Source organism: Schistocerca serialis, chromosome 8 (assembly GCF_023864345.2).
Source record: "Schistocerca serialis cubense isolate TAMUIC-IGC-003099 chromosome 8, iqSchSeri2.2, whole genome shotgun sequence".
NCBI lineage: Eukaryota > Metazoa > Arthropoda > Insecta > Orthoptera > Acrididae > Schistocerca > Schistocerca serialis.
In genome coordinates this window covers 171,433,893-171,505,981 of record NC_064645.1, presented here as the reverse complement: position 1 = coordinate 171,505,981, position 72,089 = coordinate 171,433,893, and positions in this window count along the sequence as shown.

Here is a 72,089-nt window from a genome sequence, read left to right as displayed (position 1 = left end):
GTTGGTACAATTTCAAGTCTACAATATTCCGTAAGCATTTGTGTGAGGCATACCAATGACTTTATATGGTCCATTATAAACAAACTTAAATTTAGAGTTTTCATGGTCTATCTCGCTCGATTTCTCATGAGCTTTTACAAGTACTAAGTCTCCGATTGCAAACTTAGCAAAACGCGCTTTAGCGTCATGACGACGTATGCGAGCATCGGCTTTTAGCTTCATTACTTCTCGCAAACGATCTTTTTTCACACCAATACTAACGTTAATCCGTGGAGGGAATTTGATTATCTCTTCCAATTCACTTTCTACACTTTTGTCAATGCCGAAATTCCTCATGTTATGGCAGTTCAAACTCATTCCTACGTCAACGTCATCCGGCCAGTTAACAATGTGTATAGGCTGGTATTGCCTATGCACACCGTCTCCTGCCTCGTCAAAACCAACTACCATTGTTTTATCTAGTGACATACATGTCAAAGTTTTGCTTTCGCAGTTAATCACTGCACGGTACTTTAATAGCATATCTAACCCGATAATTACTTCCGTAGTTAAGTCTGGCACGACGACAAACTCTTGTTCAAATCGTGCCCCACATATCTCGAAGTTGACAAAAATCTGTTTTGTGACCGGTTTACTGGCCTTCCCAGTAGCACCGATAATTTTCACTCCTGTTACTGGCATAACTACGATGCCAGGTCTGTCTTTCAGTAACTCAAATATTTTCCCAGATACAGCACTCAATTCTGCACCGGTGTCAATCAACACGTTTAGTTGTAGGTCGTGCATATTAACAGACACCACTATCTGTCTACACTTGTCCTCGACTGTTTCTTTATTTTCCCACAGTAAATCCTCGTCTATATCCAGGTCATTCCAGAAAAAACCATCCGGCTTTGATCCTAAATCCGGTTTATCTGGCGGCTTTTTCAGCCTCTGTTCACTTACAGTTTTAATTTCAACACGTCTGTCCTGAGGCTTAGTCTGTAGCTTCGCCTCCAATACCGAAACCTTTTCCTGTAACTCGTCAACTAGTGAGTGCTGCTTTGCTATCACTTCACTAATTGTCACCTTCGTTGATTCCTCTTTGGTCAGATTGATCTCATCTGCCAATCTACCTGGAAGAATGTGCCCAGTCGCATCTGAAATTACTTCCTCTGGATCTGCGCAACCCACACTGCTACCGTCTGACCGCACAACGTCAGCTCTAACCTCATACACGCTGAAATCTATGTGCTTTTCTACCAATTGTGTCCGGCTATCACTAAAATTTTCGCAATCTTTCTCCTTAATACTTTCGCAATGTTTAAACTGAAGGTTTGCGTCGGATGGGTCGGCTACTTCTACCACTGAAACTTTCGGTAAGGTCTGCCGGTTAGGGCCAGAACTTTCCGTTACTACTTCAACATCCAACTCTTGTGGGACGAGACACGACGAATCTTGCTCGTGCTCCCCCTTAACATCAACTATTCCTAGTAAAGTCTGCCGATTAGGGCCAGAACTTTCTATCATTTCACAAACACTATCTTCTTGCGGGACGAGACGTGGCAAATCCTGCACGCGCTCCCCATAAACACTTCTCCCATACAGACCCCTATAATCTCTTAGTTCGTCGTATAAGCGACCGAACTGCCTTAACCAGACCTCATCCCTCTCTGCATCCCCTCGCTCGATGACGGACGTGTTATCCGACATCTGATCTTCTCTCAACAATTGCGAATCATTCTTAAACTCAATCTCCAGTTCCGCTGTGGGTATTACAGCTGCCACTTTATAATCGATTTCCGGAACACTACTTAAATTGTTCTCACTGACAGCGAATGTATTTTCTACTGCCGTGTATACAGCTGATCTACTACTTGTGGGCGCACTCTTTTCTCTTAACACTGGCACACTCTCCCGCCGTTGATTATTCCACACGGAATTTTCATAATGACGATACCTGGGTTTTCTCCTGTTATTGGGCCGCCAAAATTTCTCCACGCCCGCTCGGCCCCTCACCGGCGCGGCTAATGGTTTCCCTGTCTCGTCCCAGCAGATACGCTCCCCGGATGCTGCTGAGGCGGTTCATCACACCCTCTGGCGTTATTACTATTCTGTGAGGCCCGTATCACGTTAGTACGATACTGGTTTCCGTCATTCCTGTTATTATTTGCATTGTACCGATTGTTATTACGGTCCGAACCATTATTGTTATTGCTGCCATGGTTGCGGTATGCATTATTTCCATGGTTATCGTTGTTGTGGTTGCTGTGGTACCCGTTGTTGTTACCACGGCCTCTACCACTCTCGCGATTATTGCGCCAATTGTCCTCGTCCTCAACTCTTTCCAGGAAATCATTGACTGTCCTATAATTGCTTCCTACGTAGCGTTTTGTATCATCTGGAAGCTTCTTGTAGAGTTCCCAGACTATTTCGGATTCCGTGCGGCGATCACGCAAATATTCCAACTTGCGGATCCAGCCCTCACAAAACTCCCTCATCGAACCGCGCGAATTCGCATCGAAAGGCCTCGATACGACAAATTCGCGCCAGACACTTTGCTGTTTTTGCTCTGACCAGTATTCAGCCAGAAACAAATTTTTAAACTCGTCAAAAGTCAGGTTCGTAATGTCGAGGTTTAAGCCCCAACGCTTGGCATCACCAGCCAGCACATCAATAACCGCATTAATTTTTCTCTCATTAGTCCATGATCTGGGTAAAACTCTTTCACAATTTTTAATGAAATCCGTCGCGTGTATACCGCCTTTTTTCAAGGGGTCGAACCGCTCCTCTTTCGTCAACAATTCCGAACTATGTGCACAGATTGGCACATAGCTCTGTTTTTCGTCAAGTTTCTTTTCTAATTCCGACACTCTCGTAATTACTTGGCAAGTGGTTGTCGCAAGCGTTTCCACTTCCCTCTTTTTCTCTTCGCAGGTATTAGCCTGCTCCCTCACTTTAGTGTCTACTTCGGACACTAAAGCCTTTAAAGTTTCCACCTTCTGTTGATCCTCTTTTTTCACTAATTGAATTTGTTCCGTCACCTTATTCTCGATGATCGGAGCAACTGCTTCTCCTACACTTTTCTCGATTCTGCTAATTTCGGAATCAAAACGAGTATTTATGCTCGCAATTTCCGCCTGAACGCCTATCATTTCCTGTTTAAGATTACCGATTTCGGTATTAATTACAACAATATCTTCTTTGATTTTATCAACTTTTGTATTAACAACTCCAACATTGTTGTTAACAACATTAATAGCTTTGTTCTGATTGTCTAGCTTTCGTTCAATCTTTTCAGACTGAGCTTCTTGCTTGGCAGACAGAGCTATAATTTCTGCCGATTGACTCTTGATTTCATTAATCAAAACATTCAATAAATCAGTTAAATTCCCGGAGACTACCGGTTTTACTTCCGTAGCTGGTTCCTCTACACATGTTCCCCCGTATTCATCATCAAGGGGTACCGATTTGATTTTCGCTTCCGATTCCGAAACATTTTCTAAAGTTTGGAATTCCATTTCTGCTCTTTGTTGCGTTTCGGCGGTCGCGTCTTTCATGCTAGCCGCCTGTCCCTGAACAATGGGAACCGCCGTGCGCGTTTCCCACTGTTCGACGGATTGTTCCGTATCCTAGTCTACCAAATTTTGGTAATTGTTGCCTTCACTCATTTTAATAATTTTCAATATAAATGCAAAATCTCAACTCTAATTAGGATTCCTCACACGAATATTCTCGCTGACGTATCGACCATTTCGTAACCAGTACTTTGTTACGAGATTTGCACAATGCAAAATTCGTGTCCAGAACAACCTCAAATTTGAAGATGGTCCTGTCACCAGGTCGCCACGTGTAACCTCCCCCTCACTTACCGACCTTAATAACAGTGAAAAATGAAACCGCGTGTACCTAATGGGAGTTTTGGAAAAGCAATCGTCACCGAAGTTAACCTGTCGGTAAAGAGGGAGGAAAGGGTTACATCTTAATGAAAGGAAATGTGCTAATGAAACTGGTGGAAATTAATTTTGAAAAGGGGTAAAGTTAATAAAGAAAGTAAATGTGCGGCCGTTACGTTAACAATTAACTAGCGGTAATTAGATATTTGAGATTTGGGGGAAATCACGGTCGCCAGTCCTAAGGACAATTACTATAGTAACTGAAAAAGAAAGGTTATTACACATATAATTAGCACTAGAAGCGTGGCAACTGAAGGTTGACACGTGTAGTGTGAAAACTGAAAGTTTGTCAGAAGTAATAAATTTCGCTACACCCTGACTTAATTTAGCAAAAGAATTAATAACCGGAAAATCGAAAGTTAATTTAGTGACTGAAGTTAATAGTGAGCTTTCTTTCTGAAGCACATCGAAATTCAGTAAAATACGGTTAGTCTTGGACTACCTCAACAATCATTTCAAAAACTACTTGAATCTACGCAATTTAGAAATAAGAGATTTAACTTTGAACTTGAATTAAATGATTCTGAACAATTAACAATAGTAAAATTTAGTACGTACCAAGCTGAGCTGCAGTCACAGGTAAGCTAAAATACGATAACAAAACTCGCACTCTTAATTTGTGCTTGTGTAATCTGAATATTGAAGCCAGCTATGAATACCTTTGAGATTAAAGCAGTGAAATGATGTTACTTTAATGCTGGCGTCTGAATTTCAACGACACTCGGGTTCATTCCGGAAAAGGAAGGGACCCTGCTTGGTAATGCAATTGGGACAATGAGCAACAAAGGTTCATGCTAAGTTGCTGTAATTTTGCGAGGCAAATGGAACAAGATTAAAAGCTGAGGTCTGCCATACAGTTCTAAAACTTTACGTGCTTCCAGTCTTCCTTGTTGGTTGATTGAAGGTTCGAAGCCGTCGATCGAGGAGGTGGCGACAGTCACTCATTGTCGGCCGTCGCTGTTGCAGAAGCTGGATGTTGGCGCGCCTTCTTCTCGACACGGTCACCAGACGAAACGGGCTCTTGATGTGCGCTAGTTAATGTTTCCCGTCCGCGACACCATGTCAGAAACTATCATCGCAAGTCGAGCGCAATTACATGCTGCCAAACCCCGAAAGCGCGGCAACTCGCGGGAGCGTCACACAACACACCTGCTCCACTCGCTACTCCCGCCAGACCCTCCTGCCCCGCCCGCGCTCCACGCGGCAGAGTTAACCAAAGATCCTACACACTTTGATTCTTCACACGACCTATCGACGTAATCGTTCGATAGCAGTTTTCCCTAGGCAAGACCCAGCGTAAAAATACAAATAATATTTACGAAACAAACCAATTATACATCGACATAAGTGCATAAATATATATATATCCAAACAGTAAAGCAATTACAATATATAAAGAGACAGAAATGTCATATCTTGAGGTAACAAAACAAGGAAAAAAATAATAGTACAATAGATGGAAATAGGAGGATATGCATTTCCGGCGTTACATGCTGCACTGAGGAGAGGTATCGATGTCGGTCGGGTGAGGCCTGCCACGAAGCCGGCGTTTCAGAACATACTAAAGGTATTCTATAGGATTCAGGTCAGGACTCTCTGCAGGCCAGTCGATTTACAGGCATCTTATTGTCGTGTAACAACTCCGCCACAGGCTGTGCATTATGAACAGGTGCTCGACCGGGTGGAAAGATGCAATCCTCATCCCCGAATTGCTCATCAACAGTGGGAAGCAAGAAGGTACTTCAAACATCAATGTAGTCCTGTGCTGTGATAGTGCTACCCAAGCCCCATCCATGAAAAACACGACCACACCATAACACCACCACTCCGAATTTTACTGTTGGCACTACATGCGCTGGAAGATGACGTTCACTGGACATTCGCCATACCCACACCCTGCTACCGGATCACCACATTGTGTAGCGTGATTCGCCACTCCACACAATGTTTTCCCACTGTTCAATCGTCCAATGTTTACGATCCTTACACCAAGCGAGGCATCGTTTGGCATTTACCGTCGTGATATGTGGCTTATGAGCAGCCGCTCGACCATGAAATCCAAGTTTTCTCACCTCCCGTCTAACTGTCATAGTACTTGCAGTAGATCCCGATGCAGTTTGGAATTCCTGTGTTATGGGCTGGATAGATGTCTGCCTATTAAACATTACCACCCTCTTCAACAGTCAGCGGTCTCTGTCAGTCAACAGACGAGGTCGGCTGTACGCTTTTGTGTTGTGCGTGTCCCTTCACGTTGCCGCTTCACTATCACATCGGAAACAGTGGACCTAGGGATGTTTCGGAGTGTGGAAATTTCGTGGTATGACATAGGTGACATCCAACCACCTGACTGACCACTTTCGAAGTGCGTGAGGTCCGCGGAGAGCCCCATCCTGCTGTCTCGTTGTCTAATGGCTACTCAGGTTGCTTATATGGAGTACCTGGCAGCAGGCGCCAGCACAATGCACCTAATATGGAAAACATGTTTTTGGGTGTGTCCGGATACTTTGATCACATGGTGTATATCATTATTACAGAATTACTAACCATTTCTAAAGCTACATCTAAGAACACTGATATTTGAGTATTCGATTACAAATAAAAAACATATGTTCCAGTGTTTTTGGAAATTGAACCTCTAAAGGTGTGAAAGAGGGAATGAGATATTTTATGAAAATATTTTACTATGAAAGCATTTTTAAAACTAAATCTATGAAAATTTGAATCACGCCTCTCAGTTAGAATAAGAACGCATGTTTCACTGTTTTTGGAAATTCTGACCAAATGGGGACAAAACGGGGATGAAAATTTTTATGGAAGTATTTCATTTTCAAGCAGTTATAATCTAAATCTTTTAAAGTTGGTTTTTCGCTTCTCGGTTGGAGATGGAAAATACATGTTTCACTGTTTTTGGAAAATCAGCACCTAAGGGGGAGAAATAGGGTCTGATAGATTCACTGACTCATCATCGCTCAGCCGAAACCTCTAAGGATAGAAACTTGAAGGGTGTGGATCTAATTCTGCAGGCATCATTTAAAAAGGGACTGGCCAAAATTTCAATCCTAAGGAGGTGAAATAGGGGATAAACGGCTTTGAACGTATGTCGCTATTACGGGAATTTTTAAACTAGAACTACGAAAACTAGCATTCGGTTTCTTAGTCAGTCAATAAAAAAATACGTTTCACCATTTTTGGAAATTCAGTCGCTAAGAGGGTAAAATAGTGTGTGAAATTTTTTTTGAAAAGAAACTACAAAAGAAGTACTAAAGGATTTTTAAGGCTACGTCTATGACAGCTGGTATTTGACTTCTCAGTTACAAATAGAAATATCCGTGTTTCAGTGTTTCTGGAAATTCAGTTTCTAAGGGAGTGCAACAGGGGATGAAAATTTTTAAGAAAATAATTTGTTACATTAGAAAAATTTAAAGCTAACTTTATAAAGATTGGTATTTCACTTCTCGGTTAAATGTGAAGAAATATTTGTTAGGGGACGAAAATTGGTATGGAAATATCTTCACAAGATCGCAAAAGACATAAATAACGAAAACTATGGACACCAGCTGCCAGGATCGCTTTTTGGCCAGAAGTACATTCGGAGAAGTTGTATACTACTTTAATTAGCGTGAAAAGCTTGGAAGGTGTTGCAGTATGTGAACAACATAAAAGTTCGATTAAATAAAAACAAAAACAAAAATTCTGCAGACCATACAGTTTACGCGAGCGAAGCAGCGGGCGCTAAGCACGTTTACTATATCCGAACTGAGAATATGTTCTATAGTTCTGCAGTAAACCGATGTTAAGGATATTCCTTAGCAATTTTGCGGGTTCTTTCTTTTACCCTTCTGATAACATGAGTCATCCGCGCTTCTCTTCTGTCGCTTGGGACTTGGCGATAGGCGAGAGATTTGTGATAAATGTAAGTTAAGAAACGGTGAATGCTGCAATGTTCTTTCTGCAACACCGAACTACTGTTCCATGTGGCCGTGGTGACTTATTTGTTCTCAGCTTCTTCAGTTGCTTCTCTAAGCCAGGTATGTCTATTACTATATCCTCCATGAATGAAGTTGAACGACGGTCAGACGATGCTATGTTTGTACGGTTCTCCTGTGTGAATGATTCGTTAAACGCGAGATTTTGTCATTCCTTTTGCTGTCTTTTATTGCCGCACCAGTCTGGTCAACGAATAACTGGACACAAGCCTTCGACACGCTTAGTGACTTTACATAGGACCATAACTTTGTCAGGTTCTTAGATAGATCCTTTCCCAAGGGAAAACGGTGGTAGTTGTATGCTTCGCTCATCGATGTTTTTGCAGACGCACGAAAATCCACTACTTTCTTTGCGTGTCCTTTTCTGAACCGAGAGTGCAACAGTCACTGTTTCCTCACCAATTACCGAATTTGTTTATTAAGCCAGGGTGGTTTTTTCCTTGTTTATTCTGCACATACTTCCCTAGGGCTCGATTTACAATCTGTTTAAACCGTAATTCCTCTACGTCCGTCACACTGGAAATAAATACTGTCCATTCATTTTCTAAGTGGAATGCTAACAACTGCTTATCTGATCTTTTTAGTAAAAATACTCTACAAAGCCTTGCTGATGGATTTCTTAACTTCAGTATTCATAGTTGATGTGATGACAGCATGATCACTAATCCCTTTCCCTATAGTGACACCGTCGCTATGGCCAGGCCTGTTTGAAACTATAAGATCTAAAATACTTCCAATGCGTGTGGACCGTCTAACTGGTTGTCGTCGAACAGAAAACCTGTTCAAAAGTACTTAACAAGACTGCCTGTACGTGCCACCTGCAATGACTCCATAGACGTCCCAGTCTATACTTAATATGTTCAAGTTGCCTCCAACTAATATTGCATGAATTTGGTATTTCCACGCTACTGAATATAAACTGAATGATTCTAAAACTGTCACTACCGAATCGGGTAAAAATATCCGATAATAAACTTGATATACCTGTTACATGCGACCAGATAACTTCATAGTCAGACTTCGATAGACACAACTTGGTTGTCGAATGCAATGAACACTTCCGCTCCTATAGGGTCTGATCTGTCTTTTCGATATAGGTTGCATGACTCGCTAAATATTTCGGAAGATTGTACGTGAGAACATATGTTAATGTTTTATAACGAAGTTTCCTCAAAGAACAGGGATTTTTGCGAATCACAACCAGTAATTTAGTCACACTTAACAGTAGGTGACCTTACGACTTATCTTAGAAGAAAGATTAAGGAAAGGCAAACCTACGTTTCTAGCATTTGTAGACTTAGAGAAAGCTTTTGACAATGTTGACTGGAATACTCTCTTTCAAATTCTAAAGGTGGCAGGGGTAAAATACAGGGAGCGAAAGGCTATTTACAATTTGTACAGAAACCAGATGGCAATTATAAGAGTCGAGGGACATGAAAGGGAAGCAGTGGTTGGGAAGGGAGTAACACAGGGTTGTAGCCTCTCCCCGGTGTTATTCAATCTGTATATTGAGCAAGCAGTAAAGGAAACAAAAGAAAAATTTGGAGTAGGTATTAAAATCCATGGAGAAGAAATAAAAACTTTGAGGTTCGCCGATGACATTGTAATTCTGTCAGAGACAGCAAAGGACTTGGAAGAGCAGTTGAACGGAATGGACAGTGTCTTGAAGGGAGGATATAAGATGAACATCAACAAAAGCAAAACGAGGATAATGGAATGTAGTCGAATTAAGTCGGGTGATGTTGAGGGTATTAGATTAGGAAATGAGACACTTAAAATAGTAAAGGAGTTTTGCTATTTGGGGAGCAAAATAACTGATGATGGTCGAAGTAGAGAGGATATAAAATGTAGACTGGCAATGGCGAGGAAAGCGTTTCTGAAGAAGAGAAATTTGTTAACTTCGAGTATAGATTTAAGTGTCAGGAAGTCATTTCTGAAAGTATTTGTATGGAGTGTAGCCATGTATGGAAGTGAAACATGGACGGTAAATAGTTTGGACAAGAAGAGAATAGAAGCTTTCGAAATGTGGTGCTACAGAAGAATGCTGAAGATTAGATGGGTAGATCACATAACTAATGAGGAAGTATTGAATAGGATTGGGGAGAAGAGAAGCTAGTGGCACAACTTGACCAGTAGAAGGGATCGGTTGGTAGGACATGTTCTGAGGCATGAAGGGATCACCAATTTAGTATTGGAGGTCAGTGTGGAGGGTAAAAATCGTAGGGGGAGACCAAGAGATGAATACACTAAGCAGATTCAGAAGGATGTAGGTTGCAGTAGGTACTGGGAGATGAAGAAGCTTGCACAGGATAGAGTAGCATGGAGAGCTGCATCAAACCAGTCTCAGGACTGAAGACCACAACAACAACAACAACAGTAGGTGCACACCGTTTCCGTTCTTCGCCGGTCCTTGCCTGTATTGTAAATACTGGCAGCCAGGCTTCCACAAAGCAATGCAGTAGAAATGAGACACGTGCCGACTATGAAGTCGCTAACTCGTGATCATGAAGGCAACAGGAACCAGTAGTTTCTCGAATGTTGTAGGCACACTTCTCATTCTTACGTATCACCATTCAAACAGAACGAAGTGGGCCACCGTCCTCCGTGAAGAACCTTAGGAAAACCCTCGCAGCAGGGAGCGCACATGTGGTTTGTTCTGGAGCAGCTACTCTCCATTTGGCAGAATGCCGGAGAACCTGTTGTTATGGTATGAAGTAGACAGAGGATTAATGACTTGCATGTATCGATATTAATGCACGCACAGTTCATTTGCGCAGCTGTCTGACTATCCAAGTATTAGTTTAATGCTACTGTTATGAACAGAGTGTGTATTGTTAATGCCGTTTTTATTTCAGCCGGTACTAGGTGTTGTTTAGTTCCAGTCATGTAAGGGCTAATGTCTCACAGGGGTTGTCTTTTATTTATGTTAGCAGGCAAAGTACCGAAAGTCTTTAGTAGGCTCGATCCTTCAGGGTCCATGTTCCTGCTCGCACAGTCCAACAATATTTACAACAACTGCAGGTAGTCAGAGTGTAATGTAGTGTACCAGTTCTTATCAGACCCATATGATGAGCATGACAACGGTAGCAGAGCAAACTATCGCAGGAAACCGGAAAACTATGATTTTGCCACTAGACTAAACGACACATTAAGGAAGTAGTTTGCCTCTTAAAGAAGTTCTGACACATTTACCGACTTTTTACTCATGTCGGATCAGATCCCTGCTCGAGCGGCGACTTCCACAAACAAGTAGGGAAGTTATAAAACCTTTACTCTCAAGGAAACCCAATTGCTGCCGCTTGCCAGTAATTTATAAAACCTGACTAACTCTCACGTCACACGTCTTGATCCAGATCATCGCCAAGACAGCTCACAAGAGTGTGAGTTTGTACCAGTCATTATGCTGTGTCTAGACAAGACAGCCTAGACACAATGAGAGGAAGCCGAAAGGCACGCGCTAAGCTCGCGCAGATGGGCGAGAGGTCTGAAACAGGATACGTAATGAATGCTATAAAGAAAAGTACGTAGCTGCTGGAATACTTAACTTTAATCCATCCTTTTGGTACATCTGGAGATTGTGGCGATACAAGTGAGACTCTTTAGATACATGCAATGTTACTAATGGCGCCTTGCTAGGTCGTAGCCATTGACTTAGCTGACGGCTATTCTAACTATTGGCTCGGCTAATGAGCAATGCTTCGTCCATGTAGTCGCTAGCAAAGTCGTCCGTACAACTGGGGCGAGTGCTAGTCAGTCTCTCGAGACCTGCCTTGTGGTGGCGCTCGGTCTGCGATCACACAGTGGCGACACGCGTGTCCGACATGTACTAATGGACCGCGGCCGATTTAAAGCTACCACCTAGCAAGTGTGGTGTCTGGCGGTGACACCACACATTATCTGTATTCTGTGAAATTATGTCTCGTGTCCAGACCTAAACTGAGCTGCGTATGACCTTAAGTTTGCTTAATGAATTAAGTAGTCAGGAGAGAGGCAGTAGAAATCCAAGTGTTCCTGAAAGACTGGAACTAGATTCTACTTTTAAGTTCATTTTTTCAGATACATTTCGAGAACTGTCCAGACTACTGTATTTGTCAGTCACTGAATGTGTTCGAAAATCCAAGATATTAAGTCCCACTGAAACTAGAATGGAGTATTTATCAGAGTAATATGTGTATCTCCATGTGTAAAGCTTCAGTTGTATACATCTTATAATGAAACTGTAATACGGAGTATGTCCTGTCCCTGAAGTAAAGTTAACAAACCACTTAGCGAGCCACCATAATCAGTGACGGATTGAGGCACAGAACAAGTGGTTAGATAATGACATTGCACGTTTAAAAGTAATGGCAACTTTCGCCGGTACGAGATTCCAGCAAAACTGGTGTGGCTATTTGTTGGGCGTAACTTTGCCTATGTAGTGAGGAGGGGAGAGAACCCTTGGTGTCTGCAGTCCGAAATGCTACAATGCGATAACCAAGTAACCGTCCTTGACCGCCTACTTGAGGGCAATGAGGCTGCAAAACTGCCAAGAGGTAGGCGGGATCTCAGTTGGAGACAGCTCATTTCTGTTTCTATGCGTGTGAGTATAGTGACGAATAAAGTGCAACATTAGGACATACTGCACGAATAAAGTGCAACAGTACGTCATAGTACATCTTCCCCGCGAGCTCAGAATTTATTGAGATGTGTGTGTAGGGCCGGGGGGTAGAAATGTCAAACCAAAACTTACATTTAAACAACTCCAGGTCTTCAATTAGTATCTTAACTCTCGTCTCCTTACGCTCACTTCTAAAAAATTAAATGTACGTTTGAGAGCTTTGTTTAGTTCCTCTGTACGCTGTGAACTTGTAAATGTTGTTCAAGAAACCTTCATTGCTCTTTCACTGAGGCAACCTTGAGGAATATTTACTTCCATGTACCTACATTATAGTTAAACATGCCTTCGATGGTGCTGAGCCACATTCATACAGTATCTTTTGGAAATAATCCACTTGAGACGCCCTGCTTGACCCGCAGGACAGGACAGATAGTTGAAATTGTGGAAAGGGGCCAAAATAAGCGGCTGTCAGTTACACTCGAACATGCAACTTATTTATTTGACCAAACGTTAAAAGAGCAAAGAAAATTCAAAAAAACACAGTATAAATTTTGGGAACTTAATTACTGGCTGATTGCATCATACAATCTCATGCCTTAAGGGCAAGACCACTTTAATTTAAAATCGGCTAGAAGCCAATAACTTAAGACTCAAACCAAAATCAGAAATGTAAAAGGCAGAAGTCCTTATCTTAAATCAGTTCTTTCAATTAGGATGAATGCCCAAACAATTTGACACCGTAAGAGGAAAATAACTTTAATTTAAAAATCGGCTGAATGCCTATCACTTAAGACTAAAGCCAAAATAAAATTTTAAAAGGCGAAAGGCCTTACCTTAAAACAGTTCTTTAAATTAGGTTGAAGGCTCAAACAATCTTACACCTTAAGGGCAAAACAACCTTAAAAATCGGATAGAAGCCATACAAATACCAACAACCAGAACAAATAAGAAAAGGCAGTACACCCAACGGTGCTCAGACGTTTCTGAGGGTCGGCCTGAAATTCAAACACTAAGGCTCGCTTAGGTGAGACAGGCAGTAGGCCCAACTATTCTCGATCCGACGACAACCCAGACAGTCAGCGGAACCACCGACAAGATAACTTCCGCTCCACCCCACCAGCACACAACAGGAAAATCAGTGGAACAACGTTGAAGGTATTGGCGCCCACAACCAATTATACATTGAGCTGTGAAACTACACATCGTGCTGGACACCAACAACACGATGAGGGAAATACACTGCGTGAATTTACGTCAACGGCCAGGGCAGGTAACAGGAACGTTAACGGCCACAAGGCAGAAGATTCCGCTGGTGCACTTCAACTCAAAATAACCAAGTACAGTTAAACTTCACCGGAGGGTGGCTAAAATTTGCCAACTTGAAAACACACGTTGTTGCTCGTGGGAATGTCCCAACAGCCGACAACGAAATCCAAACGACACAATGTGAATAGTCGTGACTTGCTGGTAGATTAAGTCAAAACTCAACTTTCATGTCCAGGATCGAAAGCCATGGACCTCGTAGCAATAGGAACAGCACCATAAACTCCGACCGTGCGTGGACGCCGCCAGCGGCCTCGGCCAAACTACGAGCCGCGGAGATTTCCTCGCTGTTCCACGCCAACCGACCAACTGCCCAGGCCCGGAAACGATGAAAGGACTAAGTGTACGTCGGCCGATGAGATGACCAACCGGACGACCAACCAACGGTCGTCCCGCTCCAATCTCCCTCCGTCGGACAGTTCGTGTGTGTCGCCAGCGGTCGGCGATCACTGGCTGTCGGCGCCTCACCGGCGCTCCGTCCCCCGACTTCACTGCTGGTCCCGAACTGACTGCCAGACACACGATGACCCGGAAATACTATCGGTCGCTCCAGAGATGGTACGACAGTGCATTTACCGATACGCGCTGCTGCTGCCGCTCAAGGGTAAGTAAGGCAGGAAGCTAGTGACGCCAGTAAATGGAATAAGAAAACGAGGCGGCAGTACCGTAATAGAAGATGACAAACAATAAATGGGGTAAACGCGAGCCGTGCGCGGCTCACCACTGACGGTATATTATTGCATTTTTCTTCGGTACAATCTAGATTTCAGCTTTTAAGCCATTGACAAGTATAATGATGAAAGTTCTTAGACCATTAACGAGTCGTATCTGGTACAGTCAGCCCGCAGCATGTACGTAAGACTAGCACACGCCTTTAAGGTGTAACTATTAACGTGACGGTTATTCCTGCTTCAGCACCTACAGTTTCAAGAAATTTCAACAGGTGGTGGCGCAATATGTAGTCTTCAAAATGGCGTAACGGAGGTGCGTTCCAAGCATAGAGCTGTCATTGAGTATCTTTTGGTGGAAAATCACAGCACCGTAGGAACTTATAGCCGTTTGAAGTATGTCTGCGGAGACCCAGCAGTGAAGAATTGCACGGTGAGTCGTTGGGCGACACGGCTGTCATCATAGCATCAAGGACGCGTGTAGCAGTCACATCTCCAGCAGTGCCCCCTACAACGTTGGAACGTGCGGACACTCTCATTCGAGGTAACCTACAGACAACAGTCACTCACTTAGCTGCTCAACCGGACGTCTCTGTTGGTAGTGCTAGCACACTCGTCTGCACAGGGGACCTCAAAGGTGTGTGTGCTCGCTACATTCCTGCACGCCTAAAAGAAAACCATGAAGTGCAACGAAAGACCACTGTGAACGGAATTTCTTACACATTACGAGGCTGACCTTTCGTCGAACACCGTGACAGGCGATGAAACATGGGTTCGTAAGTGTGAATCAAGAACAAAACGGCAATTCATCGAGCAACGCCACACCACCACTCCTTCACACTCACCCAGCAAAGTCGTGGTGACGGTCTTCTGGGACTCTGATGGAGTTATTGTGATTGACGTTCTCCATCCACGTCTCAGTGATAGCACAGCGTGGTTACGATTGTAATATTGCCATTACAGTTACCGTTGATTCAAATTCTAACTATTTCAGTGTTACACGATATTTGTCTTAGCTTTTTGCCGGCCGCGGTGACCGTGCGGTTCTGGCGCTGCAGTCCGGACCCGCGGGACTGCTACGGTCGCAGGTTCGAATCCTGCCTCGGGCATGGGTGTGTGTGATGTCCTTAGGTTAGTTAGGTTTAAGTAGTTCTAAGTTCTAGGTGACTTATGACCTAAGCTGTTGAGTCCCATAGTGCTCAGAGCCATTTGAACCATTTTTTCTTAGCTGTTTGGTTGTTTCAGGTGACCAATTCTAATGGCGGTCAGGCAGTGCCCGGGATCGGCCTGCTGAGGAAGGACCACCTCATTTATGAGCTGGCGATAAGGCGCCAGCCTATTGACGGTAGTGTCCCGGACGTAGCCCCCCGTTTGCGTGCAACCGTTCTTTAGCCGGTTGACGCCACGCCGGATGTTGTGGGTGAGACAGAAGCAGCCATTGAGTTTTTGTTTAAGGTTGTTAGGGGTCTTGAGGATACCATGGGCTTTTTGGACGGCACTCAACCTAGTGGCAGTCAGCTAGACATAGTGCGGGCACAGTTGATACATTTAACCAACCGAATATTTGGCTTAAGGGCATTAAAGCTAGAAGGTTGTGATAAGGAATCAGTCGCTGAATTAGGGTCCTTGGATAAGGAATTGCAGTTTAAGGTCACATGTTTAGATCTTGATGGGAAGAGGACGGGGGAGCAGGATCTGCTATCTTCCAAGGGGTGCGCTAGCGAGCCCGGGAATGACACCCTTATGTCCTCTGTGAGGTTAGCCGGGGCGTTTGCTAAATTGCCTAATCCTCTGGTCCATCTGTTTCGAGACGTCACAGAATTATCTATAGACCGACTCGAGCAAATTGAATGGGTGTTACGGTTGCTGGTTCGCTTTGAGCAACACGCTGATGCGTTTGGTGTTTCGCATCAGGTAATTTTGTCTCTATTATATCCGTCAACTAGAGGCGAATTGAGGACTCTGGTATCCAGGGCCATGGCAGAAGGGTTGTCCTTGCAGCACTTGAGGGAACTTGTCATCAGCCAAAGATTGACCACGTGAGTTCGTAAACAGCTCGAGTGTCGCTATGTTTGACAGATCGCCGAGACGGTGCGCGCCTGTCACGAGGGGGGGTAGTCTTCGCTGACGCCGCCAGAAAGCATCTGAAGCTGGAGACTTTGGAAGATGCTGTTGTTTTGGATGATCCGGATGACGATTTGCTACAGGATTATCCGTGACGAGATTACGATCGATAGTTACGTTTTATCTCTGACAAAGATTATCTCTGCATATCACGTGTAACTCTGGTCACGCCCACTTTCTACGATATATAAGTCGCTCTCAGACGTCCGACCCGTCAGTCGGCAAGACTCACCGGAGGAGAAACATCCCTCTGAAGATGTCCAGCGCAGCTCTGGACGAAACGTTAGGAGCTGAAGAGTTTCATGGACCACGACCTTACATCCCGGAAGGTTTACCAGAAGATAAGCAAGGTTGTCCTGCGTGTGTCAGCCCAGAGATTCTACCCAGTCACTCACAGTATTCGGGTCGGGCAGCTGATATGTAGAGTCTCGGTGTTATCCTGTACACTACGCTGATTAGAAGGTATCCATTCAATGATACTGAACACGCCAGTCTGTTTGCTAAAATAAGCAGGGGCCATTTCGTCATTCCTGATCACCTATCGTCTCGGGCAAAGTGCTTAAGTAGGAGCCTGCTTCGTCGAGACCCCGGTGAATGGCTGTCTGCTGAGAATGTGCTGCTATAGCGGTGGCTCGCAAATGAAGAACAGTTGGAAAGCTCTTCGCGGCTCGATCAAGTAGTTCCATTATTCAAAGCAAAGTGAACATCTCTCCAGAGACACTACTATAGACTTCTTCAGGAAGCCAAAAAATTTAAAACCGTGAACGATGTTTGCGGGTCTATTTCCATTTTCAGGTTCCACAGCCATGCATATGAAATTTGACTGGGACCAGGAGCTGCATTTAGTATCCTGCATAGAGCATAAATATCCTAAATATCATTCTAAAGTGAATTGACCATAAAATTTTGTGTTATTCACAAAAAGTTATGTTGCTGCGCATTTATTGTTGTAGTTCTGAATTATATGATAATTGCTGTGGCACAGTGTCACCTGTGTCTTGCATCTGGAGCTACACATCATCAGTGAACAGGCACAAAGCAGCATCAGTTATGAAATTGTAAATATGACATGTACCCCATTGAATATTCCTTTATTAGTATGTGTGTGATTTAGCAGTGTTAGCCGTGATCTGTTGTTTCCCAGTAGTGTCGTTGTTCTGCCAGTCCTCCTGCTGCGACTACCCCCTCCCTGAGTTCTTGACCCTCACTCGCCCTGCCCCCCCCCCCCACCCTAGTGCACCTGTACTCACTGCAGTGTGCTTCCAGTCAGTCATGGGACTTATGGAGGGCAGGATTTGGTGTGGACGAGGCCTTACTCAGTTACCATTGGTTGCTCAGGTTTTTTTTTTTTTAAATCACGCACACTTTATTTGAAACCAATTGCATATAAGGTCGACAACAAGGGACAATTATCAAATTTGACTGTTAAGACAATATCTAATAAAAAATTCTTTAGACAAATTGCATTCTTTAGACAAATTGACTTATTGACCAGTTATTCAAATTATTTGTCGGCTGAAGGCTCCAGTAGTAATAACTCAAAAAAACAATATGACGTCTGAAGCCCTAGATAGCAAATTCTTACTAAATATTATAAATAAATACAATCATATTAAGAATAATATCTAATTAAAAATTCTTAAGACAAATTGCATTCACGGCTAAAGGCCTTATTGAGAGAAATTAAAATTATTAGTCGTCTGAAGGCCCCAATAGTAACTACTCGAAAACAATTTGACGGCTGAAGGCCTAGATAGCAAATTCTTACTAAAATATTATTTTAAAAAGGGATAACCATATTAAGAGACAATATCTAATTAAAATTCTTAATACAAAATTACAGTCACTGCTGAAGGAGTTATTGACAATCATCACAATCTGATCAAATCAAGAGAGAAGTGGGCCTCAGACAGTGCTCGACCTGGGAAAGTCGCTCAAAATCGTAAATGAAGAGACAGGCAGCAAAGATTTGTATTCACTTAACCGGATGGCAACTCAAAATCCCACTCTGAAGCTTACTGTGTTACCCTCAGGAGGTTGAAGAAACGACTTCAGCGAGTTCGTCGCCACGAAAATGTAAAGGAACCTTTCCTTCTGCATGACAATGCAAGGCCTCAGACAAGCCTGCGCACCCGAGAGCAGTTCACAAAGCACCAATGGACTGTTATTCCTCATCCACCCTATAGCATGGATCTCGCACCTTCCGACTTTCATCTGTTTGACCCAATGGAGGACACATTCCGCGAGAGGCAGTACGTGGATGTTGGGGAGGTTATTGAGAGCAAGACGTTGACTCCGACATCGACCAGTAGAGTGGTATCCTTGCGGCCATACAAGCCCTCCAAATAAGGTAGCGTAAGCCGGCCGCTGTGGCGGAGTCGTACTAGGCGCTTCTGGTATGGTCGCAGGTTCGAATCCTGCCTCGGGCATGGACGTGTGTGATGTCCATAGGTTAGTTAGGTTTAAGTAGTTCTAAGTTCTAGGGGACTGATCACCTCAGATGTTAAGTCCCATAATGCTCAGAACCATTTGAACCAATTTTTTAAGGTAGCTTAATGCCGTCGGAGATTATGTTGGAAAAAAAGTTTTGTAGCCAAAAGAGTGAGGACTAATATAGTGTATTGTAATGATGGGTAAAACCAACCTGCTTTCAAAAGAAATGTGTTGCATTACTAAACGCCCCTCTTAGCATTCTCCCTTACTTACACTGGCGGTTTCATTCACTTAGCGAACGCATTTACCTCACAGTATGACCACAAACCTATGGTGCCAGTTAGATTCACTACATCCTTCATCGTTATCAACTTCATCTGCTCTCTTAGTTGTGTACTACCTCTGTGGCTTGGACAGAGATCTGAATGCCCTACTATGGCTTCAATACGTGTGCTCCGTGTCGTTTATTATTGCATACTAACAGTGAAGAATGCCCTAGGCCAAATGCTGTAGTTTGCTTAATTCTGATTACAGAATTTAACAATATTTATCTTACTCTACCTTTCTTGTTAGAGTTGTGGTATCCTCACGTTTCCCCATAACCGACAAATCAAGGACCCCTGCAAGCAAGAACATTGGGGATGCCTTGGAAATTTGTGGTATGGTCTCAGGCGACTAAACTGCTGAGGTCATCGGTCCCTAAGCCTACACCCTACTTAATCTAACTTACGCTAAGGACGACACAGACACCCATGCCCGAGGAAGGACTCGAACCTCCGACGGGGGGAGCCGCGCGTATCGTCACAAGACGCTCAAGACCGCGCGGCGCCGACGCCTTACACAGTCGAAAAGTGGATGGGCAAACAATTCAAAATCCCGGCTGCATATTGATGTTTATTGCGCCTGTAAACTAGAGCTACCTCCTTCATGTTACGCCGCTTTGGATTGAAAGCGCCGTGGAAGAAAGCGGGGTTAGACAGCCACAACCTTTGGTCAGCTTAACAACTCATACATCTAAGCTACCAACAAGAATAATGCACAGAACAACAAAAAAGAAAACTGAGGATTTGTTAGATGACGATCAGTTTGGTTTTAGGAAAGGTAAAGCAACAGGGAGACGGCTCTGACGTTGCACTTGTCAGTGGGAACGAGAGTGAAGTAAACTCTAGGCAACTTCACAGGATTTTTCGACCTGAAAAAAGCATTCGGTAACGAAATGGTGGAATATGTTCGAAACTGAAAGAAATAGAAGTAAGCTACCGGGAAGACGGGTAATATATAAAATGTGCAAGAACCTTCGACGTCAACATCTGTAATGAGAGATGGCCGACCAATTCCTCGACGTCTGACCGTGGTTTGAACTTGGTTTCGCCAAGTTTTGAAGACGATCACCACAGTACTCTTCAAACACCCGACAAGTCGTACAGTTTCCGAGACGATGGTGCTGAACCTCTGGGCCATCACAATCTGCCCTTCGTCAAACTACGATAGATCGCGCGCCTTCACCATTCTACATACGCACAGCACGCTCACTGTTACTACATGGACCGTGTGTGGGTGTGGCTAACAGCCATTAACTAACAGTCATTCATCCCCAGGTCATGCTGGGGCAGGTTTACACTGAACAGCTAAAAAAACTGGTACCTCCCTAATATCGTGTAGCCGCCCCCCCCCCCCCCAAACATGCAGAAGTGCAGCAACACGACGTGGCATTGACTGGACTAATGTCTAAAGCAGTGCTGGAAGGAATTGACACTATGAATCCTGCAGGGCTGTCCATATATCAGCAAGATAACGAGGTGGTGGAGATCTCTTCTGAACAGCACGTTACAAGGCCTCCCACATAAGCTCAATAATGTTCATTTCAGGGTAGTTTGGCGGCCTGCGGAAGTGTTTAAACTCAGAAGAGTGTTCCTGGAGCCACTCTGTAGAAATTCTGAACATGTGCGATGTCGCATTGTCCTACTGGAATTGCCCAACTCCGTCGGAATGACTAGATGCAGGTGGTCAGAGAGGGTGCTTCCGTACGTATCACCCGTCACAGTCGTATCTATACGTATCAGGGGTCCCATATTACTCCAACTGCACATGTCCCACACCATTACAGAGCCTCCTCCAGTTTGAACAGTCCCCTGCAGATTTGCAGGTTCCATGGATTCATGTGGTTGACTCCATACACTTATACGTCCATTCACTTGATACAATTCGAAACGAGACTTGTCCGACCAGGCAACATGTTTCCAGTCGTCAAGAGCCCAACGCCGGTGTTGATGGGCCGAGTCGAGGCGTAAAGCTTTGTGCCGCGCAGTCATAAAGGGTACACGAGTGGGCCTTTGGCTCCGAAAGCCCATATCGGTGAAGTTTCGTTGAGTGATTCGCACGCTGACATTTGTTGATGGCCCAGCATTGAAATCAGCAGAAATTTGCGGAATGATTGCACTTCTGCCACACTGAACGATTCTCTCCTGTCGTTGTTGGTTCCGGCTGCAGCGATGTCGCAGATGTGATGTATTACCAGATTCCTGATATTCACGGTGCACTAGTGAAATGATCGTACGAGAAAATCCCACTTCATCGCTACCTCGGAGATGCTGTGTCCCATCGCTCGTGTGCCGACTATAACACCACGTTAAAACTCCCTTAAATCTTGATAATCTGCCATTATAGCAGCAGTATCAGATCTAACAATTGCGGCAGACTCTTGTTGTCTTATAAAGGCGTTGCCAACCGCAACGCCGTATTCTGCATGTTTACAATCTTTGTATTTGAATACGCATGCCTATACCAGTTTGTTTGGGGCTTCATTGTATATCGAGAGTAGGTCGGTGGTCATAATGTTCTGACTGATCGACGTAGAAGAGAGAGGGGATCCACTATTCAAATCAGAATTTGGAAGACTTAAGATTCTTAAGATCAGATAAGGCAGTAGCAATAGATAACATTCCACCTGAACTGCTGAAACTATTCGGGAAAGTGGCTACAAAACGATTATGAACGTAGGTGTGTAAAATGTATGAGTCTGGCGATAGGACATCTGACTTTTGAGAAAGTATCATCTAAATAATTTCGAAGACTGCAAGAGCTGACAAGTTCGAGAATTGTCGAACTATCAGCTTAACAACTCACAAGTTGCTGACAAGAGTCATATACAGAAGAATGGAAAAGAAAATTGAGGCTGTGTTAGATGACGATCAGTCTCGATTAAGGATAGACAAAGGCACCAGATAGGCAGTTCTGACATAGCCGTTGATAATGGAAGCAAGATTAAAGAAAAATCATGACACGTTCATAGTATTTGTCGGCCTTGAAAAAGCGTTCAGCAGTGTAAAATGGTGCAAAATATTCGAAATTCTGAGGGAAATATCGGTAAGCTACAGGGAGAGACAGGTAATAAACACCATGTACAAGAGTCAAGAGGGAATAATAAGTGTCGAAGACAGAGATCTAAGTGCTCGGATTAAAAAGGATGTAAGACAGAATGTAGTCTTTCGTCCTTACTGTTCAATCTATACATCGAAGAAGCAGTAGTGGAATTAGAAGAAAGGTACAAAAGCAGAGTCAAAATTCATGGTGAAAGGATATCAATGATAAGATTCGTTGATGACGTAGCGTTCCCATTCCCAGCGAAAGTGTTGAAGAGTTACAAGGTCTGTTGAATAGAATGAGAATGTAATGTGTGCAGAAAAGGGACTGAGAGTAAATCGAAGAAAGTATTGAGAAGTAGCAGAAATGAGAACAGCGAGAATCTGAACATGAGGACCGATGGTCACGAAGTAGATGAAGGTAAGGAATTCTGGTAATTAGTGAGAAAAATAACCCATCAAGGACGGAGCAAGAAGGCCGTAATAAGCAGAGTAGTAGTAGCAAAAAGCGCATTGGTTGGTTTGTGGTGTTGAAGGGACAAGACTACAAAGGCAATCTGGAGCACAGAATTGTATGGTAGTAAAACATGAACTTTGGGAAAACCGGAATAGAAGAGAATCGCAGCATTAGGGGGCGTGGTGTTGGAGGCGAATATTGAAAATTAGTTGGACTGATTGCGTAATGTATGAGGAAGTTCAGCGCAGAATTGGAGGATAAAGGAGTATATGGAAAATATAGACAAGGAGAAGGGGCAGGATGATAGGACATCTATTAAGACATCAGGGAATAACCCCAATGGTACTAGAGGAAGCTCTAGAAGGTTAAAAAAAAAAGAATGGTTCAAATGGCTCTGAGCACTATGGGACTTAATATCAGAGGTCATCAGTCCTCTGGAACTTAGAACTACTTAAACCTAACTAACCTAAGGACATCACACACATCCATGCCCGAGGCAGGATTCGAACCTGCGACGGTAGCCGTCGCGCGGCTCCAGACTGAAGCGTCTCTTCAAGCTTGACAAATTAATTTTCGAAGAAACATTACAAGAGTTGCAGTTCAATCTGTCTGCGGAAGGAATTTCCAAAGGGCAACAATACAATTGCACAAGTTTGGCTATGGCTCTGAGCACTAAGGGATTCAACTGCTGAGGTCATTAGTCCCCTAGAACTTAGAACTAGTTAAACCTAACTAACCTAAGGACATCAGAAACATCCATGCCCGAGGCAAGATTCGAACCTGCGACCGTAGCGGTCTCGCGGTTCCAGACTGCAGCGCCTTTAACCGCACGGCCACTTCGGCCGGCCTGCACAAGTTTCATCAAACTCAAAGCGATTAAATATTTCGTAAGTACTGGCTCAGAAGTGTGTCAGTAATTTTCATCAGACACGAAAATAATTGTACATTCTGCTTAAAACTTAAAAAAATGTAATGCACAATAATTTCGGGATAGCGCAGACTATGTTGGCCTCAGAACGCCGGGAATTTACAAGATCCCTTGTGGATGTGGGCAGTTCTATGTCGGCCAAACGGTTCGCACTATTGAACAGCGCCGCATAGAAGAACATGAAAGGTGTTATCGTCTGCGCTATCCCGAAAAGTCAGCTCTAGCAGAACATGCTCTGGAAAACGGACATCGAATTGCATTCGATGAGACGTCTATTATTAAACGGACTAATGGGTTCTGGGATAGCGTGATAAACGAGGCCACACGCATTAGAATTTCTGACAAACCTTCAGTAGAGACGGTGGATTGCAGCTGAGTTCGGCGTGGGATCCGGTGTTGAGGGAGTTGAAGCGGGCCCGGCGGTCGCGCGGCCAAAACATTGCCGTATATGGTGCGGGACCGAGTACCAGTGACGTCACGAACGACGTCACGAGCCACGACGCGGCTATATAAGCACGGAAATGACAACCACACGACAGTCATCCACTGGACAACGGCGGGAGAGATCTCTGCGGAAAGCTCGTGCGCAGTAAACCACTTGACGCGGCTTGAAACCCGAGAATGTTTTAATAAAGTATTCGGCTAGCTTCCTCCTCCTGTCCCGACACAGCTGTCACGGAATGCAGTCAAATCCAAAGGTCGCTTCTTATATTGGTGTCTGTCCACTACTTTTGCCTGCTCACTCTCCAACACCAGACTCCATGTCCGCTGCCTCTTTTCTCCACCGTCCTCGCGGTGGCGCTTATGTGGCAGCTAGGGGGTTTTTCATCCATTTGAAACAACCTTGGCTACGCGATGTCTTACAACGATACAAGAGTGATAAATACTGGTAGGGCGGGCAGTGAAAATTGAATTTTGTGACCACATCGACCCAAAAATAGTGCCTCTTCTTTCAGTCAACTGTGAAGGATAAATTCAGGATAGACAGCTGCAGACATTCAGATTGAAATGATGGAGCCCGCAGTTAATCTGAAATATATCTTGCTAAACTGGCCGGTTTTAGGCGTGTTACAGATTATCAGCGTTTTGTATTATGTGACAGGAAGAGCTTATTCATAGACGTGAGGTCGCGGCGGATCGCAAAGGAAATTCCTGTCACGGCTAACACTTTGCAGCTGGCAGACATAGCTAAGCCGATAATTTCCTAAGTGTCTCACACACCCTTATCAAATTGTCGACTGGGGGGCTTCCGTGGGACCTACATAGATGTCCCATTGTGTTACAGAACCGTAGTGGATGAAGCTTACAAGTGAAGAGTCCCACTGGCGAATTTCGCACTCCAGGAGGGTTGCGTGTTCTTCTGTCCCCTGTGACAACATAACTGGCAGCGCCCCCACACATGGCGTCCAGGAGAGGCATCTGCCCCTGCCCCCACCATTCTCTCATCTCCCCCACCCCGTCTCTACACACACGCACAGTAGCAGCAGCAGTTAATCCCTGGTGGCTGGCGGGCCCAGATAAGACCTCCCTGCCGAGTTTCCACGTTCAGTTGCCGCTAGACTACAGGGCTCATCGCTGTCCTCCAGAGGCACCAGCTCTGCTGTCACTCCAGGCAGTGGAAGAGGTCTGTTCCAAACCAACTCCCAGCTTTACATGTCAAGTAATAAATCTACCTGTGCTCTCTCTCGATATGTAATCGAAAGCGCGATATAACCTCCTGCCTGCTTGACGCCTCCACGGAGCATCTGCGAGCTCTCTTCCCGCTGACTTACCCGTGGCCCTCATCAGCTCGCCCTGCCATTGACCACCGACAACTTACAGGGCTAAATTCAAAGTTTATAGACTATCTCAACCAGTAACACGGACATAGCACTGTGCGCTCTTAGAATCAGTATTCAGCGTTGCTGCTAGCACTTGGGCACACAGACTCAACCTGATCACCAACAAAGTATCAGTCACACGAGGGCAGAGAAGTGTCAGGCAACCAGGAGCCTTCGGCATCAGCTCAGTGTATGCACTTTGTATGGTGCTCGGAATATGCCCGACAGATATCACGATCAGTTACGGAGCTGTGAGGTCCTAGTTAAAGATGGAGAAAGGTACATCCAACAACTGCTGTACCGATACAGACGACACCTCGTCTTAAATGATGGCGTTTGGATACGTGGCAAGGTGAATGTGATGTAAGTGATTCGAGGCATAGATCGCACGACTTCCACTCTGACATAAGGGAGCATTTGAGAAAGTAATATATCGATACCAGCCGTACTATGGTACATTTCTGAACTGGGTGCACTTACGCCCCGTGAACCTGAGACAGACACCCAGATGGACACATGGAGAAAAGGGTTTTCTAGAACACATAGACTTCTTCTGCGGGAAACACGCGATCAATAGAATTACACTTCACTTAGACTACACTGAAACGTAAATATATATACAGCAATAACAGACGAAGAGTAATGGTCAAACTTTAATCCATTAACAGACTGTGTTTCAAAAATATCACATAAAGTGTACCTGCGGAGACGACGTAACAGGCATGTCTATATACAACGTAACAACAATCTCCAGAAGATGGACAGCAACACCCACAGTGACAGAGACAATATTCACACTGAAGAGGATAAGCAGGAGGAGGAAGATGAGGTGGAACAGTAAATTAGAAACCTAGAGTTATGAATCGGACTCAATATGCCAGAATGCACTGACAAATTGTACATATCAGTAGAATAATAGTTAAGGAGCCAGTCGCAATTGTTGATGATACTAACAAGTCTCTCTTCTGTCCTACGATCTTTCGACATTCTTCACAAAATAACAAAATTTAATTTACATTTCAAACTCAAATTATTTATTTTTTTAAAAAAGCATTTAGTCCGTGTCAATCTGAAGGTGCCTTAAACAAGGCGAAACGCGTTATAGGTAATAATTATAATAATAATAATAAAGCCTGTTTTACAGACACGACTATTTATCTTTACAGTATTTTGAGATTTAAGTTGGACTTCATATTTTATGTAAGCGCATTAAGCCATAGTAGACAGGTAAATCACAAATGACGGCGAGAATGAGAAATATATTTATAGTTTCGGAAACTTATCAGCTTGTACGACGAGCAGAGATAATGGGCTACTGTTGTGGTCACAGTTATTATCTATGACAATGTTGTACACAAATTATCCAGTTAATAAGTACGTTAAAACGAATAAAACTGTACTTCTAATAACACGATATGAAAAATGGAGTGTCTTATTCGTGATGGATATTTTAAATTCGAAACATAGAGGTATGAAGATGGGCATAAATGATGCCATTTTGCCTATGACAGTTAAGGCTTTTTTAAGGTTAAAACTTCCTACAAATTGTAAGTGTTAGCACAAAATCAGTATGCAGTGTCAGGAGCCAATTAAAAAACCTTTCTAACGATACCTCATTCATCCCTGTACGATTAGGATGTGTGGAGAAAGGGATGTTGACCTCAGAAATAGTATATACGATGATTCTAGTTGTTATATAGCTAGAGAAGGCCGAAATGCACGCTACTATCTCACGCAGGATGGCGTGAGGTCTGAAACAGGATACGTAATGAATGCTATACAGAAAAGTACGTAGCTTCTGGAATACTTAACTTTAATCCATCATTTGTATACATCGTTCTTGATGAGACATGCTTCATACGATAACTATCGATTGCTATGGCGCCTTGCTAAGTCGTAGCCATTGACTTAGCTGAAGGCTATTCTATCTTCTCTGCACATAAGCGAGGCTTCGTCAGTGTTGCATCGCTAGCTAAGTCGTCCGTACAACTGGGCCGAGTGCCAGTACGTCTCTCTAGACCTGCCGTGTGGCGGCGCTCGGTCTGCTATCACTGATAGTGGCGACACGCGGGTCCGGCGTATACTAATGGACCGCGGACGATTTAAAAGCTACCACCTAGCAAGTGTGGTGTCTGGCGGTGACACCACATTCCTCCCCCGCAAATCGGCGAAATATCGTGTTATAAGGCTTCCGCCCGCCGTGGGGAGGACCCCATGTTGGCGTATGCGATGAGGTGGGGAGCCTAACAACAGGCGAGGCTGTGCCACCCGCACCCGGCCATTCGGTCCGAGGGGAGCTAGGAAACGCCTGAAAACCTAGTCCAGGGTGCACGTCATAATGCGGTGTATGCGCCCGTAAAGAGACAGGAGGGGCCGAAGTGTCGACCTCCATCGCGTCGGGGTACCCGACGCGCGAAGACGCCATGTGTTCCGGATCGGGCAAGAGTTCCATGGCGGAGGACATCTGGGCACGGGAAGCGATCGGCGGCGCGTGACCCAGGGAGGCGCCAGGCGGTTGCAGCGACGCGTCCACTGCGCCGGCGGCAGAACAGGCGGCGGCGGCGGCGCGTCGCCATGTGGCAAAATGGAAGGCAGCGTCGGTAACACCTGGGGATGAGGCGAGCCAGTAGATGGGTCCCCAGGACGCTGATCGGACGGCACCGTCGCTGAAAGCAGACGGGGAACGGCAGAACCCAGGCGACGACAGAGGCGCATCTGATTGAGATGCCGACGCACCTCACCAGAGGCCCCCAAAACCAAATACATAGCGCGGCCGAGGCAGCGAAGAAGGCGCTCTGCGAGCCAACGCTGTGAACCGCGATAGTTGCGATAATAGACAATGTCGCCTGGAGCAAAAGCAGGTGGCTGCCGCTGCACAGGAACCTGATGCGGCGGATGCAGCAAAGACATCAAGGTTCGATGAGGACGACCGTGCAAGAAATCGTGAAACTTTGTAACACCAAACACGAAAGTCAAAGCTTCCTTCTCGATCTGTGAATAAGTTCTTTGCGCTGACGAGAGCAATTTGGACGCAAAGGCAATAGGGCGACCATGCGAACCATCTTTGTGCGCAAGCACAGCTCCGATCCCGAAATCCGATGCATCTACCATCAACAAAAGGGGTTTCTGGGGATCGAATGGCGTAAGGCAAGTATTAGAAAGCAACGCCGATTTCAACTGGCGAAAGGCGCGTTCGCATTCCGTCGTCCAGACAAACGGAACACCTTTACGGCGTAAGCGATGAAGCGGAGCTGAAATGGAAGAGGCATTGCTCAAATTCAATCACACCTTGTGATTCTAAATCGTGTAATGTTCTTGCGACCTCATCACGCAATGCGTGGGGAACATTGCGCTCTCTGAAAAATTTCGGTTGCGCGTTTACTTTCAGTTCCAAACGTGCTTCATAGTTCATAGCGCAACCAAGGCCCGGTGCAAAAATGTCTGCAAATTCTTCACATAGACGAGAAACACTGGCTGAAGGCACAGTCTAGTTCACTGATAGGACCTGATTGACTATAGACAAGTTAAACAACTGAAATAAATCTAAACCAAACAAGTTCACTGCAGAAGAAGAACGAAGGACGTAAAATGACACAAGTTTGGTTTGTCCCTTGTATGTTGCAAGAATGCTGCACTGTCCTAACACAGGGAGATGCTGTCCTGAATAACTAGTGAGCTTAACATTTGCGGCACGCAACGGAGGGTTGCCCAGTTGTTTGTACGTGTCTTTATTGATCAATCAAACTGCAGCTCCGGTATCGAGCTGGAATGGGATCACGTTGCCAGTAATGTCCAAGTCTACAAAAAGTTTATTGTCCTGTTGACGACAAGAGCGACTGTCTCGTGCAACGTGAACAGACACTGGTACAGAATCACTCGTGACTTGACGTGATTTCCGTCGACGTCGACGCACACTTTTTGTGGGACGAACACAGTCACTGTTAGAGAAAGCGGCACTGGGCGGAGTGGAATTAACGACATTAATTTCCATGGGCGAAGGTTCACGAGCCTGAGTTTTTTTTGGTTCGATTCCGGCGTGAAGCAAAGGGCCTGGAATGGTTTTTAGTGTCCGATCTGAGCTTTTTCTGGCAAACACTCTGAACATGTCCTTTTTTATTACAGAAAAAGCAAATAGCTTGGCGTGACGGGCAATTCTCACGCGAATGTCTAGTAGTACAACGCGGACATGACTTTATTACTGCATTGGCATGCTGGCGCGGGACACGTGGCGGCGCGGACGTGCGCGAGGGCTGTTTACAGTTCCGTGCAGCTCGCCCGGCGGGCCGGTTAATGTGACACACAGCTGGCGAAGTTGCAAATGATTCCTGAGCAAAGTCAAGTGTGTCTTGCCTATCCAATATGTCTATCACTCGTTGAAGGGAGGGATTGACTAGTTTCAAAATTTGCTCCCATATACGAACATCAGAAACGTTCTGTGCAATTGCATCACGCACCATAGTATCTGAATAAGGGAGTCCACATTCACACTCAAAAGCACAATCCCTTGTAAAGCCTTGCAAAGTTGCAACCCACTCCCGATTAGTTTGACCAGCCGTGCGTTTTGTACGAAAGAACGTATACCGTTTTGCAACTACATTAACTGATTCCTTGAAATAGGCATCTAAAGCAGACAAAATTTCTTCGTAGGACGGAGTTGCTACGTCGCGTTGGGGAAATAATTTCACTATCACACGGTACGTTTGCACCCCTACACACGCCAATAAATGAGGCTGCCGCTCGTTAACTAGAATTCTGTAGGCGGCGAGATGAAATCCAAACTGGCGTGACCACTCCGTCCAGGTTTCCACCTCCGCATCGTAGTGCCGAAACTGGGGTGCAACAGCATGTTGTGGCTGCGGTAGCGGTGAAGCGGCGGCTGCCGCATCGGTTTGCGTTGCACGTTGACCCTGGACGAGCTGTCCAAGGGCATCCAATAAGGCCTGCGTCTGCTGATTCTGCAAGCGATAAAATTCGGACAGTACATCTGGAGATTGTGGCGAAGCCATGACACAAATAAATTAGAGCAATACGAACGCGAAATCCTCTTTTAAGCCTCGTCGCCACTTGTTATATAGCTAGAGAAGGCCGAAATGCACGCTACTAGCTCACGCAGGATGGCGTGAGGTCTGAAACTGGATACGTAATGAATGCTATAAAGAAAAGTACGTAGCTTCTGGAATACTTAACTTTAATCCATCATTTGTATACATCGTTCTTGATGAGACATGCTTCATATGATAACTATCAATTGCTATGGCGCCTTGCTAGGTCGTAGCCATTGACTTAGCTGAAGGCTATTCTAACTATCTTCTCTGCAAATAAGCGAGGCTTCGTCAGTGTTGCATCGCTAGCTAAGTCGTCTGTACAACTGGGCCGAGTGCCAGTACGTCTCTCTAGACCTGCCGTGTGGCGGCGTTCGGTCTGCTATCACTGATAGTGGCGACACGCGGGTCCGGCGTATACTAATGGACCGCGGCCGATTTAAAAGCTACCACCTAGCAAGTGTGGTGTCTGGCGGTGACACCACACTTGTATTTATAATTCTAAAACTGAATTCTTCATCTGACTACATTCTGTTTTCTTGTTAAAGAAATACATAACCACTTTCAGTATTTTGTTAAAAATTTGGCGGTCTTTTCCGTTTCAAATATTAAGTTTTCTGTTGCCTGGCATCATACCACACCCAGAACCTCGCTTGCTATAGAATTTCAAATTCAGTGCGGTATCGCAGGATTTTTAGGCGTTTCAGTGATGAAATCTCCTTGGGATATCAGTGACGTTTTGGCGTCCTATTTTAGCCACGTTTCGATTAATTTCACGAATTCTTTTCACGATTTCGTCTAATATGTTGAATAGGAAGCTCGTCGAAACGTTGCGACAATGTGACGCCATGTCTCCGATCATAAGCAGAAGATTTCACCAGAAATATAAACATATTTATCAATATTAACTGTAAAACTCAGAAGTAGCTTATGAATGTGATGACACAGCTAACAGCTGGGATATATTTTCCTGTAGGTAATCTTCAGCCGTGTTCTAAGGGTAGCGTCTTCGGTTCCGGGTTCTAATCCCGCCGCCTCTTAAATTATGAATAACAACCGTCAGAACTGGCGGCCGAAGACTTCCGGCACAAGAAATCACCCGGATTCTACCAACGGCCTTGTCGGAGAGGGCGGAAGCAGCTGACAGAGGTTAAGGGGTAGGAAACTGCCCATAGAAGGCGGAAGAATCACCAATGATCAATGGCGCGAGAACGTAGAAGGTAAGGGAAACCACTGCATTAAAGACGCGTAGTGAGTACCCACAGGACATGTGGCCTGTAACTGAAAAAGTGTCATCAAACTGTCTCCATCAGCAAAAGATTCGGGACTAGTTCCCATTCGGATCTCCGGGAGGGGACTGCCAGTGGAAGGTGACTATGAGATGAAGATCGAACAACTAAAGAAAGTATAATGTTCTACGGGTAGGGGTGTGGAATGTCAAAGGCTTGAATGTGGGAGAAAAACTAGAAAAATTGAAAGGGGAAATAGTAAGGCACATCTAGATATAATGAGAGCCAGTGAAGTGAAATGGAAAGAAGACTAGGATTTTTGGTGAGATGAGTAAAGGGTAATATCAACACCGGCACAAAATGAAGTAAAGGGATAGGATTCGTTATGAACAGGAAGACAGGGCAGAGAGTGAGTTACTGAAGACAGTTCAGTGATAGTGTTGTTCCCATCAGAATTGACAAGAAGCCAGCATCGCCAACGATACTTCAGGTATATATGCCGAAGTCGCAACTGAAAGATGTAGAAATAGGGAACTATGTGAGGATAGTGAACGGGTAGTCCAGTTCCAGAAGGAAGCTGAAATTCTAATAGTCAAGGGGACTGGAATGCGGCTGTACAGGAAGGAATACAACAAAGGCTTGCAGGAGAATATGGGCTTGGTACTAGGAATAAGAGAGATGAAAACTGAGTGTGCAATAAATTTCAACTAGAATTAGCGTCCGCCCCAGGTTTCTGAGTGGTCAGCACGACAGAATATCAATCCTAAGGGCTCGAGTTCGATTCCCGGGTGGGTCGGAGATATCCTCGGCCCAGGGACTGGGCGTTGTGTTGTTATAATCCTCATCGACGCGCAAGACGCCGACCGGTGTAGTGGCGTACGGTCTACCTGACGGGAGGCCCTAGTCACACGACATTTATTTATTTAGCTAGTATTAGCGAAGGCTGTGTTCAAGAATCACAAGTGTAGGGGGTATATGTCGGAAAGCCGAAAAAACGGGGATATTTCGGCTAGATTACATCATGGTCAGGATTTCGAAATCAGATATTGGATTGTAAGGTGTAACCAGGGGCAGATACAGACTGGGATCACGGTTTAAGGTTCAAATGGCTCTGAGCACTGTGGGACTTAACATCTGAGGTCATCAGTCCCCTAGAACTTAGAACTACTTAAACCTAAGTAACCTAAGGACATCACACACATCCATGCCCGAGGCAGGATTCGAACCTGCGAACGTAGCGGTCGCTCGGTTCCAGACTGCAGCGCCTAGAACAGCTCGGCCATCCCGGCCGGCATGACGGTGTAGTAGTGATAAAGAGTAGGGTGAAGTTTATAGGCCTCTTACACAGGGGCGATTTTCAGCAGCGCTGCTGAGCAGCGTGCGTCGGTCGCTAACTCTGCTTAGGCCGGTATTACACTATCAAATTTCTTTGTCAAAGATTTGATCAAAGATGTGATCAAATATTCCGTCAAATATATTTGACAAAGATCTTTGACGTAGCGCTAGAAGGGGTATTAGACTGTCATCATATTTTTCGTCAAAGTTCAAGATGGCTGGCAACAACAACTTGTTATTAACCACAGCAGTTGCATGTATCACAATTGCTCTGTGTGCACATGTGGGAGAGAACTGGGGGAAAAAAGGAAACATACCTGGGTGAAGCCTTGGGTCTTACGACGACAGGATAAAAGCCTTCAACAAAATTTGTTACGTGAGCTTATAGTGGAGGACGTCAAGTCGTACATCAATTACTTAAGAATGGATGAGCATACATTTCTGTATGTGCTCAATGAAGTGTATCCTCATATCACAAAGCACAACATTCACTTAAGAACTGCTATATCTGCAGAAGACAATCTTAGTGTAACACTCCGATTCCTTGCTACAGGAGAGGGTTAGGTTAGGTCAGGTCTCCAATCTTCGTAATCTATTTTTGTATTCAGCGTGCCTCACGTTGTATAGTGACTCATCAGCTTCATACATCTCTATTAATTTTGTAGTTGCCAGCAAACACCAGTTGCATTTACCAGCAATGTTTATAAAAACACTACAGACGACAGAATGCAGCGATGCTAGCGCTCCATGTGGTAACATGTCACATTGCACTGTTGCAGTGAACAGAAGACAAGTGGCTTCTTTGATGAAATCTACAGCGAGGCCCTAGATTTGATCAAATATTGGACGACATTTGACAAAGTTCCCTATTACACCATCAAATATCTTTGACAAAGATATTGGATAAAGACATTTGACAAAGAAATTTGATAGTGTAATACCGGCCTTAGCAGCGGTGCTGCAGCGCCCATTAGCTGCGCTGCTGCTGCGCGTAATCGACGCTGCTCACGCCGTGTACATCCCACTCCGTCGATAATGTGGACTCAGACGAAGAAGTATGGGCTCTGGCTTTGTTAATCAAAAGAACGTTCAGGCGCGAACGTTGTAAACGTAAATACTGGCATCACCCAATGTGCACCACTCGTATAATAAACGGACACTTCTATGCTGTGTGTCGTAAGTTACGTGAAGCCAGTCCAAGTTCTTCAACTACTTCAGGACGTCAGTGCCGACCTTTGAGGAACTACTAAATTTGCTGAGAACACATATTTCACGCCAGAACACTTGCATGAGAAACAGTATTTCTGCAGAGGAAAGGTTGGCGGCCATCACATTCAGGTAAGTACAAATAGTTGATGTAAAATGATTTCATTTTAGCAATTTGTGTTACATAAGAAAATTACAATATGTGTAGACATCCTAAAACAAATCTTCGTATACTGATGTATCAGAAAACTGAGACGGTGATTCCAACGACGCCCTTTGTGCTGACTGAGCCAGCTGTTCCTCGTAAGTGGCAATTGAACAAAATTCGATCTGGGGACTTGTAAGATTTGTACATAATAATATAACATATTGTACATATAATTATAAATACATACCTTTTTGGTTTTTCGAATCTGTTGTTTCGTTTTCAAATCCTGGAATAAACAGTTCACACAATTCTTCCCATGCTCTGCGCTTCACAATCCTGTTGCCGTATTCGCTACATCTTGAGTCCCAAATAGCAGGACGCATTTCTACCTCATAAATGAAACGCTCAGTATCAAACTCTGCTGTGAGAACGACTGATACGCTAATGAAACGCCATGTGTGAAAGGTAACAGGTGTGAAAACTCTACTACCCCGGGCAAAAGAGCATGTGACACGATCATGAATTCTTCTCGGGTTATCAGCCGAGTGGTGGCGTCGTCTTGTCGCAAAGTTTTAATGAGTTTCGTACCCATTATCTTCTGGCACCAGAAGATGATGGGTATGAAACTCACTGAAACGTTGCGACAAGACGACGCCACCACTCGGCTGATAACACGAAAAGAATTCATCAGTGGAATACGCCGAGAAAGACTGCAATCGCATATGTGACACGTTGTTAGGAGGTATCCCACGAATTTTGTCATCTCAGTATATCAGCCCTACAGAAAAAGTAAATAGGACTTTTTTTGAGGAAATATAAGTAAAATTTTGTACTGCGTTACGTTTCTGCTGGTATTTAACAAAAATGTACAAAAGTGGCCTTCAAACGCACTTCCATCCTATACATATCCCTCATCAATGTTGATTTAAGGTATGTTGTCCTTGACATTGCCTCCTACCACTGGACAAAAAATGCCGAGTGCAGGAACTGTTCTCGATATTCAACATTTTTTCAGTCTCTATTGACTGGGCTATTATGCAACCATCACAGTCGGCTACTTCGTTGAGATTATTAATTTAAACGTGCGCTTCAGACTTTTGTGAACGTTACACAGAAACTAATTACGTGACTATTCGATTCAAACTTAACCCTTGCCAGCTCAGTAGTTTCGTAGTCAGGAGCCTTGAAGGATAAAACTGTGTAATTGTTTACTTCATACAGTTATAATTCATGAAATTATTAGAAACAATTTACACAAACGTCAGTTTTACAATTTGCAAGTTCTCGTCTAAGCTGGTGGCGTAAAAAGGCCATGTAATGAAAAACATGTTGGAAAATTATTCGTGCAATTCTAAATATTTGCACATTGGTAAGAGGGAGAACCATGAACACCGACCGGTGAGTGCTGAGTGTGAGAGAAGGGGTGCGTCGGAAGGCCACTTTTGTAAGTTTTTCTTAAATAACTCGAAAACTTCGGCCTCTACCAAAAACGTATCCCATTACGAATTTTCTGTAAAAAGGTCCTCCTCATTTTTTCTGTAGAACTAACAGTTTTCGCGTAGCAAGTGAGAGTGTATGTGTGTTTGTAAAGGCCAGATATAACACTTCGGGTTGCAAAAAGCGACAGCGGTAGAGGCAACTTAATCAACTATTTAAAGAAAGATTAGGTCTACAGGAAACAATAAATAGAAAAATGTAAATTCAAGAAAATAGACACTCATTCGAATATCTCAGATAAACATTCCGCCACCAGAAAATCGTCTGAATAGAGCCAATTATATACAGAATATTGCATCTCCCCCTAAAACTTAGAACCATAGTCACAACTGATAGTAATTTGATTTAGTTCGATTTCTTGTTATCGTTAAGATCGTAGCGACATGTTTGAAGTGTTCTAAGGACAATTTATATTTCTTTGGAGATTTACTTCTTTCAGTGTAGTATTTTAATCAGTTTGTATTGGTGAAGTGAAAATTATTTGAGCATATTCCCTGAACTTAATTAACGAACTTGTCGTGTATCGAAACGACGCATGAACTTTATTTTCGGAGCAAACATTGCCAGATATAAATTTCTGAGGTAACATTTCTGGTAATCCCGTGCGATGGACATACTGCAGTCGTTTCGACGCATGTCAAGAGCACGGTGATGGATCGGCAAGAGCCACGCGGCAAGTTTGCGATGCAGAAGCGAACTGTCAGGAACCGATGGCTCCGGCTGTCGCGGCCCGTGATGGACGGCGGCGCATCAAACAAACAGGATTCCGCCTGCCGACTGGCCGCGCCGATACTGCTTACTGTGGCTGACAAGCAGTCGGGACGAATGCCCTGCACGTGAATCCTCCCCGTTTCCATCCGGTGGTGGTGGTCACTCAATACGACAAACAGTTTGGCGAATGGCCTGCACTGGTGATGTGCATACTTCCATTGTATCCATTGGGCTGAAAAACGAAACGAGACAGCTGCCACAGTGGTAAGACGTCGCAATCAGATTCGGGACGACGGTGAATGAATTGCCTATATCATCACTCAGATTCATTTTCTCAGAATCTCTTAAACGGAAGGAAGATTAATGTTTAGCGCTAGGTCATTAAAGATGGAGAAACAGTTCAAGTTGGGGGAGGAAATCGTCTTTGTCCTGTTCAAATTACCCAATCCGGCATTTGCCTCAACTGCTTAAGGAAGGCAATGATGATACTAAAGTCACCGCGACTTCTGAGGCTCTCCAGGACATTACAACAGTGCATTATCTGCAAACTACCTTGAGCAGTTAAACAGAGAACCGACTCGTGGCGATAATATATTAGACCTTCTGGTGACAAACACACCCGAACTATATGAAACAGTTAACGCAGAACAGGGAATCAGCGGTCGTAAAGCGGTTACTGCATTGATTATTTCAGCCGTAAATAGAAATATTAAAAAAGGTAGAAAGATTTTTCTGGTTAGCAGAAGTGACAAAAAACAAATTGACGGCTCAACAAAAAAGTTTTGTCTCAAGTACAGATAGTGTTGAGGATCAGTGGACAAAGTTCAAAATCATTGTATAATATGCATTAGACGAGTATGTGCCAAGAAAGATCGTAAGAGATGGAAAAGAACCACCGTGGTACAACAACCGAGTTAGAAAACTGCTGCGGAAGCGAAGGGAACTTCGCAGCAAACATAAACATATCCAAAGCCTTGCAGACAAACAAAAATTACGCGAAGCGAAATGTAGAGTGAGGAGGGTTATGCGAGAGGCGTTCAGTGAATTCCAAAGTATAGTTCTATGTGCTGACTTGGCAGAAAATCCTAAGAAATTTTGGTCTTATGCCAAAGCGGTAGGTGGATCAAAACAAAATGTCCAGACACTCTGTGACCAAAATGGTACTGAAACAGAGGATGACAGACTAAAGGCCGAAATACTAAACGTCTTTTTCCAAAGCTGTTTCACAGAGGAAGACTGCACTGTAGTTCCATCTCTAGATTGTCGCACAGATGACAAAATGGTAGATATCGAAATATATGACAGAAGGATAGAAAAACGATTAAAATCGCTCAAAAGAGGAAAGGCCGCTGGACCTGATGGGATACCAGTTCGATTTTACACAGAGTACGCGAAGGAACTTGCCCCCCTTCTTGCGGCGGTTTAGGGCACAGGTCATCCCCGTTTTCAAGAAGGGACGTCGAACAGATGTGCAGAACTATAGACCTATATCTCTAACGTCGATCAGTTGTAGAATTTTGGAACACGTATTATGTCCGAGTATAATCACTTCTCTGGAGATTAGAAATCTACTCTGTAGGAATCAGCAGGGGTTTCGAAAAAGACGATCGTGTGAAACCCAGCTCGCGCTATTCGTCCACGAGACTCAGAGGGCCATAGACACGGGTTCACAGCTAGATGCCGTGTTTCTTGACTTCCGCAAGGCGTTCTGTACAGTTCCTCATAGTCGTTTAATGGACAAAATAAGAGCATATGGACTATCAGACCAATTGAGTGAATGGATTGAAGAGTTCATGGATAACAGAACGCCAGCCGCGGTGGTCTAGCGGTTCTAGGCGCGCATTCCGGAACCGCGCGACTTCTACGGTCGCAGGTTCGAATCCTGCCTCGGGCATGGATGTGTGTGATGTCCTTAGGTTAGTTAGATTTAAGTAGTTCTAAGTTCTAGGGGACTGATGACCACAAATGTTAAGTCCCGTAGTGCTCAGAGACATTTTTTTTTATAAAAGAACGCAGCATGTCATTCTCAATGGAGAGAAGTCCTCCGAAGGAAGAGTGATTTCAGGTGTGCCGCCGGGGATTGTCGTAGGGCCGTTGCTATTCACGATATACATAAATGACCTTGTGGATGACATCGGAGGTTCACTGAGGCTTTTAGCGGAGGATGCTTTAGTATATCGACAGGTTCTAACAATGGAAAACTGTACTGAAATGCAGGAGGATCTGCAACGAATTGACGCATGGTGCAGGGAATGGCAATTGAATCTCAATGTAGACAAGTGTAATGTGCTGCGAATACATAGAAAGAAAGTTCCTTTATCATTCAGCTACAATATAGTAGGCCAGCAACTGGAAGCTGTTAATTCGATAAATTATCTGGGAGTAGGCATTAGGAATGATTTAAAATGGAATGATCATATAAAGTTGATCGTCGGTAAAGCAGATGCCAGACTGAGATTCGTTGGAAGAATCCTAAGGAGATGCAATCCGAAAACAAAGGAAGTAGGTTACAGTACGCTTGTTAGCTCACTGCTTGAATATTGCTCACCAGTGTGGGATCCGTACCAGATAGGGTTGATAGAAGAGGTTGAGAAGATCCAACGGAGAGCAGCACGCTTCGTTACAGGATCATTTAGTAATCGCGAAAGCGTTACGGAGATGATAGATAAACTCCAGTGGAAGACTCTGCAGGAGAGACGCTCAGTAGCTCGGTACGGGCTTTTGTTGAAGTTTTGTGAACATACCTTCACCGAGGAGTCAAGCAGTATATTGCTCCCTCCTACGTATATCTCACGAAGAGACCATGAGGATAAAATCAGAGAGATTAGAGCCACACAGAGGCATACCGACAATCTTTCTTTCCACGAACAATACAAGACCGGAATAGAAGGGAGAACCGATAGACGTACTCAAAGTACCCTCCGCCACACACCGTCAGGTGGCTTGCGGAGTGTGGATATAGATGTAGATGGTTCTTTGTATGGTGTGTGATTACAGACGACGGAAGAGCATGGTCTGCATCTTACTGCCATGCTGGTCGTAAGGGTGGTAAGCTCTTGTGCTAGGGTGTTCCATTCCTCTATGAGCGCGGTTGATAACTGCTGAATGGTCGTTGGTGCTTGTGGAGGTGCTGCCACATGTCTGCCCAACCCTTCCCACATGTGTTCGCTGGTCCATTCGCCGAATATCCTCCAAGAGCTCCCCCACCTGCGCTGTTCGATGCGGTCGCGCATTGCCACCCATATAGATAAAACGAGGGCCGAATGCACCCTTGAATGCTCACACAAGTGGAAGAGGCAGAGTGTCTCAAAAACGTTGACCTGTGAGTGTACACCGTTCAGAGATTTGGAGGTCGGTCCTCCCATGCAACATCACGCCTCTCCACACCGTAACACCTGGCCCACCAAAATCATCATGTTCGACAACATTCATGGTTGCATAACTCGTTCCCATCTTTCTCCATTTGAGGATACGTCCAGAATCACTATTCACACAGATTGTGCCACCGTCCGAGAAGTGCACCCGAACCTCCATGGTCCAGTCCCTTTGCTCTTGGAATCATCGCAAACGGCAACGCCAAAGCGCAATTACACAGGTCTGCAAAAAAAAAAATTATCCGCTGAATGAGATATTTTTACTGAATTATATGCTTTAGAATGCGATGATTTCAAGAGTGATGTCGATTTTTTTCTATCACATAAAGTTTTTTTGCAAATTCAAACACACGAAATTGGTAAAAGCATTCGTTTATTAAAAAATATCAAACATAATTTTTTTTACAACCAATAAACATTATTTTGAGACATATAGTAACAATATTATACTTATTCGTGTTTTTTATGAAACCTTTTTTTCTTTTCCTTGATACTTCGCCGTGTCTTAAGAATCCAACAGTGGTCAGCATGCATAGTGACGTCCCATTTTCCTCGGTACCGTCTTTCGATATCACGGACATCCTAATGAAACCGCTCCCCCTGTTCTTCACTTTAGGCTCCCAGGTTTTCAGGAAAACTGTCTATGTGGGAGTGAAAAATATGGACCTTCAAGCTCATCTTGCAGCGCTGAGTCTCGTATACTGCTAGCATCCATTGAACAATGGTTTTGTAGTCAGGATCCTTAGTATTTCCCAAAAACTTTCGCACTACATCCTTGAACGATATCCAAGCTTCTTTTTCCTTCTTATTCATACTTTCCACAACGAGGGTCTCGGTTAAAAGTTTTCTTATGTCGGGGCCAGTGAAAACTCTCTCTTTCAACTTTGCTTCTGACAGCTTCGAGAATTTTGTACATAGATATTTAAAACAGTCCCCATCCTTTTGCAGCGATTTTAGAAATTGTTTCATCAACTCCAATTTGATATGGAGAGGGGCCAACGAAACCTTTTATGGTGGTACCAAAGTAGTATTGATAACATTTTTCTCTCCAGGTTTTAAAGTTTCTCGGGATGGTCAATCACTTTTAGTCCAGTGCTGGTCTCTGGCTCTACTATCACACAAGCATAACAAGCATTGGGGTTTGGCATAACCTGCCTGCTGACCCAAAAGCATTGTATTTTGAAGTCCCCACAAACCATCCATTGATGGTCCTGATATTTGATTTTTTCCAGGATAATGGCCAAATCGTTATATTTTTCGTCCAGATGCACAGAATGTTCCATCGGAAACGATGCAAATTTATTTCCATTGTGCAATAATAGTACTTTAAGACTAGTTTTGGATGAATCAATAATAGGCGCCATTCGGATGAGTCATACTGCATATCAAAGCAATCCATGAGTCCTTCCACATCACTGCAAAAAAACTAAATTCCTATCTTTTGAGAAAAACTGGGTAAATTCTTTTTCTTGGTGTCTGTACCATGAAAATTAGGTGCCAGATGATAAAAAGATTTTATTTTTTAATCTGGAACCTAACACTACGACTGCATTTTTTGAAAGACCTAAATCTCTTACTAGATGATTGAGCTCACTGTGAGGAAGTAGTTGAGGCCTTTCAACTTCATCTGAAGAAAAATCTGAGCTTGATTCACCCTGAGGACGTAATGTTACTTCGTCCTCCAACTCACTCGGGTATCCATACAAACTGGAAGGTGGCTGTGGGATAGGTATTTCAGAGCTATGGGGCACTGGACGTATAGCTCAGTCAATGTTAGGATAACTTATGCTTCTTTTGTTTTTTGAATTGAATCCCTTTACGTCAACTGAACAGAAGCAGCAATCAACTTTATGGTTTTTCTGCTCAAGCCACATCATAGGAATTCCAAATCTAAAAGCATTTTTCTTACCCTTAAACCACGAACGAAGATCTTCTTCACATCTTCTACACACCTTATGCGGGGCCCATGGTTTATCTATCACCAAGTATCAATTTAAAGTAAGCAAAATAAACTTTTCTCACAAAATCAGTTATGTTTCTCTGTTGACTTTTAATTGTGTATTCACCACAGATACAACAAAAAATGTTTGGAGAAGTAACACAATCTCTTGTAGCCATGACTAGACAGAAACAACAGCACTGTTCACTTGAATAGCAATATGTCTACTGAGAGTTTCTCTTCATTTCATGCGAGGTACAAATCGTCATCTGATTTGTCGCAACACGATATAACTGAGCAATAAGATTGTTTGTACTTGCTTCTGCAACCCAATAGTTCACGGTAAAACCTGCAAGTGGTAACAAAGAATAATTAACATTATAAATATATTAAATTTCAGTTTATTTTATCAATTATAATTAAATTAAAAAACCGCATAGGTTTATTACCAATGAACATAAATACTGCAATATACATGAAAACCTATGTGACAAAATTTTTTGAATATTTTTCCTGTTTCTGGGAGGTCAAACTCTATAAGAAAATGTTAAAAAATCCTAGGCAGTTTTTTAATCGCAGACCTGTGTTATCGATGTCTATACGTTTGATGCTCTTTAGTGTCGTTGGATGACATTTCCGGACACAGGTTTCTACACTCATACTCATAAATTGAGGATAATGTTGATACATGGTGAAACAACGCTCTGGTGGGCGGTTTTCGGGCTTAAATCACCTCGGAGTATGACCATGCTGTCCATTTGACCTGCGATCGTCGCACGGTGGCGCTGGCAGCAGTCCACATACGCAAAGGTGTGTTGATGCACGTCAGAGTACGGTACAGTGAGTAAGTGTGCAGACGTTTTCAGACGTGCTAATGGTGACAGTCTATTGAAGATGGCTCAAATAACACATATTGGTGATTTTTGGACAACATGGTTGTGGAGGTGAAGTAGCGTATAGTATGATTAGTCAATTATTCAAAAACAGTCTTAATCGCATTTATTATTATTGGTTCAAATGGCTCTGAGCACTATGGGACTTAACTTCTGTGGTCATCAGTCCCCTAGAACTTAGAACTACTTAAACCTAACTAACCTAAGGACATCACACACATCCATGCCCGAGGCAGGATTCGAACCTGCGACCGTAGCAGTCCCGCGGTTCCGGACTGCGCGCCTAGAACCACTAGACCACCGCGGCCGGCTATTATTATTATTATTATTATTATTATACCGCCAACCGGTTTCAACCCGACGTAAGGGTGAAACCGGTTGGTAGTATAATGATAATAAATGCGATTAAGACTCTTTTTGAATAATTTACATATTGATGGCGTTATGAGGGGTAGAATACTGGGGCGACTGGAGGGTGGTCAAACACAGCAGGTCGTAGGACGGGCCCTGTGTATGCCACAAAGTGTGTCACAAGATTAGGGCAACGATTCCAGCACACAGAAAACGTGTCCAGGCGCTACAGTACGGGATATCCACAGTGTACAACACCACAAGAAGACCGATATCTCACCATCAGTGCCCGCAGACGGCCACGGAGTACTGCAGGTAGCCTTGCTCGGGACATTATAGCAGCCACTGGAACAGTTGTCTCCAGACACACAGTCTACAGACCACTGAACAGACATGGTTTATTCACCTGGAGACTTGCAAGGTGCACATTCCACTGACGCCTGGCCACAGGAGAGTCCCTAGAGCCTGATGTCAAGAACACAGTATATGATCATTGGAACAGTGGTCCCAGGTTATGTTCACGGACGAGTCTGAACAGTGATTCTCGCCGGGTTTTCATCTGGCGTGAAACAGGAACCAGATACCAACCCCCACAGTTTAAACGCAGGCCAAAGTTCTTGCAACATCTACCTAGCGTCTCATAACCAACACAACGATGGAATAACCCAGGCAAGGCGGAAACGGCGGACAGCACTGCATCTTGAGAAGCCAGTGTTTAGAACATCCAGAAGCAGAAGGACCCACTATGACCAAAATAGTCAAAAAGAAACAAATATCCGAACCACAATCAAGGAGGCTGTCGAACTACTCTCCTTACCGTAGACCAGCGGCCAGGTGAGGAGAGGTACACTGCCGCGAAAATACGCTAAACTGCAGGGCAGGTAACTGGGGCGTTAGCAGTAACTAGGCAGGAAAATACCAATGATTGAACTTCATCAATAAACACAAGGAACTCAGTGATTAATAATAAAAGGTGGAGGACGACTAATTAATTTCGCCAACTCCAAACACTCAACTCGTTGCTCTTCATCTCAGTGACCCTGTGAGCAGCAATGTGCGAACAATCAGTGTGATCTCAAAATAGTGGTTTCACTACTGGGTTAATGTTCACTCAACTCAAACGTCCTGTGTCCAGTGAAGAACGAGGCAACTACAGCCCCTCAGTCTGGCAGTGCCTGCGTGCCGCCAGTGGTCCCGGCATGTCCCCGCTCTGCCGGACCTTACCACTGCTCCGTCCAAACCGAACTCCCAACACTCTCTGACCTAGAAAACATTTGGCGCACTTCCAAAGATAGTACTAGGGTACTAGATATCGATAACCGCTGCTGCTGCTGTTGTGACTTGGCAAGACAGCCAAGCCACTATAAGATAGCCGAAAGGCACGCGTTGAAGCTAACGCAGGCTGGCGTGAGGTCTGGAACAGTTAAGGGAGTTGAGACTAGTAAAAAAAAGTACGTAGCTTCTGGAATACTTAACTCTAATCCATAATTGGTAAACATCGGTCTGACGGTACATGCATCACAAGATAAATAGCAAATGATAATGGCGCCTTGCTAGGTCGTAGCAAATGACGTAGCTGAAGGCTATGCTAACTATCGTCTCGGCAAATGAGAGCGTAATTTGTCAGTGAACCATCACTAGCAAAGTTGGCTGTACAACTGGGGCGAGTGCTAGGAAGTCTCTCTAGACCTGCCGTGTGGCGGCGCTCGGTCTGCAATCACTGATAGTGGCGACACGCGGGTCCGACGTATACTACCGGACCGCGGCCGATTTAAAGGCTACCACCTAGCAAGTGTGGTGTCTGGCGGTGACACCACAGCTGCCACTTGCCGACAGGCAACACTAGTAAATGAAGTGGGTCCAGTGAACACGAGAAGAAAACAAGATGCCACTATCCCTATTACACGATGCCAACCTACAAATGGTGGCAACGTGAGTCGCAACATGGCTCAGATAGTTGTGAATTATTGAAAATAAATGAACATAGGTCATGAAACTATGTTTTATTAATGTACGATCTACAGGTGTTCAACCGTGCTGTACTCCTTTACTGACGAATTTTGTTTCGTGATTTGTATGTGCTGATGTGATTCACTTTGGACGAAGCTCTGCCTCGGTAACAGATCAGTCGAAGAGCTTAGAATATTACTCTCCATGTCTGGGGTCAGAGAGCAGTGTCTTCGTTTTTTTCCCAGTGGACATATGACTTTTGTTATATCCTATACTGACTACCAAAGTAAACGGATTTCAAGACGAAATAATAACCGTAATTCGTAGATGATGCTGAAACACTTATCGTGTCTGGCAAGAAACCTCTTATAGCTTTGATGTCAGTGCCAGAATGAAATTAAAGTTGTAACTATCAGGTCAGTACAAAAATAAGACCGAGTGAGCTGACGCAGTGGTTTGCACAATGGATTCACATTCGGGAGGAGGACGGTTCAAACCCGTGTCCGGCCATCTGGATTTAAGTTTTCCGTGATTTCCCTAAATCGCTTCAGGCGAATTCCGGAATGGTTCCTTTGAAAGCGCACGGCCGACTTCCTTCTCCATACCTTCCCTAATTTCCCTAATCCGATGGGACCGATGACCTCACTGTTTGCCCCCCCCCCCCCCCCCCCGCGAAATGAACCAACCAACTAATCAATCAACCAAAATTGAAACGATATCCTTTAAAAATCTCTTTCGCGTAGAGCAATTCCACGAGGAATTGATGTGCAAACGATTGCGCTTTGTTTCGAGTGTAACATCTTGTTTCACAAAGAAGACGCGAAAGTCAATTGGAAAATGTTCAATAGCAAGCTTCCGTGGTAGCGTCATATGTGTGTGTGAATGTGTGTGTTTGTGTGTGTGAGACGAATGTTAAATCGTAATGTTACTGTACAGTGACATGGAAGTGTTGAGAATGAAATAGCTTCATGTAAAGATAAAACAACTGTTAACCGAGAAAGAATCAAAATTTGGTGGAACGACTAAGGTATAACGAAAAGCAGCCAAGGCTGGGGCCTCTGACGTGGTTTCGAATGATGTACAGCCTATGGAATAACAGAGAAGTTCTTAAGCGGACTTGTGGAAAGTGCGGAAACTGTATAATCGTTGTTCGTTCAATAATAAAAACACATTAGCTAAATATCCAATTTAAAACACACCAAATAAAAAGGAATAAACTTCAGTAGCAGATGGAAATTATGAAGCAAACTAGTAAGTGGTTTTTCTACATGAATACATTACTACTCTTCGTAGTTGCAGTGAAGACAAATTTATCAGTGGAAGGTGGAAGTGATCCGATGTGGCATAAACAAGGTATAAGACATCAAGACTGGTAAAAGCTAACGTTGTACACAGCACGTCTCTGAGCGAAAAGAATTTACTTTGAATAAATTGCAACAGCAGACAACGCTGTTCGGAGATCCCAATAAATTTTTATCTGCTTCTTTTTACCACAGGACAATTTACATTAAGCTGGACTGGGTGTGTAAGGTTCAGCAAGTTACTTACAGACATGTCAGAATTAGAAGCAAAATAGAAAACTAACTACATGTCAAGCTGTCTATAGATAAAAAGGCTAAAACCAATCCTGAGAAGGCATATACGTAAACGCGATAGACACACATTTCAAGGACTTGATTACAAACGACTCAAGCACAAACCCTACAGAAAGTCTAAAGGAAACGAAGTACGATTTCCAAAGATGAGAAATATTTCTGATCTTTGCCTGAACTAAAATTGATTTGGAAAAGGCTGACTAAAGATTTGAACGAACGAGGTAATCACAATACAGCCAGAATTTTCCAGGAGGATCAGAGGCCATGGCGCGTACTGCTTGTTTATTAAAAATTCTTCAGCTGGTTACGTAAGAAAGGAATTTAATTTTCCGAGTAACATAGTCACGTTTGAATGTAGCCCTAGAGGTAAAAGCTATTCTATTTATTTCAGTGTACAGGATTCCAAGAAGGGAAGTGGTTAAACTATTTCCGCTAAAACTCTGCGATCTATTAGCGACACTTTTACCGGGGAGAAAAATACTTGCGAAGTCAGCAAATTGTACATAAGTTAACCGAACGGTATCTGCAATATATCTGAAAATACCTGTAGTAGTTTTACTGGTGGAAAACAGTGAACAGCAACTATCATAGATTTTTCCTGTCGTATTACGTATTTGATGATATTAGACACTTTTGTTTTGATTTCGAAATTTCGCGTCATTCATCCCTACTTAACATTTTTTAGAAGCAGGGGGAGGGCTAACCGAGGGGGGAGGTGTCATTAGGGGGAAGGGACGGGCTTCCTCCGCTGTTTGGCTGGTTGTTTAAGGCGGCCCACCACGAATTTATCTTCTGTGGCAACCTCTTCATCCGAGTGATATATTCCTATCTCTGTCTTCTACTACAGTTTGTACCCTACACAGCTCCCTCTACTACCATGGAGGTTATTCCTTGGTGATACGCGACCTATCATCCTTTGGCTTCTTATGGTCAGTGTTTTACACATGACAGTCCCCTTACCGATTCTATGGGCAAACTCTTCTTGTCCTATCTTATCGATACATCTAATTTTCATTATCCTTCTATTGCAGCATATCTCAACCGCTTGAGTTCGCTTCTTTTCAAGTTTCTCCACAGCCCACGATTCACTTCCTTATAATACCGTGTTCCAAACCACGATTCTCAGAAATTTCTTCCTCAAATTAAGGCCAATATTAGATATCACTTAATAGTTTAGAGGATGAGAGTACAAGAGGTACAAGGGCTTGCTGAGCAATTTGAGTAAACGATTGCTAAAGTGTAATGGCTGTTTATAGATTATGTGAGCTGCTATCGAAACATCAGATATTTTCCCCTGAAGGTCATTTAGCCTGTGTACAGTTGCAGGCATGGTAAGAATTTGTAATGCCCTTGTATTGTGCTTTATAGCCGGCCGGTGTGGCCGTGTGGTTAAAGGCGCTTCAGTCTGGAACCGCGTGACCGCTACGGTCGCAGGTTCGAATCCTGCCTCGGGCATGGATGTGTGTGATGTCCTTAGGTTAGTTAGGTTTAATTAGTTCTAAGTTCTAGGCGACTGATGACCTCAGCAGTTAAGTCGCATAGTGCTCAGAGCCATTTGAACCATTTTTGTGCTTTATAACACACTAAAAATACTTATACTCCTTGCATCTTTCAACTTTTTAGAGTGAAACAGGTACGATTGCAAAAACATTTTATTTTGTGTGCTGTATTATGAAGATTCTTTTGGTACGCACATATGCCGTACATATTTATTATAAAGCAAGGATATGTGAGGAATTAAGACAAAATTACTACTACAAGCTTAAAAACAATAGGTTAATAGAAAAATTAAATTGAAATACCTAAACGAATATATATTCGTATGTCTCCAAAACGTAGTAGTGATTAATCACAGTCACTTTTTACAGTCCCCACACAGTTTATACCTATAGAATCTTAATCACTTCCTTGTGTGGTATCTTTTGAAGAATATTCTTCTTGGGTTGCGCGTTTTTCAGTCTACTTCACCCCTTCTTTGACAGCGTCCTCTTCTTTCTCCCCACCATCTTCTTACACCAGATGTACCTGCTGCTGCGATTGGGATACATTGTTATAGAACTCATGATAAAGTGTAAGGGTGTTGATCTTTATTTCCTGAAGATTTCTCCACTGCTCATACTCATCCTAATGCGAATTCTATAGAAGAGGTCCTGGTGGAGGTCTAACATTGGGTTCCCCAAAATCCGATTCTACAAACTCAATATCACGGTTTAGTGAATACCTGAACTATGTTATTAGAGGATTTTCTTTGCTGATTCACATCCATCTTATACTCTTCCATTGTCTTGTTCTTTGTTTCCTCCTGAATCTTTAGCAACTTTTCCCTTTGCTATGACTTTCACGGCTTGAATTGAGTGAAAAATGTCTATTTTCATTTCCACCACGGAAAGCTTTCTGTTGACCTCTTTCACTGCTTACGTGCTGTCATGGTAACAAATACTTATTTGAATTATTTCGTTAGCTTTTCAGATACAGCAAAATCTTTATCAAATTCTATATACCGTATGTATGCCCGGGGCCAAGGACCTCGTGCAAGATATACATCCAGTATTCCAAAATGTCGCCTGATTAAACATGCATTTAATATCACTGCAAGTACTCTTAAAACGTTTCACATTAGGTTATTGCTATACTAAAAAAAGTACTTCAATAAAGATGGGAACAACTTTTCTATCGGCATAAAAAAAATAAATAAAAATAAAAATAAATTGTACTTGTTATGTTCTAAATGCAGTCCAGGCATTCCTTGGAACTTAAGCTTTATCATCTTAGAGTGCAGCTGTATGCAGAAAATCGCTTGCACGTCTTTTACTCAGAACTGATCCACACTTTGGTTTACCAAATGTGTATTTAGATTTTTTTTTTTTTTTTTTTTTTTTTTGTGAACTGTACCACTTGTACTCTGAATGTGTTAGTCTGCTTCTTATGTCATCTTTGTTTCGTCCATCATATGCTATTTTGCTTTCAAGGTAGCAAAATTATTTAACTTTGCATAATTCGATGTCAGAAATTTGGATTTTAAGTTTTCATCATTCTTCTGTTTACTCTCAGTCCATATTATGCATTCATTAGACTATTCAATTTGTTTAATATGTCACGTAAATCTTTTTCATTTTCACTAAGATTATAAATGCGATTGTTGGTATCCTTTCATCTCGATTTTAATTCCAAGCCCCGCGGGATTAGCCGAGCGGTCTATGGCGCTGCAGTCATGGACTGTGCGGCTGGTCCCGGCGGAGGTTCGAGTCCTCCCTCGGGCATGGGTGTGTGTGTTTGTCCTTAGAATGATTTAGGTTAAGTAGTGTTTAGGCTTAGGGACTGATGACCTTAGCAGTTAAGTCCCATAAGATTTCACACACATTTCAACTTTTTTTAAATTCCACTCTTCAACCTTTCTGTTGTATCCGGCATTTCTTGTTCGATGTATAGACTGGCCAATGCAGGTGAAAAACCGCATCTTTGTATTCCTCATTTGAGCATTTCTTTCTTGGTCTTCCATTCTAGAGCTCCCTCTAGTACCATTGGGGTTATTCCCTGATGTCTTAATAGATGTCCTATCAGCCTGCCCCTTCTCCTTGTCTATATTTTCCATATACTCCTTTATCCTCCAATTCTGCGCTGAACTTCCTCATACATTACGCAATCAGTCCAACTAATTTTCAATCTTCGCTTGCAGCACCACGCCCCTAATGCTGCGTTTCTCTTCTATTCCGGTTTTCCCAAAGTTCATGTTTTACTACCATACAATTCTGTTCTCCAGATTGCCTTTGTAGTCTTGTCCCTTCAACACCACAAACCAACCAATGCGCTTTTTGCTACTACTACTCTGCTTATTACGGCCTTCTTGCTCCGTCCTTGATGAGTTATTTTTCTCACTAAATACCAGAATTCCTTACCTTCATCTACTTCGTGACCATCGGTCCTCATGTTCAGATTCTCGCTGTTCTCATTTCTGCTACTTCTCAATACTTTCTTCGATTTACTCTCAGTCCCTTTTCTGCACTCATTACATTCTCATTCTATTCAACAGACCTTGTAACTCTTCAACACTTTCGCTGGGAATGGGAACGCTACGTCATCAACGAATCTTATCATTGATATCCTTTCACCATGAATTTTGACTCTGCTTTTGAACCTTTCTTCTAATTCCACTACTGCTTCTTCGATGTATAGATTGAACAGTAGGGACGAAAGACGACACTCTGTCTTACATCCTTTTTAATCCGAGCACTTAGTTCTCTGTCTTCGACACTTATTATTCCCTCTTGACTCTTTCAGAGTCGTTAATTCCCGTCGCACGGTCATAATCCTGTCGGAAACCTTGTCACACGAATACCCTGAGTACAAGTGACATCTCCACCAACGCATTGCCTTTTATGTCTTATGTACGCGATACTGCCGCCATCTGTATATGTGCATACGGCTGCCCCATGACTTTTGTCACCTGACTGTATGTTCATGCCACTGCTAACGACGACTCTTGCTCCATTTGCAGTTTACTGTACGTTTTCGTATCGAGAGTGGGCAGAAAACCGATTGTGAATAAATAAATATTAATTAACAGTTCTTCACAGATGAAATATTACGTTTATCAAACAAAATGGAAAATTCGTCTTCTGTAGGGCAAGTTAACTGCCATAAAATGGATAGTCCGCAAGAGCATGAGATTCGTCGAAAGGCAAAAAATCAGAGATGTTACATCACCTTACAAAACAATTAAAAAAATTAAAAAGCAGTTAGTGTATGGAATTATTGATGATGAGTGGCTACAAGTTGTAGGAAAGCAGCTTCCAGTGAAGAGCACAAGGAACCAGTGTAGAAATATAGCACACTAAACAATTAGATTAGAACTAATATCACATATGCTCATTACAAAGAGCTATTATGTGTCCTTCCTTGCTTCGAAAAATATCATGGATCCTAACTTTTGAATAATTAAATCTTACTTACACAATATTACTATACAGTCTTATCTTTTTATAGGTTCTTATAGATTTCACAGATCATAAAATATTTCCCTTTTTTGAGTGAAATCTCTTCAAATAGTTATAAAATTACAAACAGGGGTGAAATTGGCTTATTCATTATGCAGAAAGGAGATAGTCCAACAATTCTTAACAGCAGTACGGGATAAAGAAATTAATTCGGGCATGAAAAGGTTAAATTATTGAATAACTTCATTACACTACCAAGTATACAGGTGTAAGTAGATTACTGAGCTACAACATTCATTTCATTAGTTCAAATTTGTTTGTGAATGCTATAACCGCTACAATTCATTGGCATTGATTTGTTGCTTTTTTCCTTTTCGTCGCTCTCTATTCTTTATCTACTTGATGTTAGTGCATGACATACCTTCTTCGGTATTCTACTTTATTTGCTTACTAATATTCTCCAGCTACGTGACTTTATTTCGCTGGTAAAATTCCGTTCACTACACACGCTTTAAATTTCAAGCATATGGACGACATTCGACACCCGCAAACCTTACGAAATATTACAGTTTCTGTTAACAAAAATTGCAATATTGTTTGCCAATAATTGGTTTATTATCTGTCCCAAAATATTTTATCTTTGAACGTATCTCTAGCTTCAAAGTAACGTACCAGTCGTGAATTATGATTGCTACATTTTAACAGAAAAAAAAATCTTCCTCAAACAACTTTTCCTGTAGTTCGCAAATAATGCGTTCACTGTTGTACAGAAAACATTTTCTTTTTATTAACGATTTGCAACTCTCATACATTTTCTTTGATTTACGTAAGGTAGTTGAGATCTCTGCTTCATAGAATATAAGTGATACTTTTGTTTAGTGAATGCTTTATGCATTGTAAAAAAAATATCGAGTGTAAAGCGCATGTATGAGGTTGAAACTGACGTGACGAATGTCGTGAAATGTTCGTGCGCCACAGTGATTTCTTTAGAATGTATGTGCTGTTTGAAATACGGCAGTTCGTGCATCGTCCTTGAGAGCCCAAGGACAAGAGTAGCACTGTCCACCAGAACATATGTGTGTACAACGGTTTCACTTCATACCTTATCAAATAGAGGCACATTCTTGTGTTTTTTGCTATGGAGATACCACAAAAATGACGGTAAATTTCCATTTTTTTTTTCAGTGTAGGATCGGACGATGTGCTGCTGACTAATATGTTACTGGAACTGGCAAAGTTCGCCATCTCAAGATAGACATTATGGAAGACCGGAATCGGTAATGGAATAAAAATAAACCTTTTTCAAAAGTATTTGGCCCAGTTGCGTTCTTCACCAGCAATTCACCGCGGAGTTCAACAATTACCAGGACAGCTAAAGTAATATATTTCCAGCACTTCTCACATCCGAAGTAGTTCGTAATGCTTGTAGATTTTCATACACATATTACTTGATAGTCCTGGCATTCGCCTTGCGGCCGAGGAAAAAGTTATATACAGAATAGCTTCAGTTGGTATTGATCGTCTTATGCCGAGGCACTTTTTGTTCTGTACACTATAAATTATTTATACTTCTCATGCTCTCCTGCACTGGGCAGATTGGGCTGCATGAAATCTGGTTCATTAAAGGGACGCGGTTCTTTTCAAGCGAATCTCACACCAGACTGGGATATGTGCAGAGGATTCCCAGTTATTTGAGAGAGGCGCTTCCACGTGTGCTGTTCTGAATGCGGTGTCGAAGCTGGAGCCCTAGTACAACCACATTAATATTTCAAATATCCATTTCATAACGCCATCGAGTTTGCTTCAAAATAAATAAATCCACTGCGCAACACAACTAGAGAATCACTACTTCGAAACCCTGTAATTGTCTCCCATCTCGATGCATAAGTTTTAAATTTTGCTTAAAGGTGCCTACAAAGTTCATCCACAGTGGTGCAAAAGAGTGGCGCCCTGCAACGTGATCCTCCGCCATGGGGACGCTTCAGACAGCAGGCATCGACAAGCGCTATGAGAGGTCAGAACTCAGAAATTCACGTGAGGTGTAAGCTAAGTCAGTGATGTCACATCGGCACCATATTTCACCATAAACCTGCCGATCGCCACCGTCGGCGTGTTACACGAGATCGTCGGACACCCTCCTACCCACGTTTCGCCCCCCTCTTTTGGCGTCTCCACGACGGAACTCAGACCGCTAGGAAGTCAAAACTGCGAAGCCCAGCTTTGAAATAACTCCGTTAAGTTATGGGTAGCCAAGCAAAATATTTAAGACTCACCGACGCTCAGGATCGGCCTGAAAACGTATAAACTGTGGGAATGAAATCACTCCTTCACTTTGGGAGTTTATTCCCACATATTTCTCGGCCGGAAACTACAGTTCACTGTGCAGTGAGCAACAAAACGACGTTCCCCACAACTTTTTGCAGTCTGACACCCCATGGGCGTTTCTACCCTTCTATGAGGACTTCGTGGGCCAGTAACATCTTTACACAAGATCATATCCCTTTTGGAGCGCATCGCGATCGAAATTTTGCTCTGGTACACAGGGTAGGACCACTAGGCACCATTCCAAATCATTCGATGAACTTTGAACGTGATCCGAAGCAGCAAAGTCTGTTTATGTTTGTTCAAATTCAAATGGTTCAAATGGCTCTAAGCACTATGGGACTTAACATCTGGGGTCATCAGTCCCCTATACTTTAGTTAACCCTAACTAACCTAAGGACATCACACACAGCCATGCCCGAGGCAGGATTCAAACCTGCGACCGTTGCAGCAGCACGGTTCCGGACTGAAGCTCCTAGAACGGCTAGGCGCATCTTCAGCCCTCCTGTTTCACGTCTTCCTGTGTAGCGATAACTGTGGGCTGCAGCATTGACATAGGCGTGAATAAAACAGCAAATGGTCCCCCTAAAAACACCGATTTCGGCAACACCCTCGATGACGTCCGCCCACCTTTTGATGAGTAAGGATGTGACAACATGTAACTCTGCAGGCTTTCGTGGCCGTTGTCACTGAAATTAAAATCTTCTGGGTTATTAGCCCGCGTCATGTTTCTTCTAAAATGTTCGATGTTTCGACCCCTCTGCTGGGATCTTCCTCAGGAACTTTTGGTGTCCACTACTGCTAGAATACTGTCAGAGGGCCCGCATCTCGTGGTCGTGCGGTAGCGTTCTCGCTTCCCACGCCCGGGTTCCCGGGTTCGATTCCCGGAGGGGTCAGGGATTTTCTCTGCCTCGTGATGGCTGGGTGTTGTGTGCTGTCCTTAGGTTAGTTAGGTTTAAGTAGTTCTAAGTTCTAGGGGACTGATGACCATAGATGTTAAATCCCATAGTGCTCAGAGCCATTTGAACCGTTTGAACTGTCAGAGGCGAGTGTGGCGTCCACTTATAAAGGGGGAATTTTCTGGCGTTCGTGCTGGAGAAGTGATAGTATTGGTTAAAATACATGTGGCTACCATTGGTGGGCCACAGTCATAGGCTAATACAGAAGAAGGGGCGTTGGTAGCTCATCTCCTGTGGATACCATTGGCGGTCATCGTCATTGGATAGAAAGGCACTGTTCCACATTTATGCTGGAGAAGGGTTATTGGTTGAAATGCCTGCTACCGCTATTGGTTGGTCGTAATCAGTGGCTAGTTTCGAAACGGACAGATCAAGAGAGGGGGGGATGTTTACCCAAAATATTATTGTCCGAAGAGGTGACTTGCAGCGCATTGTTTATGCCGCTCACACACCGCGGCCGCGTATTTACTTCCTTGATGGCGGGGAGCCACGATGCCGGAAGCCTATAGCCGTCCTCTCTATTGAAATTAGATGAATTCTTAGAAATTTCAACCGCTTGTCGGACCTTTCTTCTATAAATGTTTGTTTCTTTAGCCAGTACACGTACGTTATTAGAATCGATGTCAGAATCACAGTTCTCGTGATGTTCCGCTACTGCCGATTTTGCACTTTGATTTAGCCGCATGTGCCGTTCGTGTTCCTTAATGCGTTCTTTAACAGTTCTTCCCATTTCGCCTATATACACCTTGCAGCAGCTACATGACACTTCATAGACGCCTGCATTTTGGAGGTAATGAGGTGCATTCGTTTTCCGTCGGAAAAAGTCTTTATTTTGTTTTGACTAAAGAAAGATGTCTGAATACCATTTTTCTTCTTCGGTGCGACAACAATTCTTGGCGTCTGCAAACAAGGTGTTGCTCTTGCTCATTTTAGTACGCATGCTACCAGTCTGAGAGCACCCAGAACTTCGTCACAGTTTATATTTGTACAAGTGCATTTTTAAGGTGCTCAACAAAGGCGACTGGGTACCACGGAGAGTGTTGCTGAACTTGGGGTCTTAGAGGGCCCTTCATTCACACATGTTTCAATGCCGCAACCCACCCTGATTACGCCACAGGATAGTGAGAAAGAGGAGGACTGAAAATGCTTCTTCACCCTTTTCCATATCGGATCACGTTCAAAGTTCGTAGAATACATCCCAACGGTCCCTAGTTCCAACATGTACACCAGAGCGAAAATTACGGTCACACTGCACTGGAAGGGATTTCCGGCCTACTATGTATTTAGACAAGGACCCGTGGTGTGTTTGCAGTGTCGAACGTTCTCAAGAATGTCTCCTGTTACTCATCACATTGTGAGTTGTTATTTTAAATCACGAACTGTGTGGGAATCAGCGACCCAAGGGAAGGTCTGGTTTCATTGACACCCTTTGTGTAACCCAAATATTTTTTTTCAATCCTGGGCGGTGGTGTGTCGGAAACGCTTTCCTGGGCCACCCATAAGAAAACTGCGTTATTTCGAACCTGGGCGTTGGGATTCCGACCTCTGTGGCGGAGGCGCCAAATGGTGACGTGAAACGTGGGTAAGAGGGGGTGCGAGGACATTTCCATCGAATGACACGTCGATTATGGCGCTGTGCAGAATTGTTGTGGTGGAATTTGGTACCAATGTGATATCATTAACACACCTACGCCACACATGAACTTACAAGCTCTAGCTTTTATTCTCGCATGTGTCGGCAAGTTGCTGCTTGCAGTGTGACGAGCCCGAAGATATCGTCGCACGGGGCCACGCTTTCGCACATTTACAGTGGAACTTTGTATTCACTTTTGAGCCAGTTTTCAAATGGAAGACAGTCACGGTGTTTGTAAATAGATATCCTCTAATTGCGTTGCGCTGAGTGTAATTTGATCTGTATCAGAAGGAAGTCTAATCTGCACGCTGGTTCTTGAAACATGTAACACTGTTTGCTTTGTTCACTTTTATTGTCAATGTTTTCGGGTTCTCAGGGACAAATGCAAAGAAGTTTCTCTAACCCTACGATCTACGCTTAGATGGCGTTGCGTCTTTCTATATTTTACTGGAATACATAACAGATGATTATTCACGCTGTAACACCACAATCGATTGTGAGGAATCGGTACAGTGCAAATTTATTTAAGAAGTATTTACTCGTTACTGGTTAAGTTCTTTGGATCATTGGAGGGAGGTGATACTTCATGATGTATAAATCGTTTAACATAATACTGTGCTTAAATAATGTAATTTTATTAAATATGTTTGTTTACGTAGGAGAAACTGCAATGTAAAAACTGGTTCATAATTAGGGATTTTGTATTGTGTAATATAAAAGACGTAGTGATTCACCTCAGTTACACAAGTGGTTTGGCGCCCAAAGGAAAGGTGGAAGTGGCGGTCAGGCTGAGCAGGAAGCGAGAGAGCACAATAGACAGTCAGTGGCCAGCAGTTGTGGAGTCAACAATGCAGGTGCCGAGTGAGGCCTTCGGTATCCTCATCTATGATGGAACGGCCTCGGATGTGGTTACTGCTGTAAAAGGGTGCTTTCGCGTTGGGAATGGCTCTAAAATTAATACTTATGTCGCCAAGAAGAAATGAAACATAGCGATAATCCGTCAGATGAGAGATCAGGTAGCAGCCACGTGCTCGCCGCCGCTATTGCAACAGTGCTACAACAACTTCAGGAGGTTAGAACTGTATATCAGTATGAACCAGTGTGTTTGTGTGTGTTCAGTTTTGCAATAATAATCCAAGTGTCGCAAAAACTGGTATTTGAACCATGAAATTTTTCCCTTCACTCAACCAAGCAAAGTCCTTTCCTCAAAGTATTTAAGTCCGAGTATCCTGTTTGTGAAAGACTGATATTAATCTATTTTATTTTACGTTGAATTTATGAAAAGCTCCAATTTACTTTGCATACCTTTTAATTTACAAGTACCATTGTTTAATGTGTAGGAACATTAAGACTGTCAGTGAAAACAACTCGCTTCACGAGTAATATAAAGGACACACAATATTTAATAGATGAAAAGTTTTTTAATTTATTATGAAATATTTCAATAGGAAACTGCCAAATTATTAGTACTAATTAATCTAAATGTCATTGGTTAAAATCATTTGCTTCACAAGTGATGAAGGAGACAGAAAAATTTGAAACCTTTTGAACAATTGCTTTAATCTGAACTTACTTACCAATCCAGATAAAATTATTGCTAGTATATATTGTTTTCAAGCTTTGAGGGTTCAGTGATCTTAAGTGGGGTAGTAGTTCAGCATTTATTATAATGCCAGGATATTCTGTAAAGTGTGCTTATTTGTGGATAAAGGAGTGGACAGTTTGTACGATTCCACTATAATATTTAATAACAGAATAAGTCAAACTGACAGTAGGTTTCTGTTAATGAACCTGAAACATTTACAAAGTGGATGTATATGAAATGTGAGTATTGTGAATTTTATTGCATTTGTGATACGTATAAACGTATTAACCTAAATTGAACTTTGGTCAGATGCTATTTAGTCTCGTTTTAGTCTTTGAGAACATTTTTTGTGCTGAATTATTTAAAGACTGAAGTAGTGATTGTAGTCAGCAGATATAAAGTCACTATTTTGTTTCTGTGAATGGTAGTCTTTGCAATTGAATACTACTGCTACCCATTATGTAGTTTCGTCTGGTTATTGTAGGTGTTCATTGCACTTCTCTGAGAAAGAATCTATGAAAGTCACTTTTGCAAGAGTACATGCAAATCCATTGAAAATAATGTTTTCACATTATTATGCCTAATTAGGCTGGCGACCAATTTATTATTTCATTATATTAAATCTGTTATTGTAATGTCCACCAAATTTTAATCTTTCTGTTGTCTACCACCTGCTACTCTCACGAATTTCAAGTTTGATACCTTCTTTCTGTTAGGTAATACATGGTCAAATTCAAAACTCCTCCCATAGGAAACAAGTAGCACGCCCCGCCAGTAGTGTTATAACGCTGCTGGGTGATAAACTGGCTTCAATCAAACAGCTATTCTGAAACGTACAAATAAATTCGTACAATACGTCAAAGAATATCTATATGACACCAATAATTTCAGTTAACGATTTCCAGTCATATTTGATCGCAATATCAGATATGTAATTCTAAGGGCGTGTTTCTTTATTAAATAGAAAAGGCCAAAAAATTGATGCTCTACGCCTTCACAAATGTACTTACACTGAACATTTATTCCTCGCAGTAACTCTGTGAAACACGACAGACTTCCATCAATTACACTTCGCACATCAGCTCCTCTAAGCTCATAAATCAGTTGCAGAATCTCAGCAACTTTAAACACTCAGAAGCACAAGCCTTTTCTTCGTCTTTACACACATTGTTACTAAATGCTGGTCTTTGAGTCGTTCAGATCCTCGTTTTGGTACAGTCGTTGACCAGAAAAATCACACAGCGGCCCTCTTTTGCTCTTCCTCTTTCCACCTCCCTTCAACTGGCCATTCCTCTGATTTTAAACTGATAGTCTGTCCGAATACAGCACACACATACAACAGACGTGTACATGAACTAAACCTACTAATTGCGCCTAAATCGGCGCCAACAAATGCTGCTGAGCGGAACGACTGGACAATGGGTAAGCTAAAACATCTTTCGTCATTAAAAGGAACAACACCTTTATTTCACACTCAGAATTTAAAAAAGATTTATAGTAATCATTTCGGACTTTAACAGAGTTTAAAAAAATATTATTTTACTGTCCAAGAAAATAGTGAGTGGACTCAAATGTTAGCAGCTTGAAATTACATGAGCAACCTTTTAACTAAGCAATTGAACAACAGAAGGCCTCAAATTTGTAACAATTCGTAATTACAATAAATTGACAGTATTAAGTAATCAAAATTATAATCAATGTAGAAAAGCAAACTTTGAGAAAGAACAACAGACACAGTTGTGCAATTACAAGAGTTTTAATTTTAGAAAAATAGTCAAGTCCTTCTTTGTTCATGATAGGAGAGAGCCAAAATCACTAATTTACAGAATACATGCAGGCGAAGTTGCCTGAAATAATGTCCGACCCTTCTAATACGTTTGCTGCCTGTGCCCAGACATCAGAGTGCTGGTGTATACCGGCCAGTAGCACTAAACGCAAGCCGTGATTGTAAAACAAATTCCATTGTAGAGCAATGTAAAAACGCAGCAACGGTATAACCTCTATCGAGCTTCTAAATAACAAATTTTTGCCCAGGGGCACCAGTGGTACAGGCAAAAGATTATTGGTTGACACATAGCCATTATTCAGAACCAAATACGGTACGAAATAAGGAGTAGGGTGGCTAGGTTTCAGGAAAGTCAATTAAATCACCCTATAAATAATGGAAATAATGCAGCTCTAAAATTTACTCCCTGACCATTATTACTGTGACAATAGTTCACTAATAACCATTAAGGCCGGATTAAGGGAAAATGTATCAATTAAGGTTGGCCTACGTACAAACTGCACCATGAATCAGTGGCTAATGACATGTGCAGGACAGATAGACTAAATTGTGGAAAGGGGCCAAATATGGGGCTGTCAGTTACTCTCAAATATACAACTTTATTATTTGATCAAATATTACAAGAGCTCAAAAAAAATTTTTTTTAACATACAGCTTTAATCTTTGGAACTTAATTACCGGCTGAAAGCCACTTTAATTTAAAAACGGCTGAAGGCCAATAACTTAAAACACAAACGAAGTCAGAAATTTAAGAGGCAAGCCTTATCTTAAAACAGTTCTCAATTAGGCTGAAATAAACAAGTTAAATTCAAATCGGCTCAAAGCCGAACACTTAAAATTCGAAAACATTAATTTTTTTAAAAAATAGCAAAGTTCTTCCGTGTAACAGTTCTTTAATTTAGGCTGAAAGCCTTAAGAACAAACAACTGAAAATCAAATCGGCTGAAGGCCGAAGACTCAAAAATTCAAAAAACTTTGAAAATGGCAAAGGTCTTAGTTGAAACAGTACCTTAAAGTAGGCTGCAGGCCTTAAGAGTAGACCAACTCCAATTTAAAATCAAAATCGGCTAGAAGCCATACAAGTACAAACAGCAAGAACAAATTAAAAAATGAAAAAGGGTAGTACACACAAGAGGTTCGAGTAATTGAAACACTAACCCTTGCTTAGGTGAGACAGGCAGTCGGTCCAACCATTCACGATCCGACGAAAACACAACCGATTGACAGTCAGCAGACCCACCAACAAGATAACTTCCACTTCACCCGACCAGGGAACAACAGGGTGTCCAACGGAACAACGTAGAAGATATTGGCGCCCACAACCAATTATACACGGAGCTGTCAAACTACACGCGGTGCTGGACAGCGACAGCACGATGAGGAAACTATACTGCCTGAAATTTACGTCAAAGGCCAGGGCAGGTAACCGGAAAGTTAACGGCCACGAGGCAGAAGATTCCGCTGGTGCACTTCAATTCAAATAACCAAATACAGTGAAACTCCATCGGAAGGTGGCTAGAATTTTCCAACTTGAAAACCACGTTGTTGCTCGCGGGAATATCCCAACAGCCGACAACGAACTCCAAACGACAGAATATGAACAGTCTTGACTTGCTGGTAGGTTAAATCAAAACTCAACTTTCGTGCCCAGGGTCGGTGAGCCACGGACCTCGAAGCAATGGGAAGAGCGCAAACACACTCCGACACCGCATAGAGACCGCCAGGGAGCCCCGGCCAAACTACGCCCCGCCGAGAATTCCTCGCTGCTCCACGCCAACTGACCGACTCCTCAGATCCAGTACGCCGACAACATTTCAAATAACTTGTCAGTCAAACTCACGCCAACTACTCACAGTTTCACGAACACTTGCACGAAGAACTAGACAATGCTAACGGCAGTGACTGTACAATAACAAGGACGAATCACGAGTCGGCACACACAGCCAACCCATAAGCGATCGCCGGCCAAATACACCTCGTCCGGCAAGACAACTGACCGACGACCAACCAAAGCCGTCTCCACACCAATCATGTGTGTCGGCAACCGTCGGGCAAGACACGACGGTCCGGACCTCTGCTGCCGCGCCCCGACTGAACTTGTGCCGCGTGCCAACTCAAACACTGCCAGGTCCGAACTAACTCACAACACACGACGACCGGGAAGTAATAGCAGTCCAGCAAAGATAATACGGCAGGGTCTGTATCGATAAGCGCTGCTGCTGCCGCTCACGGGCAGGCAAGGAAGCAACTCAGTGACACCAGTAACTGAAAATTGGTTGGGTGGTTGGTTGGTTAGTGTGGTGTCACCGTCAGACACCACACTTGCTAGGTGGTAGCTTAAATCGGCCGCGGTCCATTTAGTACATGTCGGACCCGCGTGTCGCCACTGTGTGATCGCAGACCGAGCGCCACCACAAGGCAGGTCGCGAGATACGGGATAGCACTCGCCCCAGTTGTACGACGACTTTGCTAGCGACTACACTGACGAAGCCTTTCTCTCCTTTGCCGAGAGACCGTTAGAATAGCCTTCAGCTAAGTCCATGGCTACGACCTAGCAAGGCGCCGTTAACCGTATCTGAAGATAGTCTTATTTGTATTATCAAGAGCGATGTACCACAAGGATGGAATAAAGATAAGTATTCGAGGAGCTGCATACTTTTCTTATTAGCATTCACTACTTATCTTTTTCCAGAATTCACGCCCGTCTGCGTTAGATAGCGTGCATTTCGGCCTCCTCGACCTACAAGGTGTTGGCACATTTACCAACACATCAGTTAGTTTGGGGGAAGAGACCAAACAGCGAGGTCATCGGTCTCATTGGATTAGGGAAGGACGGAGAAGGAAGTCGGCCGTGCCCTTTCAAAGGAACCATCCCGGCATTTGCCTGGAGTGATTTAGGGAAATCACGGAAAACCTACGTCAGGATGGCCGGACGCGGGATTGAACCGTCGTCCTCCCGAATGTGAGTCCACTGTGCTAGCCACTGCGCCACCTCGCTCGGTAACTGAAAATTAACATAACGAGGTGGCAGTACATTAAAAACAAGATGTAAAATAAGAAATGCCACCAAAACGAGCCACGCACGGCTCACATAATATAAGTGAAATTTAAAAATTTGTTGCTTGAGCGATACAATAAAGTAGAAGAGAGCGGTTTCATATAATAGTGAGTGCTCGCTAATCGAAAACGAGGTACTCAGAACAAACACCTAAATAATATTACCGCTACGAATTAGCATTACCCTTCATAAGAGCTGTCAGAAGAGCGTCATTTAAACAGCTAAAGGCACATGGAGCTGTGCTACTTTTAATATTAAAATTGCCTACAGTTTTTAAGCTGCTTTCCCTCAACCCAGCAGACGGGCGGGTATAAAGAAAAACACGCGCAAAAGACCAGATGCCCAATAGGACCATGCCCCAACACACAATGACTCTTAACAGCGCTCTAAGGGAAGTAACTAAAACACAGATTTTAATATAGCGAGAAAATGGAAAATGGTAGCAAACAGTTTACTTTCAATACCACAGACAGTGTTCATTTCTTAACAAGGTCAAGTCTACGTCAGCTCAACAGACCGCTTAAATAGCTCTCAGAAGGAAATTGGCTGCAATTTTTGTTCTTTTCCTTTTTAAAAGAATGAAGTCGTGTGACTAAGGCCTCCCGTCGTCGCCGAGTGCAAATCTTTTGATTTGACGCCACTTCTGCGACTTCCGAGTGGATGGGGATGAAATGACAATGATTAGGACAACACCACACCCAGTCCCTGAGCGGAGAAAATCTCCGACCCAGCCGGGAATCGAACCCGGGCCCTTTTTTTCATCTCATTTTGTTCGTTTTTGATCGTTGTATCTGCTCGGGGCGGACGTCGCAAGACACCCGTTTCATTTCGTCGTTGATCCATTAACTCAGTTTTTTTTTTTTATTACAGAGGGCAGCTAACCCTCTGACCGAACACGCTGAGCTACCGTGCCGGCTGGCCTTTAGGGTTGGCATTCTGTCGCGCTGTCCACTCAGCTACCGGGGGCGGACAAAGAATACACTATTATCTAGGATTGAACCTCAAATGACAGCCTGAAAGACACTTTCTAAAACACAGAATGAATAATGCCACAAATAAAAGCAGAAGCAGTTGCAAAGCATAGAGTGAGAGATGACGCACATATAATCCACCAACTTCTCCATACGTAACACTTGACTTTCCAAGGGAATATTCATCAAGACGAAGGCGGGACCAAACTATTTTCCACAACACGGCAACGCTCAAGAAGGGGCCACGGCAGGATCACCACGATCCCGAGCACACTGCAATACCACCAAGCAAATGCCAAATCCAGTCGCCCAGCCACACGGAGAACCACTCCGTGTCTCTATTCACTTCGTGTTTACTTTCTGACTCGCCCTCCTCAGCCGCCGTTCTTGACCCAACACTCCTGCCGCTGCGGCTCGCCAACAAGCCGACCCGAAGAACTGGAAACCAAAGAGCATGACACCTATCCAAGACAGAGTCGAAACGAGCCTCCACGGCTCATGTACAATACTTACATACACACAATTTATAAATTTATTATAAGAAAATCTTAATAATAGAAACAGAAAGCAATGTATAAATTAAAACACCAGCAAAAATTCTGTCACACTGTGATTAAAATGGTTCAAATGGCTCTGAGCACTATGGGACTTAACATCTATGGTCATCAGTCTGTGATTAAAACATACTTGACAATGCGTCAACAGTAGACGATCGTTACCAAATTTTTTTCGGTATCTTAAATTTCTACACCTACATGTGTACTCTACAAACACTCTTAATTGCCTGGCAGAGGGTTAATCAAACCACCTTCATAATAAGTCTCTGTTATTCCACTCTCGAACACCGCACAGAAAAACAAACACCTATATCGTTCCGTGCGAGCTCTGATTTCCCTTATTTTATTATGATGATGGTTCCTCCGTACGTATGTCAGCGTCAACAAAACGTTTTCACAGTCGGAGGAGAAAGTTGGTGATTGTAATTCCGTGAGAAGATCCCGCCGCGACGAGAAACGCCTTTGCTTTAATGATGTCCACACTGAATCCTGTATCACGTCCGTGACACTCTCTCCTATTTCTCGATAATACAAAAGATGCTGTCCTTCTCTGAACTTTCTCGATGTACTCTTAATTCTATCTGATAACGATCTGACATCACGCGGCAGTACTCCAAAAGAGGACGGACAAACGTTGTGTAGGCAGTCGATTCAGTAGATCTGTTGAATCTTCTAACAAGGGAACCTCCCCATCGCACCCCCCCTCAGATTTAGTTATAAGTTGGCACAGTGGATAGGCCTTGAAAAACGGAACACAGATCAATGGAGAAAACAGGAAGAGTTGTGTGGAACTACGAAAAAAAAAGCAAAATATACACACTGAGTAGTCCATACGCAAGATAGGCAACATCAAGGCTGGTGTGAGCTCAGGAGTGCCGTGGTCACGTGGTTAGCGTGAGCAGTTGCGGAACGAGAAATCCTTGGTTCAAGTCTGCCCTCGAGTGAGAAGTTTAATTTTTTATTTCCAAACAATTATCAAAGTTCAGGCACTCACACATAATCAACTTCGCTCTCCAAAATTCCAGGACATGTTCAGATTTGCTTGGACATATGCAGGATTTGACGGTATACACAAGGAAAAATTTGAAAACGTTAAAAACATATGTTTTGACGGAGCACAAGGAAAACTGTGCGACTGTGAAACTGTTGCATTCATTTCTTGCAGTTTATGTAACAAACTCTTATGTTTTCATCACTTTTTTGGGAGTGATTATCACAGCCACAAGAAAACATAAATCGGGCAAGGTAGAAGAATCTTTTTACCCATTCGCCAAGTGTACAAGTTAGGTGGGTCGACCACATATTCCTGTCATGTAACGCACATGCCGTCACTAGTGTCGTATAGAATACATCAGACGTGTTTTCCTGTGGAGGAATCGATTGACCTATGACCTTGCGATCAAATGTTTTCGGTTCCCATTGGAGCGGCACGTCCTTTCGTCTACTAATCGCACGGTTTTGCGGTGCGGTCGCAAAACACAGACACTAAACTTATTACAGTGAACAGGGACGTCGTTGAACGAACGGATAGATCTTAACTTAGCGAAAACAAAGAAAGCAAATTTTCACTCGAGGGAAGATTTGAACCGAGGATCTCTCATTCCGCAGCTGCTCACGCTCACCACGGGACCACCGCGCTCCTCAGCTTACGTTTTCCTTGTTATTGCGTATCTTGCACATAGGCTACTCAGTTTGTATATTTTGCTTATTTTTTCATAGTTCCACACCACTTCTTCCTGTTTTTTCGACTGATCTGTGTTCAGTTTACCAAGGCCTATCCACTGTGCCATCTTATAACTAAATCTGAGGGGGGTGCGATGGGGAGGCTCCCTTGTAAGTATTCTGCAAATAAATTGCAGTATTTGGTTCGCCTTCGCCACAACATTTTCTATGTGTTCTTTCCAAATTAAGTTCTTCATAGTTGTAGTTCCTAGGTATTTAGCTGAATTTACAGCCTTTAGATTTGACTGATTTATCGTGTACCCGAAATTTAACGGATTCCTTGTAGCAGTTGTGACGTCCCTTCCCTCCTTCTTCACTCGTCGGGAGGCGACGCGACTCGTACTGCTGTTCGTCCCCGTCAGTATGACGTGGAACAACACCTGTAACGCTCGTAAAACACGGCTCCTCGCGTAGTTAAGAAATATTCTATTGTTCGTCCGTAACAGCCTTATCAGTTTGTGTTAACTGCTCAATTGTTTATCTTTTATCTTGTGCCAGTTTAGTTTCGTTGAGCAGTGCAATCGTGTTTCTTAATCCTATCATTACGGTCGTTTTTCACATCATCCTTAGCGAGGATTAATAATTGCTGTTCGTAGTTCCGTTGCTATGCCGTTGCTACGTCAAATTATCATCAACGGTCCAACGTACGGGGTCAGGGATTTTCTCTGCCTCGTGATGGCTGGGTGTTGTGTGCTGTCCTTAGGTTAGTTAGGTTTAAGTAGTTCTAAGTTCTAGGGGACTGATGACCATAGATGTTAAGTCCCATAGTGCTCAGAGCCATTTGAACCATTTTTTGGTCCAACGTAACTCCAGAGATCACTTACGTTGAAATAACGTCCTTGTAACACGCCGTAATGCTGATTTTTATATTATTCACCTTTCATTGTCTGTTATTCCAGTCTTCACAGAGTCACTTAAAATGTTTAAAAGACTCAATCACTGGTCTGAACATACGTAATATTATTCCTTGAATAATGTAGGCGACACTTCTGATTTATCTCGTGACTAATAGTTTATTAATCTTTTTGTAATTAATTGTTTGTCCCTATCACCCACACACACCGATATGTCATTCAAGATTAACTTCTCGTCAGTCCAGTAATCGTGACGTTGACAACTTTTGATTGAACGGCGCATTGGGTTTTCTTGATGCCTTTGTATTATTGTGTCCTGCTCAAGACTACGAATAGTTTTCTTGTCACTGATCCATTACTATCAAGTTCGCAACTGTTCTTCAGTCCGAGGGTTAAGTCCAGTAAATCAGTATCACTCAATTAAAGTCACCGTCGCGTTGATAACGGTAAAGATTACTTTATTCAGTCGAATGACTGAGGCCGGCCGGTATGGCTGTGCGGTTCTAGGCGCTTCAGTTTGGAACCGCGTGACCGCTACGGTCGCAGGTTCGAATCCTGTCTCGGGCATGGCTGTGTGTGATGTCCTTAGGTTAGTTAGGTTTAAGTAGTTCTACGTTCTATGGGACTGATGACCTCAGATGTTGAGTCCCATAGTGCTCAGAGCCATTTGAACCATTTTTGAATCACTGAGTATGGCTTTAGTCTCTCTCTCACGAAGTATCGAACTTTCACAACTGAAACAATCTAATAGCGTTTGCTTCCAGACAACTATCGCAATAGTTCTCTAGAGCGACTCAAGAGCGGGTAGCTATACATTTCCATATGCGAGTTGCATTGTAGGCGCATTGAATTTCCTTTTCGATGCGGCTACAACTCTCCTCCGTGGTAAATGTTTGACCGAATTACCTCCTTGGATTTAACCTTCGTTCATATGAATTTAAATTTATTCTATAGATGTTTAAAAGATAATGCCTGACAACCCTTTCCTTTTATCTCCTCTTTTGTATGTTACTCTCAGTATTTGTTATAATTGGCCGGCCGGTGTGGCCGTTCGTTTCTAGGCGCTTCAGTCTGGAACCGTGTGACCGCTACGGTCGCAGGTTAGAATCCTGCCTTGGGCATGGATGTGTGTGATGTTCTTAGGTTAGTTAGGTTTAAGCAGTTCTAAGTTCTAGGGGACTGATGACCACAGATGTTAAGTCCCATAGTACTCAGAGCCACTTGAACCATTTGTTATAGTTGTTAATCAAAATACTATCAGTGTAATTAATTTTTTAAATTTTTTTATCACCAGTAGCTGTTGTCACTGTCAACATGACTCACTTCCCTACTTTAAGTTTTCACAAAGTTTGTTAATTGGGGTTTTGGGTCCTTGGGGCGTTACACACTCATTTGATGACCTTGCACTTTTCAGTATTTAGGGTCAATTGCCAATTTTTGCACCTCACTCATTTCTTATCTAAACTGTTATGTACAACATGTAAGTAATGGAACAAATGGTGAGCGGAGATCTCTGTTCGCAGATAAGTAACTGACCGTTCGCTTGCATGCATTTCTGTTCAAGATGGCGGACATGAAATGACTGTAATACCACAGCTAAACCCGAAAAAGAGCCGGAGTCGTTCGTACCGATTTATATTTATGGGTTTTGGAATTACGGGCAGTGTTGCGTAAACAAGCGGGAAAGAATTCCACATTACGGTGATTTACGGTAGCGTGTACTCGTATTGCGTCCTAGTGGCAATATTCTCGGCGTCATTTTTCTCCGCGGCTGACAGTTTTACGCGCGTGTCACGTGACATAGAGGGGTACTCGCTGTTAAATTGCACCAGCGACAAGTTACGTTCTGCGTGATAACCTCATCACCATCTCCCGGATCGCTGTAGAGCTCTCGTCTTGTGTATGGCGTATATTGCAACACGCCGCAGAGAGACAATATGTCACGCAGCATCGCTGTATGCCATCAATTGCTTCTGCCACCCTCCACATGCCGTCATGTTGTATGGGACAGAAAATTTCGACGGCATTTACTTTTACAAGTGTAGTTGCGCCGGATTCCGGGAAAAATTAATTTTTGTCTGTGCACTGTATCTTACGTAAGAACCTTATGCCATAGCGCAGATTACTCATACTAGCTGAACGTAAGCAAAATAAACGTGAATATGGTCCGTAGCAGGCCGTAATGTGATGTTTATTCAATCGTGCGATTAGCTAATTTCGCCTAAGTCAAGCACATTTGTAACATCTGTATTTCGTGTCATTTTCAAATCACTCTTAATTACAAATAAAAATTTGCCATATTTCGTTATTTTACGAAAGGACCCACACCACAGTGACCCCTTGTAAGATCGTAGTGTCACTGTGTCACTGTGGTGTAAACCGTTTAGTAAATAAAATAACTTTTTACTTGTAATTAAAAGTGATTTGAAAATGACGTGAAATGCAGATGTTGCATATGTGTTTGACAGTGACGCTTAGTCGAAATTAGCTAATCGCAGAACTGAATAAACATCACATCACAGCCTGCTACGGACCATGTTTACGTTTATTAAGCATTGAAAGGTGGCTACACTGAGCCACTGCGCCAGAGATTGCGCCAAAGAGTATTATTCAGCCGCCTCCACTGGCAGTGCTTGTTGAGAACTCGTAGCAGAGAGTGCTTGTTGAGATGTGCTAGTGAAAAGTACTTGTTGATAACTCGTAGCAGAGAGTGCTTGTTGAGATGTGCTAGTGAAGAGTGCTTGCTGAGATGTGATACTGAAAAGTTCATGTTGAGATGTGGTAGTGGCGAGTCGGTGTGGAGATATTGTATGATTAGAGTGCTTTTGATCAATATATATGAAGGTAAAAGAAAACAGTTTTTCCTTTTCTTTTTATTATCTCAATGTCTTAAATAATGCAGCATTACAGGTTCAGTCAACAAAGCATCTGGCTTGTGTTCTTGTATTAGAGTGTAATTCTGGTTTTCTTGCGCAATTATAGTATTTCTAATTTTTTTTTAATTACTTCAGTATAAATGGTATTTAACATTTCTTGTCTTGTTGAAGAAGAACCGTGCCAGATGTGTACGTTCAGTCACACTCCCACACACAGAACAATTACACTTGTGCTTTGGTTTCGTAGGTTTTATAGTTGCTGGGGACTTAATTAATTAATTGTGTTAACGAAAATTTTCATTTCATTCATTGTTGTTGTTCTACGCAGTCAGATTGCGTACTAAAACTAGTCAGGGCCAACCGATTACGAGACTTCATAATCGGACAAACAGCGTCTGAAAATTAAAAATATTTGCATTTTATTTAATTAAGCCCCCATGCAGCATCTGGAGGCTGTGGATCCCCACAAATTCAAAATTTTATGAACGTAAGCAGATAGAAGTATCAGATTGTCTTCTGTAGAATAAATGAATAAATGATATGGACAAATTTGCAAAAATACAACCGAAAATATCTAACAGCATTTGTTAGATAACTTTTTGTTATTTCTACATTTAGGCAACAAATAAAACCGCAAAAAAAATTTCTACGATTTGTTGCATCCTTAAATGAAATGAACAGTAATTTCTGCAGAATAAACGGCCGTAGGGAAGATAGGTTAGGTGCAGAACGGACACCATTGAAAATAGCAACGTGGCTCAGTCACTTCACGAATAAAAATCAATGTTTCTAGCGAAATGTAAAAAATTATTTTGACATTTCTCATTATCCGCATGTAAACACTCCTATGATAGGGAAAATGCACAACGAAATTCAGAGGCAAATCGTAATTCGTTGTCGTTATGGAATAAAGTATGCGAGCGCCAAGATCCCATTTCCAATGCACGATTAAATATCGTACAACGTTGGTACCGTAACAAGTATAGTGCTAGCCGTCAAAGACGCCAAACGACTACCGAACTTTGGAAAATAGTCTGCAAGTTACGTCTACTTTTTTTTTGTTTTTCGTAACTTAGATCTACCGTATTTATGTGTTTGCGTATGTATATTGGTTCAAATGGCTCTGAGCACTATGGGACTCAACTGCTGAGGTCATTAGTCCCCTAGAACTTAGAACTAGTTAAACCTAACTAACCTAAGGACATCACAAACATCCATGCCTGAGGCAGGATTCGAACCTGCGACCGTAGCGGTCTTGCGGTTCCAGACTGCAGCGCCTTTAACCGCACGGCCACTTCGGCCGGCTTGCATATGTATAGTACTGTCAAAGTACGAATACTTCCCTCTCTTGCTTTTGCTCAATTTTTGTACTTTCCTGCATGCCACTTTGTGTCTCGTTTTACCATGTTTGTGTTATCGAGAGGATGTATTGTCTCTTCGTTATATTTCTGTGTATTCTGTCTTTGCTGAATTATGATTAGATATTAACTAGAGAGCGTTAGATGTAGGCTGTTTTAAAGTGTGTGTCTCAAAAAGGTTTGCTGTTGTTTGAAATGGTATGAAGTATTCTTACCTGTTCTATTGGTTTCTACAGTATATGAGGTATTTTTCTTGACGAATGATCTTTATTACGCATTAATTATTTGTGTAAGCAAACGATTTATTTGTATACTAGCGCCACCTGTTGACAGTTTCGGTAAGTCCATGCTCTGTCATAAGATGCGCGTCTGTTCCGTTTCTAACTTGTTGCTGTCGGTGTACGACGGTATTTTTTTCACCTGTGTGACTGCAGGGAACACATTGGTGCTATGCGTAGTTTATCTTTTCGTCTTCCTACTACTGACAAACCAATGTGCTTACGTGTACCATAAGTGGAATTTGTTCCCACCATTGAAGGATATGTATGCACTTCAGATTTTCGAAGGGATG